The sequence below is a fragment of the Medicago truncatula genome, chromosome 4, assembly GCF_003473485.1.
Source record: "Medicago truncatula cultivar Jemalong A17 chromosome 4, MtrunA17r5.0-ANR, whole genome shotgun sequence".
Taxonomy (NCBI): domain Eukaryota; kingdom Viridiplantae; phylum Streptophyta; class Magnoliopsida; order Fabales; family Fabaceae; genus Medicago; species Medicago truncatula.
In genome coordinates, this window is record NC_053045.1 from 34,619,132 (window position 1) to 34,680,079 (window position 60,948).

Genomic DNA, 60,948 nt, shown 5'->3' on the forward strand with positions numbered 1-60,948 from the left:
ATCAAGATGAAACCATGATCACTGCTCAAATAACTGAATCGTAGACAATGTCATTCGCAACTCTACCGATTGAACTGCCCATAAAAAAGAATCAAACATTAAAACATTGATTTGATTTCCCTGTTAAAAAGATGCAAAATGTAGAAAATATCTGTTAGCAATTGAAGAGTTAAACCAGAGGTAGGAGAACAATTGCTGCTAGACTTTTATATTTTTATTGCATTAGGTAATGTTACAAGAAGAGTAAAACAGAATATACACAACAATTGAGAAGACCAAGAAAATTTATGATCAAATATTTTTGTTTTGATTTCATAAGTACTAAAGTTATAAAAAAGAAGTCCTGAGCAAAGATTAATTGGTATAGACATTGCAATTCGCAGACACGTGGGTCAAAAGTATGAACCATGAATTATCAACTTATTCACCACCTTAAAGGGGTAGAATTCTAGTTACTGACCTTGACGAAAAATAGTTGTAAAATATAAGTTGTTTTAATTATTTATTTACATATCTCTCGACATCTCATCGGTGTTAAATCAAGCTTTTAAAAGTAAATAAAGAAACACATGTGATCTTAACTCAGTTGGTAGGACATTGCATTATATATATTATGGTCGGAGTTCGAACCTTGTTCCCTATTTACTCAACTTAAGAGATGAATTTTTAGTTGTTAAACTATTTGACAAAAAAATTGACTAGGGAACAAAGATCCTACCATTGGAAAATTATGAGATTAAAAGTGCAATTTCTTTTTGAAGAAGAAGATTAAAAGTGCACTTAAACCTATTAATTCTTCAATTCCTTAGACTTGGGTTGGGCCGTTGGGCTTATGGATTTCCAGTTTTTAAACTTTAGAAAATTACTTTTCTCGCATGTGTTTTTTTTTTCTTCCTAAAAACACATAGAAAATATGTTTTTCCCCTCTACAGTAGTTAGCTACCGTTCAATCTTTCCGGCTGCAGTTAACTACCGCTGTTTCAGCTGTAGTTAACTGCAGTTCCTAGCAGAGCACCAATTGTGATTTTGCATTGTTGATCCACAATGACACTCTCCAAAATATTCTGGTCCAAACTCATTACATTGTTTTTGTACTAACTACTACCAAGAAATTTTATTGAGTACTTAAATATTAATCTAAACTTTCAAGAAATTTTTTAAAAAGGATCACAATTCAAATTCCTCTTTTTTTGCGACGTTGATTGATACTTTGTTGATTAATGAGCAATGGATATCAATTGTTGCTGAAAATATAAGTGGTTGTTCATTTATATTGTTGTTAAAATTTCAATTTATGACCTGGTATTAAAAATGCTCTTTTATTCTGATGAAAGAACGGATCGGGTCCTAACTCACAATCCTTTCAATTCCTAACACTCAAACCAAGTGTAAATGGAGCTGAGGGTAGTTCGAGTCATAACTCTCAAAATAAAGCGATCGAGAGTTAGGAATCTTAAGGGGGAAATTTCGAAGAGCATGTTAGCAATCCAAAGGACCTATTGAGAACTTTTCTCATTCTTTTTGTGTCCTTTTTGGCCAACTATCTTTTTGTTAACCACTTGTTACTGGATCTTTTGGTTAACAATTATTTATTCTTCTTCATTGTTACTATAAAATTGTAAGAAACAATATAATTGGAAGAAACTATTATTTAGGTAACTTTCTTTTTTATTCTTTACCCTTCACTAGCGGCAAGTTATGCATTGACATGTATATTTTTCCACTTTTATTGACAATAAACGATAAAATGGTAAAAACTAATTAAGTGAAGAGAAAAATATATGAAGAAAAGGAAGAGAAAAATAGGAAGGAAAAATGTTACACTAAAACAAAATATTTTTTATAGGGTTAAATATGTTTTTGGTCCCTATAAATATATCAACTTTTCATTTTAATCCTTCTAAAAATTTTCTTCAACTTTTAGTTCCTAAAAAAATTTCCATCTTCACTTTTGGTCCCTCCTTTAAAGTAAACTCATATGTAGATTTCATATTTTTTAATACAATTTTACAGAAAAACTCATAATATTATAAGAATCTCTCCCAAAAAAATGTAGAATTTTTTAACAAAACATGAATTTAATATGAATTTTTCTATTTTTGATGGTTAAAAAATCATATTAAATTTATGCTTTGTTAAAAAATTCTAATTTTTTGGGGAAAGATTTTTACAATATTCTACATATTTCTGGACAATTTAATTAAAAAAAAAATACTAAAATTAACTTAAATATAGGGACCAAAAGTAGTGATTGAAAATTTTATATGGACTAAAAGTTGAAGGAAAATTTTAGAGGGACTAAAACGAAAAGTTTGTATATTTGTAGGGACCAAAAACATATTTAACCTTTTTTATAAGATCGAAATAAGATTTTATTTAGACTGGTGCTAGTCACACCCCAAAAAAAACTAGTTACACCCAAATTTATTTCAAATTTACAATAATACCAAAATTGCCCTCTTCATGTAAATTTTTAAAAACCCATCTTTTATGATCATTCTGAACCCTTACCCCCCCTTTCATCCACAAATCATCATAGATGTGCAACCAATATCTGAATCAACATCTTTGTTATTGATCTGTACTATATTCATAAAGGTTAGTGAATTTCATGAATTTCATTTTCAATGAGTTTCTATTTGTTTATTGTTTGTTTTGGTATGAGATATGTTCAATTTAGGTTACTGTAAATTAAGTTTACTTATGTTCAATTTAGGTTAATGTAAATTTAGTTTACTTACGTTCAATCTAGATATAAGAGGTTTGTGTAAATTCAGTTTACTCAATCTAGGTTAATGTAAATTAAGTTTACTTATGTTCAGTTAATGTAAATTCAGTTTACTTATTCAATTTAGGTTAATGTAAATTAAGTTTACTTATGTTTAACTTAAGGATATATTAGTCATTCTGGGGTGTAATTTGTTTTTTTTGGGGTGTGACTAGCAAAAGGTTAAATATGTTTTGATAGCTACAATTCAATTGTTCCTCGTATTTTTGTGGATTGTTTCTATTTGAATGTGATTTAACTAATATTTTTTATTGATAATTTAGATAGTATTATAAAAATGATAAAATAGTTTATATGAATAGTAAAAATGGAAACGAGAATTGAGCCAAAAAAGGTATATCCTCTTCATATTTTTTCATATATAATTGCTATCATGTTTATGCTTTTACGAAATTACCTTATGTATTTGTTTGTGCAATTTATGAATTTCATTTTTAAGCTATGATTTGCCTTATCTATCATGAAGCTTAGTATTATGTTGGTATTAGAGCTGTCAAAATGGGCCGGGCCGTATGGACCGCCCGTTTAATAGGGCTTTTTAGCCTGGTCTTAAAAGGCTCGGTACCTGTTAGGGCTAATCCGAACGGGTCACGGGTAGCCCGTATAGAAAAAAATCTATAAATTATATATATATATTTTAAATAATTCTTTATTTAGTTGATTATCAAAGTAAAAAATAAAAGTGAAAATTCAATGAATTATAATATTCTTTTAAAAAAAACAAATATAAATGCAACATAAAATTATATTTGCTTGTTTCGTTATTTATAATTTTAAAGATCGAATATATAAATATCTATAACCATAACATATCTAATTTATTTAAATTTGAAATTCCTCGTCGTTTTTGTTTACGACATTTATACGAAAATGTTTACAATTTATTTTTGTGCTTAAAAATGTAATTTTTAATACGGTCCGATCCGTTTAGCCCGCGGCCCGTGTAGGACCGGACTCGGTTAGTATATTTCAAGCCCGTTTTTCAACCGAACCTTTTGACCTAGCCCGATAAAACCCGTTAGGGCCAGGCTACCCGTTTTGATAGCTCTAGTTGGTATAAGTGCTGGAATTTTGTTGGATCAGTTTCTAGCAGATGAATTTTTATGATGAATCTAATTTAGTCCACCTAAATTGGTATTGGGGAGAATCGAAGTTGAGATCTCGAGGAAGAGCACACTCTCAGGTCCAAAGTCAATACCACCAGGTCAATCCAAGTAGATTACTAGCAGATGAAATTAACTTAAAATATATTTTTATTTTAAAGTAATTAAAATATAAAAGTAATATATCATTAATTAAGTGAATGAATGTTGGATACATATCCAATAAAACTCCAAGATGGTATATAGTTACAACTAATTTATATAATTTACCCAAATTCTACTACAGTAGTAGTGTTTTTGTACAGCATTAATTTTTTTTAAAAAAAAAAAATATAAATACAACCCAAATTATTGAAAGGCATGACCATATATTCGTTCTAGATTCATGTCTTAATATTAATGAAAGAATTAAATTTATATACAATGTCAGTGTACATAAGTTTTACACAAAGGTTGCCAAGGACATCAAAGGTGTATAGTTATTTTATCTTTGTCTTTGTATTAGAAGAGCCTCAAGTTTCCTTCAACTTTCAATATTCCAAGTATGTATGTATGATGGAGAGATTGGTCGACCTGTTACATCTATAGCCAAGATTTTTTCTATTCACTTTGTTTTTGTGGATGATGTTTATCAATATATGGATTTTCCATTAATCAACCCCACCTCGGCTTTATGTGAAAACTTCCCTTTTTTTTCTCTCAAGTGTCATTCTCTACCCTTTAACCCACATGGACCGCAGATTTGCATGTCTTAGAGGCAAGGTTTTACAACTGCAGTTTATATCAACTCGTTTTATTTAGGTAAACTCGATTCGAGAACTCATACGAGTTTACCTAAAATTAAAATTATATAAAGTTTATTATATGCATGACATATATAAGCTAATATGATATTGTAATAGGTTAATAGTGTAAAATATGACTTAATTACAAAGAAAAATTATGTCAAACTACTACCATAATAAAATGTTATCAACTTAACATCAAAATACAAAAATTAATGTACAAAATCATAAGTTTCATAAGTCTCTAAGTTTAAGTCATCCATAAAACCATCCAAAAAAGCAAGTTTCACAAGTTCCTAAAGTTGTTAATAAAACTATCTAAAAATTAGGTCAACAAACACCACCACCGTAACCCTAATCGGTGTCGAAATCGGAAAACGTTTCAGTCTTTGGGCTTGTAAAAAAGGAATTTGGTTTTGAAAAAAAAGGGCCAAAAAAAGGGCCGATTTTTTTTTTAGACGTAAACTCGTAAAACTCGGTAAACTCAATCGAATTTACACGAGTTTACCAAATGTTAACTCGGTCAAACTCGTCAAACCTTCTGATTTTACCAGAAACCGAGTTTACCTCAAATTTAACACGATTTTGGTACCTAAACACGTAAACTCAGAGAGTTAACACTCGATCTACGGAACATTGCCTAGAGAAGACCCGAAAATATTCCGTTGCAAGTGTGATAAAATCAAACAGCTTCGCAAAGAGGAAAAAAAAATACGGTTCTATTATGCATAGAATATATAGTTAATATATTTTAGAGCAAAAAATTACATTGCCATTTTATCATGATCTTTAAATTAGAATTAATTGATCTCTTGGTCCTCTAAGTAATTTTCAGTTTATATTTTGGTCTCATAACTCGTAAAATCAACATTTTGGTCCCTCTTATTTTGCTCCGTTTATTAAAAAGGTCATTGACTGTTAATTTTAACTTTAAGTAAAGTGGAACACAAATAATGTTGGTCCACCATAAACTTTATTAATTCTTTTAATTATAACTGTTCGATCTTTTTTTATAAAAAATGTGAATGTTGGATCATGAAGTCCATCGTATCTTATGGTTTGGTTGTATTGACTTGAGACATTATACTTTTATCAAGATCTCAGTTCAATTCTACTTAATGTCCATAAGTGAAGTAATTTGACTTCATCAAAGAAAACCCTTTAAATTATTAATCACATTTAAATTTTATCATAATCACTTCTCAATCACATGTATGATTTTTTTTTTAAGAAACTCAAACCACATGTATGATTAATTATAATTTAATTATAGATAGCGTAGAACATTTTACACCAATGATGTATAAAACAATTAAACTATTGTATATAATAACGAGAATTCTTTTATACCCATGAAAAAGGCATGCACAATATATATTTTTCCTTTAAATTAATATGACATTAAAAGATCAGATATTTTACAACTTTTGTGGCAACTTTATCTCTCATATTCAGATTATCTTTTTATCTTCTCTCTATTGCTTTGGTTTTTGTGCCACTACTTCATTTCCTTTGTAAAATTTTGATTGTCACAAAAATTGTCACATATATAGATGTTCAAATAACACAACTCTTGTATATTATACCTGATAAAAGTCTTGAATATCGGTTGCCTTCGGTAATTGTTGCACTAATATTTTCGATGATTGTCTTCGGTTCATTGAATAACTGATGTATTTAGTCTATATTACGGATGAAGGGCAATGAGATTTTGTGCTGAATTTTTATAACTTTAAATATACTCTTAAACAAATTTTCCTATATTAATGTTATATTGTTGGTGGTGTTAAAAAAGATAAGGATTTATACTATATTTGTTAAATTATTGTTGTTACTTGAAAAGATAAACATGATTTTTTGGGTTTGTTACAATTTTAAAGTTACAAATATATATACTTATAATTTTAATCAAAATCAAATTTTGATATAAAATACCATTCATAAATTACACGCATTAATGCGATAAAAAGAGCGAAAAGACGGGCACAACTAATATATAGAATGAGCAATACTCAATTTGTTTAATGACACGAATCCGCAAGCGTACGGTTCTTATCAAGTAGTAAAAATATTGTCCACAGAGAGTTATATGTAATTACCGATTTCTTTCCTAATTGTGATTAGCTTAAATAATTAGAGTTCAGAAGTTCAACAGATTTTTGTTTTAAATTCAGATTATAAAAGCGTCTAGGGATTATTGGTTCGTCGTAATAACAAATCACTAACAATCAAAGCCTAAGTTTTTATCTTATGTTAAATTCATTTTCTAAAGACAAGTTTCTCTATTATATTTCATGTTTCTTTTCGGAATACATGAACGTATTTCAATAATAACCAAACCTATTCTCATGGTTGATTATCATTGAAACCCTTTAAGGGCTAAACTTATGGCCTCAAAACTTCGCAAAACTATCATTTGGGGTGGTCCCATCAAGTTTTGTGTTGTCTTGTCTAATCACATTTGTTTCAATATCAAACTTCATCTTTCGATCCATCGGTTGATATTTGAGATGATGAAATAATTGTCATTGAACTTCACCTTTCAGTCCATCGTTCAATACTTTTTATTGCGTTTAAAAACTATGTGATTAGATTAGAAAACAAATTTAAATAAAACAAAGTTCTAGACTTGGCTTGAATAGGATTTAGTCCTTAGACTCATCCAATAATCCCAAGACTAGAAGATCTACTCACTCAAGCTCATTATAGACAAAGTAAATAAATTTAAAGACATAGAATGTAAATGCACAAAGATAAATTGCTGAATATAAATTACAAGAATATGCAAAGTGCTAGAATGTAAAGAACAAGAATATAAAAGTGCAGAAAATTATAACAAGAACTTCGAACACAAATGATAACTTGATTGCCAAAGTATAATAAGTTCACAAATGAGCCAAGATACTTTTTCAGTCGAGTCTTGCTATATAGACCGAAAGAATTTTCGCGTGGATTGCACGAATACGTTATTTAATGCATATTATATCTCATTTAGTGCCTTTAATTGGTATTGTTATACTTTATACGAGGGATGTGCTACATATTGTTCTTGAATGCTAACTATTGTTTATAAGGTTAACTAAGTTTCAGATCATATTAACAGATGTTCTCGGCACCGGTTAAAGATATTAAAAAAGAAAATTATTACTAAAAAATAATTTATTTTATTTTTTTACTTTTTTATGGATTGATTATACAATTTTTAATGCAATAACTACTATATAATTTCATTTGTTAGTATCTTTAACCAGTGTTCCGGGAACATCAGGTAGCATTTCCCTTAAGTTTTTATTCCCTATAAATATAGTGAATTTTGTTTTTAGTCCTCATAAAAAAAGTGATAGGTTTTGGTTCCTATAAATATTTTCACCACGTAGCTTTAGTCCTTGTTAAATAAAAATTTGTTTAATTATACTTAAATTTCTAAATTTTTACAAAGTGCAAGACCAATGACAAACAAAAAACTGTACAGGGACCAATGTCAAAATCTAGTAAAAATGTCGGGACTATTCACGTATTGAAGCCTTTGTTTAATTACAATGATTGTTTTTGAAGGGAATTACTTACAATGATGACATGAGCTAAATATATTGGATGAGTTATAGCAAAATGAGAAAGGTGATGACGTAATAATATGGAATAAGTTTGGTGTTTTGGATTAAATGGTAATTTGAAAGAAATCTGATGGCTATGCAAGTAACAACTCATTCGCGGGTATAGCACAAAATTTTATCTCGTGCAATTTAGCATTTTTCTTTTCAGTCGCATTGGAGCCCTATTCAGTGGCGGATCTTCTAAAGGGCAGGCAGGTGCCATGACATCCCCCAGATTTCCCTTATATACTATATTAGGTGTATAATTTCAATAATAATTTAGTTGTTGCAGTGGTAAGGGGTGCCATGAACTGGGAAAGGTTGTAGGTTCAACACTGCCTAGTCTTATTTTTTATTTTTTTTTTTCTTCATGTTTTATCTTTTACTTTTAAAAATTGTATTAAAAAAAACAGTTTTGATGGGATTCGAACCCACAATCTCTTGATGCATTCAAAGGATTTATGCCACTAGATTAGTTATCATTTATTGTTAGTTCTTAAAACTGTTTAATATATATTCCATGAAAGTTTGGCACCCCCAAAAAATTTACTCAAGATCCGCCACTGGCCCTATTTATAGCCTAAAACATCAGACAAATCATTAACCACGAATTACAAGTTTCTAATGGGGCAATTTCAAGAGTTTTCAAGAACTGGTACTAGTTTTCGATTTGATCTAGGGGACACGAGTTCTTAGCATATTTTATGGCTGCAGTATTGATCAATGTATAATACATTATTGGATCAGATACCGAGTTTTCAAAAAAAAAAAAAGTATAATACACTATTATAATATAGCAGGAGAGGATGTAAATAAAATGTAAGAAAAGAAGGGCCACTTGTTGAATTAATTGATCAATGTATAAAATATTATTATAATATAGCATGAGAGGATGTATATAAAATATAGGCTTAATTGAATATTTGGTCCCCTAAATAATTATGAGTTTACATTTTGCTCCTATAAATTGTAAAACTCACATTTTGGTCCCCTTGGTTTTGCTCCGTCAGTCAAATTGATCCCCTCCGTTAGTTTTTTAATGTTTAAAATTTTTGATATGATATTAGCCGTTTGATTGCATGTCTGTTATACCTATAGTGAGCCATCGGCACCTAATTTTTCCAGCACTATCATCTTCTCTCTTCTTCTCCCTCACTCTTGTTCATCATTAAATATTCATACATTCATCACAATTCACAACAACCCATAAAAAAGAAGAATTTAAACCCAAAAAATTAATAAAAACTTGGAAACACACAAATCTTTTTTTTTTTCTTTTTTCCAGATTCTGGAAATAAACCACAACAACAATCAGTTCCCATTTCTCCATCAATCTGAACTTTCTTCAAATCAAATCCAAATCTATTTCACAAAACCAATCCAGCAAAACAAAACACAACACAGTAAAGAAAATTCCGGTGCGGCGCGGTGGTGGGGTCGTTTTCCGGTGCGGTGGTCGCCGAGAAAATTCACCGGTTCGTGGTTTTTCTTTGTGGGTTTTGTAGAGAATATGAAGGAGAGTATGTTTATGGTGGTGGTTTGTCATGAAACAATTTGTGGTGGTCTAGATCTAATAATGAAAGTGGCGGTTTGGAGACTAAAATATGTCTCCGATCCAAAATTAAATTTCAGAATGAGATAGAGAAAGAAGAGAGTATGTAGATTATGTATTTTGTTTGACAAAAGATGGCCGGAAACACCACGGTGGGTGGCCGGAAAATTCAGTTGGAAAGGAGGAGAGGGAGAGTATGGCTTTGTTTTGTAGAGAGAGGAAGAAAGAAAAGGAAATGAAAGAAGAGTGGAGTAGATTTTGTAAAGAGAGGAAAAAATTATGGTTTTTTTTTTTCTTTTGGATTTTTGTTCATGAATGTTGGTGAAAATGATATGAATATGATGAAGAAAAGTGAGGAAGAAGATGAAGAAAGGGAGAAATAATTAAGTGTTGTTGACTCACCGTAAGATAAAATACATCTGTGTAATCCAATGACCCTCATTTTAAAAAAATATCAAACGGTTTAAATTAGAATAATTAATAGGATCTATGGTGGACCATTTTTAAAGTCGGTCCACCATAGACATTTGGGGGTTAAAGTTAACAGTTAGGACCTTTTTGACTGACGGAGCAAACCTAAGAGGACCAAAATGTGAGTTTTACAATTTATGGGACCAAAATGTAAACACATAATTAGTTAGAGGACCAAATGTCCAATTAAGCCTAAAATATATGAAATGAAGAGAGAATATTACATTTAGATTAGATGATCCTTAAAAAAAAATATATTTAGATTAGTTGATTTATCACCTTAAAAACGATTGAAACTCCACCATAAAACCCTCCGCTTGGTTCGAGAATTTTGGAGGGGAGGAGAGGGAAGGGGAGGGGAGATTTTTAATTTGAAGTGTTTGGTTCAATTTTTAGAAGGGAAGGGAAGGGGAGGGGAGGGGAGCAAATCTCTTTAAAATTTTATTGCATTGCCATAATTATCCTTAAATTAATTTCAAATCTCAATATTAACCTTGTAACAACTTTTATTATTATTAGATTATATTATTTTTGTAACAATCTTATTATTATTATTAGGTTATCTTATTCTTGTAACAATTATTATTATTATTTTGTTATATTTTCCTTGTAACAATTTTTATTATTATATAATCTACCACTCTTATTTGTTAGATGTACAAACCGCTCTTACTACTACTTTGTTGTTGTCAACGACTGCTTGAGGCTTCCTCCAAAGTGAATTGTGAGTAATTTCATCATCTCATTGTCTATATCGTAGTATTATTAATTACATCGTTATTGATTCGCTACTTTATTATCCTTGTTTAATCGTTATCGTTGTTGGAACTTTATTGTTTAAATTGTTACTTTATCCTTACGGTGGCTTGTTTGTTTCATAGTGTGTTTTTTCTTATGGTATTGATCCATTCATTTGAGAGTATTGTTTTTTTTTCACTTTTAAAATCGTTGAAGTCTTGTAACAAAGAATTGCTCCGATAAAAAAAGCCAAAAAAAAAAAACAATATGATGCTTGGAGCAAAATACATGAGCCAGTTTAAGATAAAATAGCGGCTTAGATGTGTGCTTGTCTTTGTCAGTTTCTGAAATCGTAAAAACAAACAGTTTCTTTTATTTAATTAAGTTTAAGGGTAAAACGGTAAAATACTGTTAAAATCCCTCCCCTCCCCTTGTGAACCAAACACACTTTTAATTAAAAATATCTCCCCTCCACTCCCCTCCGTAAAAATCCCTCCCCTCCCCTCCCCTCCTAATTCTCGAACCAAACGGACCCTAATAAGGTTTGAAAAAGTAATGTCATGTTCTCGTGGGTGTTTTTGTGTACTTTTTTTTCGTTTGCTTGCGCCTTTAGAATGTCAAATTTTCAACGTTAGAAAATTGTCAGCAAAAATTTAAACAAAATTACAACGCAAGTATACCCTAGAATAACAATTTGCGTTGACAAACTGTACCTGATGAAAACTACATATAACAATAATTTAGAAGAATGCTTTGACAATAATAATTTAAAAGAATGCTAATAAACACGTAAGCATAGAAAATGTCGGTTCATCCAGTAAAAATAAAAATAAAAAAGAAGAAGTCGGTTCCAGAAATTTTGATGACATGTGCTATAAAATGAGATTATTTTTTTGTTACAAGTTATTCATAAATATATCACTCATTTCAAAGAGAGATATTTATTGTTGGTGGTGACAACTAAAATACAGTTTGGATATAGTTTATTTTTTTGAACAATCTAGATCAAAAATATCATGTTGTGTGTCCAAATAACACATCTCTTTTAAGAATATGATGAAATTCGTCGGTTTAAAAGATCATTCATCAATTTGATGGTACTCGATTCAAAACTATTATTTTGGTAATTTAATAAAAAATGCTAACAAATATCCTAATTATGTCTTAATGATTTAATTGAAAATTCTAACATATGCTTCTCAATAATTTAATGGAAAATGCTATAAAATATCCTACTTATGACATTTGTTAAAGAATCAAAAAAATACTTTGAAAATTATACATTCAACTTTTGAAAATAAAAAAATATATATATTTTCTATTTGAGTTATTAACAAGTGTCACTATAACATCTCTTAACATGATCCATATTAATATATAAATTGGCTTGAGATATTAAAATTATCCATTAGAACGAGTCGATCAAAAGTTCAAAACCTTATAGGAAAATAAAATCTTGTGACGTATGAAAATAATGTGCTCAAGTTTAATATTGTTGTTTTTTTTAAAGGAAGTCAGAGAGGTAATATTGTTACCAATACATATGTTCCCAGTTCCTCCTTGCATAGGTGATCACAGTTTACCAATTATCACACCTCATCATCTATGCTTTTCGATTGGGATATAATAAGTAAATAAAAGTGAAGTGAATTCAATGATCAATAGATTAGTAAAAGGATGGAGGGGCCACAATCCATGATTCCCCCTAGTGAATACGTCCATATATGCATATTAATAAACAAACGTACTCATGTGGTTTCTTAATATAGTTCTAAGAAATGATTGTTTTAATTTTGTTATCCTAATTATGATCGCATGTTGCGTGGGTTTTATTTTAAATATTTTTATGATAAAAAAAAAACTTTTTTAGTTGTTTACACGGCCAATCTCTTGGATTGATTTGATGGTGTTGGTTTGGGACCTTAGAGTATGTTCATTAAGTTTTAGGTTCGATTCTCCTTCCAGTGTTAATTGAGTGAGTTAGTTTAGCTTCTTAAAAAAAATGGTCTTTCACCCCTATAAGACGTTTGAGGTATCTTGACGGTGCAAGCTTTAATTTGAGTGGGTTAGTTTAACTTCTTAAAAAAAAAAAAAAAAAAACTTTTCACCGCTATAAGGCATTTGAGGTATCTTAACGGTACTAATTCTTGAATCTTTAGTGAAATATCTCTATTTTATCTGGAGTTAGACTGCCTCACAAATTCATATCTATGCTTGCAAAGAGGGACGAATCTATTCAAGGTCCATGCGGAGCTTAAGCCCCACATTCAACTTCCTTATTTTTTATTTTTTATATATCATAGCGGTAATAGTCATTTTGGTTCCTGAATGTGTAAAAAGTAGTCACAATAATCTCTTAATGTATTAAAATTCTAAAATAATAAATGATTTTATACTTTGTTAGTCAAAATAGCTCATGAAATGATAATTAGTAAGTATATTGAATGACTAATATGACAATATTAATGAAGTATTTTAATGTTACGGACTATTTTGACTAACGAAGTCTATAGTAGTCTGAGACAATTTACAATTTTGATACATTGAAAAACTAGTCTAGATCCATCCACCCCTGCTTGCAAATACGTGACTACTTATAATGTCAGTCAACATCATGTTCCTATTTTGAAGTTACCACCCTCTGGTTTACCAATTTTTTTTTATGAAGTAGTCTCTATGTTTGGAAAGTTTCAGTGGAAATATTTGCTTCAGACATGAGGTTTGTAAGAGATGCTAATTCCGTCACATTCAAGGTATGATCATATTTTACCATATTTTCTCACACTTTACCCTACTTCATGTGATCCAGTTGGTTCGTAACCTTTTGAATGTGTTTCACAGGTTTGACAAACTTGATTAATTTGTTTAGGAAATTATTAAGTTAAGATTGGCTGTTGTATTGCTTCATATTCTCCAGGAAGGAAATTTTGCTGCTAATTGCTTGGCTAAGTTAGGTGTTAAAGTTTTCAGAGTTTGGTGGTTTTTGACGCATCCCCTCCGATTTTATATTTTTTGTTGCTTGCAATAGGTGTTTTTTTTTTTTTTAACGACAAAATATATATTATATATATATATAGGGGGATTAAATCCCAAGTATAAACCAAAAAGAGAAAATAAAAACACCAAAACCCCAACAAAAAAAAAAAACCACCAAGACCCTCAAAATGCTGAATCCCCTAACAACAGCTCCTCAAAGAACCAACACCACCAACAGTGGTGAATAAAGCACCCGATATTGATTTTGCTTCAAACGTTCAGCTTCGACCACCACTCAAGTTCCGGTCTATCGGAGGAGACATCACAACAGCCTAAAAGGACTTGAGTCACAAACTTGCTCCCGACCTCGAATCAAAAGCGATCGACCCACAAGACTTCCGACACAAGTCAAAAAGGCACCCCTCAACTCACGAACCACTAGAGCATACACCTTAACCTGTCCAAAAAAACTCGACCCACACCAATAACCTGATGCCAAAATTCAAAGACAGAGAAAAGGCGGAACAAAAGCACAAAGCGAATCAGCTCGAACAAAAACAAATCAAAACAAGCCACCAAATCAACCTGCAACACCACCACCTGAATAGACCGACGCAAACCCCAACCCTCAGCTAGACAACCACAAACCACCACGATCATACGACGACGAACGATCCGGGAGTTGCGAAGAAGGAGGATTAATCGTTAAGGACCTGCAGCCGTCGGCAACTGACCAGTAAGGAAGGCTTAAGGTGCAACAAACGACTACTCCGTCAACACAAAACATCTGCACACCTAACTCTTTCGAGCAACAATAGCCAAGCAACCAAATCCTAAATCCAAGAGCAGGATGCCGCTAGCGGCAATGCTTCGAAGGAAAAAAACAACAAAACCGACAAGACGCGACCCTGAGAAGAAAGTGAACCACCAAAAGGCTGAGGGAGATCTAGACAGCCTCGACCCTATACCCTTGACAGAACACAACACCTAAAACACAAACACAGCAAAACAAACACAAACAAAACAGAAAAAAATGCAGAGCATTGAACCACCTAAAAGCTGAGGGAGACCTTAAACAACTTCGACCCTAGTCCTTTGACAGAACACAACCAATAGGCGTATCTTTTGTCGGGCGTTAGCTTTCTGTTTTCTCTAGTTTATTTTTTGCCTTCTTTCCCACTTGTAACCAAAATATTTGCTACCTTTTTTTATTTGGATAAGTAATTCAAATGCTACTTTGATATTAAAATTCAATATCGTGCTATACATTCGTACTACTAGTATGCATGGGTCTGCTATATTACATTATTGTCAAATACACTATTGTCAACAAAAACAAAAATCCACTCTTTCAAACAAAAACAATAATCCATGATGATGTCACTGTCAGCATCACACACCGTAGAAACATGCTTTACTATTCTGACTGCCTCTACTTGGTAGTTGGTACGTGTTACTATTTATAGAACTTCATTCCATAAAATGATATGCAAACAAAACAACACTCACACACCACATAAATAAACACAACACAATATACAACTCAAATTATCCTTTCTTAAGTCATATAGCAACTTTCCGATGGCTATTGGAGCAACTACGAAGATTCTTGTAATTGGAGGAACTGGTTACGTGGGAAAGTTCATCGTTGAAGCTAGCATTAAAGCTGGTTACCCTACTTTTGCTCTCATACGAGCCTCAACTCTTTCTAATCCACACAAGTCATCAATCATCCAGTATTTCAATGCATTGGGTGTCAACATAGTTTTGGTATGTATATGTTAATGAATCTAATCAAGTTTAATGTCTAGCTTAAGCTTTAATATATTAACAGTACTTTCATGACTTTGTTGATGCAATGAGATATCATATTAAGAAATGTGATGAGTACAACCGGAGTTCATATCCCAACCGTTTCAAAAGGAAACCACAAATTGAGTATTCTTCTATGTGATTGGATATTCTTTTGTGAAAATCTCTATGATATAATTGGATTTTGAATTCAATTTTTAAACTCATAAGTCATAATCACATTATCAAAATAAGATAGGATGAGCAAATCGTTTTTTGATAAAATATTAATGATATTTTGACTATTAAGTTTATAATAACTAAAGATAATAATCCAATGAACTTTTCTAAGGATGACACCTATATAAATGCCGTGTTTCTAAAGTGTTTTCAAAACTTTTTTATTTTCTAATTGAGAAAATAAACACACAAAAACGTGTAAGGTTATTTTACACTGATACAGATTTCTATTAAACTTTTTCTTATTTGTTGAAATGATTTAAGTTTATAATTTTTTCCAATGAAAATATATATTAGTCACATTCAGTGGTTGTTTTATTCTGTACGTCTTTTCTCTTGATGACATATACAATTTTCTTTTTTTGAACAAAACAACAATTTTCTTCCCAATAATTGTAGCCTCATAATTATTGTTGTTTGGTATTTATTGGTAGGTCTTAATAATTGATGTTGATTTTTTTTTTACAGGGTGATATATACGACCATCAGAGTTTGGTTAAGGTGATAAAGCAAGTGGACATCGTAATCTCATCAGTGAATCATGAGCACATATCTGATCAATATAAGATCCTTGCTGCTATTAAAGAGGTCGGAAATATTAAGGTATATATCAATTATTTTGTTGCAATTTTTGGCATAACATTCTTTTTTATTACTTTTATCGGTCAAAAACAATAAAGAGTTTAAGTGAGAAAGTTAAAACACGATGTGAGTATTTTCTTTTTTCAACAAATCAAGATGAGATATATTAAATCAACATGCTATCCTTCCATCATAAGGTGTGCTAAAGGAAATAGCAAATAATTATAACAAAGTCTGAAGTAAATGATAAAACATCAGCCAACACACCCAAGCATAACAAAGGATGCTGACACCAATCATGAAATTTAACACGATGTGCAAATGTTCTAAAACATTTGTTAAACTTAAATATCTGATAAAACATGCAAAATCAAAATTTTATCAATTACCAAAGTTAAAAAAATAAATAAAGAGATGTACCAAAAATATGTATGAATTTTAATTTCTTAGAAGACAAGATGAAACTAAACTTGGAGGTTTCATATAACACATCTAATCTCAAATAAGATATTGAATTATTTTTTTTGACTCAAGAAGATATTGAATCTTATAATTTAAACAGATCATTGTTATTGCTACCTTATTAAAATATATAGTTCATTGTTATTGCTACCTGATTAAAATATATAGTTCTTTGCTACCTTATTTGACTCAAGATATTGAATCTTATAATTTGAACAGATTGTTATTGCTACCTTATTAAAATATATAGCTCCTTGCGAAAAATATATGAAATATAATTTGTATACACTATTAATGTAAAAAAATAATATTATATTATCAATAAATTACAATCAATCAAATGAATAACTTTCAGGCAGTATTGAATAAAATCAAACTTTTTAATAATTTGATGGTTATAATTAATCGACAACTTAAAATATTTTTAAACTAACAATGCATACGAAGTAAATACAAAATATTTTAAGCTTGTTATAATTTGTTTTTCTATACAGAGGTTCTTTCCATCTGAATTTGGAAATGATGTGGACCGAAATCATGGAGTGAATGAAGGAAAGCTTGTATTTGATACTAAGGCCAAATTTCGTAGAGCCATTGAGGATGAAGGAATTCCCCATACATATGTGGTTGCAAACTTTCTCACTCGACATTTCCTACCAACTAAATCACAACTTAATGACACAACTTTTCCATTAGACACAGTTATTATCCTTGGGGATGGAAATACTAAAGGTATAAAACAAAAATATCCTTCATGATTAGTAGTTTACTTATCACACACACCCTACAATTTTAGATATAAACAAAAAATCAAATGTATGTCGTTTAAATTTAGATCAGATACATTTGATTTTTTTTATTTATATTTAAGGACAAATATATTTATCTTTTCGCTTATATATATTTAAGATATAAGAGAGAATATGTTCTAATTAATTATTTCTTGATTGACAGCTATTTTTAATACAGAAGAGAGTGTTGCAGCTTTCACTATTAGAACCATTGATGATCCAAGAACCTTGAACAAAATTCTCTATCTTAGACCTTCCACAAACACATTGTCATACAATGACCTAGTATCTCTTTGGGAGAAGAAGACAAATAATAATCTTAAAAGAATCTATATTCCAGAGAAGCAAGTACTAAAGATGATTCAAGGTTAGTTATTATTCATAGGTGATTTTTTGTTTTTGTTAAAAGAATGTATACACACAATTACATAGATTAATTTTTCAAAGTAATTGAGGATTGATTTTTCTCAACATATGAGTATTCATTTACCGACACATATAATTACACTGAACTATTTGATTTTCTTAAATTATTAGCAGTGTCGATGTTTCAGTGTCCGTGTCATATCCGGTATCTGTGTCTGTATATGTGCTTGACAATTGAGATTATATGCATAACAAGGCTTTCTAAACAATTGCATGTTTGTTTTGTTGTTTTTGTAGAATCACCTTATCCTGTAAATATGGGACTTGCAATTTGTCTGGCTGCATATGTGAATGGAGATCACACTAACTATGAAATTGATCCCTCAACTGGAGTAGAAGCTTCAGAACTTTATCCTGATGTCAAATATATCACTTTGGATCAGTACTTTGAGGAAAATCATGATCGCACCCCATTTTACTTAAATTGGTTATTATCACTTAACAAAGAACAGCATTTCAATTAGTAATGTGAGAGTATGTTGTTTAATTAAGGAGCTACAAATCAATTTCTTTGTTATGAGAGTTGTAAAAAAAAAAACTATTATACGGTACCATCAATAAATAGTATAAGATAGAAAAAATTGTATCTTGTCTTGAGTTGTAAAATTTCATTGTCCAAGTAATAAATCATTGAGACACGTGTCTTCTCAATATATATATGAATAAAGGTATACTGCCATTTTTTGTAAAAAAAAAAAGTTCTTGATTTTGATTTTGATGCATGTTTATTGAAGCATGGTGTTTTGATTTTAATTTTTCGTTTGTTCGAAAGTGTAGTATATATTTATTTATTTTTCCTTATGCATACAATCGTCTCTATTATGATAAAGGTAATTCTTTTGAACAAGTTGCTAAAAAAAATTATTTGGTAGTGAATGTAAAAAAGTCTGATAAAATATCTCTCTATTATTTATAAGAGAAACTTACATGTATTTTTTTTTTATGGTTAATTATAGTTCATTTTTTTTATCTAAAAGTCTGATAAAAAATTACTTGGTAGTGAATGTGTAAAAAAGTCTAATAAATTATCTCTCTATTATTTATAATAGATAATTTTATAGTATGATATCAAAACGAGATTCTAACCAATTAGATTCGAAAGCTTGGAGCATATAGCATTCTGAAAAGGAGAAACTTATATGTATTTTTTTTATTCTTATAGTTCCTTTTTTGAAGTTCACATTGATTGATTTCTTAACCAATTTTTACAATCTTGTAGTATGTTACAAAACTTGCTTAATTTTAGTTCTGATAATATAAAATATGATGAATCTTAAAAAAAATTAGTTTGCAATTATTGTCGGTTTCCAAAATTGTAACGTTCAATTAGGTAATGCTTAAAAATGAGGGTTCGCATAGAATGAGTGCAATTTGAAAGTGATGGAAACAAAAGTGAACACAATACATAAACATTAACTTAAAAAGGAGCACCCAAATAAAAATCTGTTAAGGTTTGTGTTTGCAAAGTACAAAAAAGACTTTATTCCACAATTGCAAGGAGGATCAGTAATAGAGTAATGGAGAAGAAAAACTTAAGATACTTAAGTACAAAAAATATTTTATTCCACAACTGCAACTCCGTGGATTGATTAACTAAAGTCAACATTTTCCCAAGAAATGCGATAGGTTGAGACCAGATTCATTGTGCGTTCTTTGGTTGTCCATTCGTTCTGAACGTGTGGAGCTCGATAATGATGTGGATTGATATATCTTCAACCTTTGTATCCGGAGGGCAAGCACATCTGGAGCAATTGGAAGGACTGGTGAACTTAGGTAATGTATCTAGAATTCATTTCACTTCAATTTGGTTTGCTGGTGTATGGCGTTTGTGGAAAGCTAAGAACAAGATATTCTTCAACGGCGAAAATATTGAGATTTTTAAAGTGGCAGAGGAAATAAAACTGTTGGTGTGGAGTTGGTTATAGGTTAAGGTAAAAGGATTTTACTACGGTAATTGCTCCGGCACAATGCTAGCCGATGCCTATCCTATATAAACTCATTTTTAGCATGGAAGTTCAGGTATTTTATCAGAGATTAAAAAATATATGTGATGGATCAAATTCAATCTCATACATATATATATGCTACAATCACGACACGACATCAGTATAAAATAAACAGTGTCAAGTGTCAGGAAACAAAGACAATGGGTTGCAATCATCGAGTAGCATATGTATCTCGAGTCTCTATAATCAAACTAAAGTATGGAAAACTCATAGCAGAATTCCCTATTATATTACTATATTGCAAGTTTATTGTTGAATTTTGTCTCAACCACTCCTTGCCAAAGAACAAGCATTGTTAATTTTTTCAAAAGCATGTTTTCACATTCTTAGGCTGTGTTCACAAATATAAAGATAAACATGTAACATGGGAAAAATGGAATGTTCACGGAAGATATGTAAGTGTTCATTTTCCAAACATCCTAAACAAAACAAAGTCTACAAAAGTGTGTCTAAAAATTCGCTGATTGTGGAATATCTCAGCTGCGGATATAGTTCTGTACCATTCACACCAGATGACGACTCAATATCGAAGTATGTATGATCTCCCTTTATGAAAGCAGAATATATAAAAAGCATCTCGAAGTTCGTAGGGAAAGTTGTTGCTGCAATGCCCAAAAAAAATGCAGACAGTATGTGAATTAGTTGTTTAGAATACATTTATTTAAGAAGATGCTTCATTTCCACGCCTCTTAAAGTCTTTAACAGATAAGAAATTGCAACATATGTTTGGAATAATTCATAGGTTTTGTTTGGATTGATTTCTACATAATGGAAAGTTAAACTAGAATGAGTTTACAGGTTGTGTAAAAGCCCTTATATATAAGCTTATATATAAATTACTTAAGAGCTAAATGAGAGGTTTTTGAAAATATTGAATTGCAGGAACTAAACTTCTTCTTAAAAGGCAAATTCTACAGTGGACCACTTTGATGGGTGATCTACCTTGGATTGGTACTTAAAATTCGTCTGAAACTCCAATGACAACAAACGTTGCCTTATAGAAGTAGAAACTCACGGTGCTTCTCATTCTCACGGCTGAGGCAGTTTCTTGATATGTGCCAGTTCGATAAAAGTACGAGGAACATGTGTACCTAAAAATTCAATTCTTATTAACTTTTACTTGTTTTTGTCAAATCGCACAGATCACGACACTATCTCAAAGGTAAAGACGAGGAAGACCATGAACTTCTACTTCTAAATGATGTCACCAAACATCGTTAGAGTTTCAGATGATTTTTTAAGTGTCAGACCAAGGTGAACCATGATTCTTAAAAACTATAGTTGTTGAAGAATTCTTTTATATTATTTGTCCCTGAGAATCTTTTGAGAAGTTTATTTTATTCAATATGTCTCATAGTGCAGTGATACATAATGTAATAGTATTATAATACCTTTGATTTTCTCAAGCAGCTCTTCTTCCGAGACATGCAAACTCTCAAGTTTCTTCCCTATTTTAGTTTCCCATATCTCAACCAGCTCATTCATAGAACAAACATTTCCCGGAGGTCTTAAGTACAAAACTTTATTCAGTGTGCGGGGATCGTCAACCGCATTGATGGTGAAAGCAGCAACATCACTTTCCTGCATAAATACACCTACAATTGAAAACCAATCATGAATAAGTAAGCTCTAGAAAAATAAAATTGGTCTTCAATTCTCGATCAAGTAGAGACCTTTTGTATTGCCGTCACCAAATATTGTGACTTTGTCCCTAGGTGGAGCACTTAATCCTGGTTGAACAAGAGAAGGAAGCAAAATTTTCATAAAGAAGTTGCAGGAGATGATAGTATATGGAATGCCTTCAGCTTCCACAAGTTGCCTAATTTCAATTTTTGGTGCATAGAAATTATAGCCATCCTCAAGTTCACATACTTTAGCCTTGGTAGGATCTGAGCCAAATTCAGATGGGATGAATCTCTGTATCCAGCAAATAGTTACAAACAAAACATGAACACATTTAATAATTTAATAATGCAAGAAACAAGAGGTAATTTCTATAATCTTAAATACTAATTCATATAGGATAATAAAATGTTCATGTAGGTTGAGATTCAAGACTCCTCAAGTTAATATTTAACTTAATAGTAAACAAAAGTATATATATCCTAATTGAAGAAAAATTGAAGACTGTAACAGGTTTGAAACTACATAACCTAACAAACACCTAATTGATCCTAATGGTAACAGATTCTAACACCTTAACGAGTGGTTAGGGGTTCAACCACTGGCTCGTGTGTATGTAGATGATCTAATTGAGATGGTAGAATCCACCTTGTGCGTCCACAAGTATCCCAAGGGATATTAATCATTGTTACACGGAAGAACATTTATACACTTTCTCAACTAACAACGTCTAAAGAATAAGCATTTTAAAATCAGATTAAAAATAATCATAAGAAAAAGAAGGGTTCATGATAGAAATGCACAATTTCAGCAATGTATACTATGAATTACCTTGATAGAACCAAGTTGTTTGATAACCTTAATGAGTAGCTTTTGCTGTAGAGTTTGTTTAGCTGAAACAGCACAAATTACAACATCAACTAACTTCACAGCTTCAACAAGGCTTGCTTCGTCTTCGAGAGAACCCTGTGCATAAAATATCAACCACAAGAATCAGATAAGACTCATAAAAATATACATTTAAAAAAAAAAAAGAACGAGAAAATCATACTTTGAGAAGGGTAACTCCAGCATGGGAAAGACATTGAAGTTTATGGGATTTGATTGGGTCAGAAATAGCAGAATCTCTAACAAGAGCAAAAGTTGGGTGACAAAATTTGAGACTTGATTCTGCTAAATGGTAACCAAGACTTCCCGTTGCACCAATTATTAAAATCTTGCTTTTTTCCATTCAATCTTAACGTTCATCAACAATAACCTAGCTACCTATGAAACATCATTAATCTATGGGATGGGAGTGATAAATCCTATGTAATGATGTAACTGATTTATCACTCGATACCCTCTCTCATGCGAATGTACATATTTGAGGTAATAATGTCCATGTTTTAGACGAAAATGAGGCCAATTGAGTTTAACTCTATGAGTATGGTCGGATTTCGAATACCCCACTTATTGAGAGCAAATCTTTCATGAATACAAATTCGAATGAACTTTTAATAGTACGATTTAATTCATTTTTTCAATTTTTAGTGTTTTTTGTTGAAAGGTTAACTTTTAGTTTTGTTTTGTTGTCAATTTCTACCCATAGTTAATGTTAGAATGTATCTCTGCTCTTTTTATTGCGTTAATAATAATATTTTTTTATGAAATTTTGATTAAATTAAAATGATTTGATTTTGATTTGAATTATATCTTATACTTTTATATTATAATAGACTATACTTATTTTTCAATGATATAAAAAATATAACAAATATAATATAAGTTCTTATATTTCTTAATAACACCTAGAAATTAGTATTTTTATACTCAAATTTATTAAAGGGTATAATTGAAAGTGAAAAAGTCAATTCAAAACCATTATTTTCTTTATATATATATATAGATAGATATCATTTTCCGGGGGGTGGGGGAGGGGGCAAAAATACCTACTTACAGCTAAATTAGTTGTTTCCACTATTTACTGCATGAGTGCAGGGGTGGATCGGGACTTTCAATTCTAGTGGGGCAAATTTTTTTTGTCAAATAATTAAATATTTTTTAATAATATATTTTTCATTTGTTGAAAATGAACTAAAATTATATCATTATTAGTTGTCCTAAGACATCTCTTTCTATATAGGGTACAAGAGATGTCAAATGCTCTAGCAAGTCGCAATTGCATAGAAATTATAAAATAAAAAAAATAAAAAATCTAAGTTTTCCTTTTTTATTGTGCTAATGTTTAAAAACTACGAACGGTTTTTTTTAATGAAATTTTGATATTGATTAAAAAGTAAAAATATAAATGCTTTTTGTTTTTAAATTATAACAAATTAAACTAACAATGATTTTCTATTTCAATAACAACAACAATATAACAAAAAAAATATAATCTAAATTCTTATTTTTTAATGTCACCAAGAAATATCTTTATTATGGAAAAAGTTATTTAAGAGTATAACTAGGATGATGAAAAAGTGAGTATAAATATAGTTCAGTTTGTTACTCTTTTTGAAGGATAAAGAAAAAAACAAGACACGTATATACTCATATAATGTTTGTTACTCTTTTATTTTAATATTTGAATTTACTCTTATCTATTTGTTATATGTGATATTTGTATTGAAAGTTGAGAGTAGTTTTGAAAAGAGAAAAAGTCAATTCAAAAGAGCTGAAAAGAGTTATTTTATTTATATATAGTATAGATTTAGAGATTAATGAGTTGGATCCAAATATGGTTTGCGATAGAACATTATGGTGTAAGTAGATCAATGTAGTCGACCTACTGAATGGGATAAGACTTCATTGTTGTTGTTGTATTCTAGTCGACGATAATTGTTTTTTTTTTTTTTATATCTATAATTTTATTGTTTGTTTTACTATATAATTCGACCCCAAGCAAGGTTTGCTTTTTATATCTTTCAATTGGTGGTTATTTTTACTCATACTTTGTGAGAAAGAAATGAATGTGTTGATTGGTTGGCAAAGTTAGGTGGTACTAATGTCAACTACTTTAAGATTTGGATATCTTTCCCACCTCAGTTGGACAATATCCTACTTGCGAATACCTCTAGAGTGTTTAGGCAGTGAATTGCTTAGTTTTTTTTTTCTCTTGTTTTTTCTTTTCCCCATGATAAAAAATATAGATAAATTTTTATTTATTAAGTGTTGGCGACAGATTAAAGCTAACGCAAACATAATTTCTTTAGAAAAGAAGAACATTTACGACAACTTTTGGCCCACGTAAAGTTTTTAAAATTTTTTCTTTGAGACAAGTTTGGCTCATGCAAATGTCAGCAATATTTTTGTTAGCTTGTGCCATTGTGGCATACGAAGTCCACCGCAAATGTTTGCAGCCTGATCTTTGCGTGGGACGTGTGTCCGTCGCAATGATGTCACGGCTGTTTTTTGCCTTTGCGTGGAATTTTGGCTGCCGCAAATACGTGAAATTCTTGTAGTGGATGAAGCCCCACAACTTAGAAACTTTTTCTCTCGATCATATGCCTAAGGTGAATTTTCAACGAAGAGGTTGAAGATGTCAAGTGAAGAAATTTCATATGCATAGGTTTTGTACGCGACGCGAATCCTAGAAGAAGATGAAAGAAATTTGTCCCAAACACTTACGTGATGTGTGTGGTGCACACACATATCACTCAACACATGCTACGTTAGATTTAATGGCTCACGCCATTAAATCTATATGTTGAAATTTTCAGCATGAAGTAAGGGTTTCAAATGTTGACGATCTAGAGTCAAAAATTGTGATCAAAACTATCTAAAACTTCATATTTTTTACCCTTGGCAACAAAATTGAACACATTGTCACTTTACTTTGCATGTGTAAATCTTTAACCTTTTGATTAGTTTTTATTTTTTACAAATCCTTTTGATTATGTCGTTTATAACTATCATGAATGAGTAGTTAAACTCATTAGATCATGATTGAATGGTGAACTTTCGTGGCTTTTTTAATTTGTTCGCCATTGCTATATTGATGTTTAAAAATATAAGAGTTTAATTACAGCTATCAAAACGGACTACCCGGTACGCAACGGACTGGCCCATGACGGGCTCAGGCTTTTGCGGACCAAAAGGCCCGGAAGATAAACGAGCACAAAAAAATTTGTCCAAGCCCGGTCCTTTGCGGGCTACCGACAACTCAATCAACAATTTACCATTATTTTTTTAATAAAGTATCTCATTTCTTAGAATAGTCGCCCAAATTTGTATTCATAACATTTGAAACTAATGTATATGTTTACTACTTGTGTTTCATTATTAGTGTAAAATGAATCTAAGTGGGACACATGTCCGTCTAAATATATGTAACAGATAATAAAATGATATTAGCATGGTTGCAACATGTTAATTGTTAGATAAATGATAAAGGATGATCAAGGAGAATAGAATTGTCAAAAAAATAACAATAGTAGCATTGAAAAATAACTTAAAAAGACGTTTGCATTGAAAATAACGTCAAAAAGACGTAGTTTTTATTTTTTTTCTATTATACTATAAATCATTCATCAATACGTAATAATATTTGACTGCTATAATAACTAGCACATTTTTTAACAAAAAAGAAAAGAACTAGCACATTTATTTCTAAAAAATAAACAGCACATGGTTGAAGTTTCAAAAGTGAGAAACTTATAATCAAATTTGTTGACCGTCATCGATGACTAAAATTAATTATCTCAGTTGAAATTGAGTGACATCAATATCGAATATATCCATTAATTATTTTATGATAAATTGTTTTGATTTCAAAATAATTTACCTCAAAATAATTAATAGATATCAAGGATTCATTCATCTACGGTCCGGAGGATTAACACCAAAAAAAATGTCACATATATTTTAGGACAATAGAGTATAATAGTATGCATGAACCCAATTATTATATAAAGGACTTCAAGACACTCCTATTTGCAAGGCAGGTCGAGTTGCATTTCTATCTTCTCCTTTTGATCTTAATTAGGAGCACTTTTCAAATGGCCGTGGCAGTGAAATCAACCAATGTTCTGGTCATTGGAGGAACCGGATCGGTCGGAAAGTTCATCATAGAAGCAAGTGTTAAGGCTGGCCACCCTACCTTTGCCCTTGTACGAGAGTCCACTATGTTTAACCCAGCAAAATCACCCATCATTCAAACATTTAAAAACTTGGGCGTCAACCTAGTTTTGGTATAAAGCATTCTTTTATTCTATTGTGTTATAAGAAACAATATTCGATATTTTTTAACTTTCAAAACTTAATCTTGTATGATAATCAAATATATAGCCGGGACACAAAAATGATCGGGGTGCAAACCAAATAAGTTTGGTCTAGTTTGTATGGGTGTGCAAGTTTGCATTACTATTGTTGATGTGAAAACTTCGTTGATCGTAAATATTTTTGTAAGAAGCCTATTAATCGTAATATATAATTACTTTTGTGAGCATTTTTTCAAGTTTTATCGAGTATTTTCACATGCATGTTTTTCAACGTTGGTCACTCACATTTATAAAGAAGAAAATGAGTGTGATTGTAGATTAGTCATTATAGAATTATCCTTGAACTTTTTTGTTTACGATTATTCCATCCCTTTGGAAGTTAGAGAAGCTTATATATATACACAATAGCTTAGGGATGCATAGTTTTAGATTTTCCTTTGCTTGAAGAGGTTTTGGTTTGCTCCTCCTTCAATTTTTGTCTCAATTTGTTTTGGTTAATCTATTTTGGGTGAGGTAGCACAATGCTACTCACTGCAGGTTTAAAAATGAAGGAAAAAAAATGCATGTTCTTTATATTTCCTTTTTCTTGATATGAGTTTAAATATTTTTAGTGAATTTGTTTCATGATGATCACATCACATTATACACATAGGGAGATATACATGACCATGAGAGTTTGGTTAAAGCAATAAAGCAGGTGGATGTGGTGATCTCTACCGTGAGTTACTTGCACATACCCGATCAATATAAGATCATTTCAGCCATCAAAGAAGCTGGAAATGTTAAGGTAAAGATAATTGTTTCTAACTATTTTCTCTATCAACTCGTCTAAAAAAAAAATTGAGCATGACGTCCATCCTGACAATTTCGACATTTTTACCTGCTGAGCTAGGACTTATGAGATTGAACCAGCATATAATATTGGCATAATTTAAGCTTGTTTTGCTAATTAGTTGTTCTTACTTTTTATATATAGAGGTTTTTTCCTTCAGAGTTTGGAAATGATGTGGATCGTTCTAATGGAGTAAATTGGGCAGAGAATTTATTTAACAACAAGGCTCAAATCCGAAGAACCATTGAAGTTGAAGGAATTCCTCATACATTTGTGGTGGCAAATTTTTTTGCTGGACACTTCCTACCAAATTTATCAGGTCTTAGAGCCTTACTTACCCCTACTAATAAAGTTATCATTTTTGGAGATGGAAATCCCAAAGGTATATAGAAATTCAGTTTTAATTAATTGATTAAGAATATAAAAATATAATATAACACACATTCAGATTAATTTGATTTTTTATTTGATTATTAACAGCTGTTTTTAACACTCACGAAGATGTTGCTACTTATACAATCCAAGCTATTGATGATCCAAGAACCTTGAACAAAATTCTCTATGTTAGACCCCATGCAAACACCATATCATTTAATGAACTAGTTTCCATTTGGGAGAAAAATACTAGTAACACTCTTGAAAGAGTCTATGTTCCAGAGGAGCTAATTTTGAGACAAATTCAAGGTTAGGTTATGATAAACATTAAAATATTTTAACTTGTGGATGTTAACAATGTAATTTTTTTACATAATATAATAATATTTTCTTGCAGAGTCTTCATTTCCTAACACTATGAGCCTATCAATTTGTCACGCTACATTTGTGAAGGAAGATCAAACTAACTTTGAGATTGAACCCTCATTTGGAGTAGAGGCTTCTCAACTTTATCCTCATGTGAAATTCACTACTATTGATGAGTTCCTTGAAAGAAATATTGATCGTACACCATTCTACTTGAACCAGCTTATACCAGAAAACATTGAATAAACTCTGGCTGACACATATTTTTTGGTTAAGAAGCTAGTAATTAAATTACTAGTTGATTAATCAAACAAGTAATGTTATTAGCTAGATAGTATTATAAATTAGCGTGTACATTTTGAACAAGAGTTTGTTCAAGATAAAATAATACCGAATTTGTGTCATTGTCCAAATAAACTAAAATAAAATAAACATGGAATGGTAGTGTCTCATTCATGATGCTCCAAACCATGTACTTATTTATGCATTTCAATCTTATGGCGTCAGTAAAACTTGCACAGCTTCAAATTTTCAACTATAATAATTTCATGCTTACTTGATAATTCAAAGTTACATTTTCAGTTTGACCTAAAAGTACGGCGACAGGTCATGACCGGAATCTTCATGTGTACAGCAGCATACTACCAGTTCAGGGAGAGTCAATGGCTTATGAAAAAAATATATTATTTCCAACTGAAAAAATATTTATATTCTCATACATTAATATTCCAATTGCCTACATTTGGTGTGCAACATTGCTTCCAACAGGATTACCACAACTTCAGCTAATAATAGTTTTAGTCCAAGTCTGGCTACATTTTTTCGACTAAAAGTATGTATGTTCTTAATCGGAATAGTTTTAAACAGCAGAAAAGAGTATGTATATCACGTCAAATTGCATAATCCACATACTATAAAGAGAAGAAACAAAACAAAAAGCAGTTGTGAAATAAGTAATCACAAAAAGTTTGAGCACTGCAAACCAAGAGTCCACCATAGAAATATTTTTCCAAAATACAGTCTAATGGAATTGCAAATCATTATAGAAGGCTCACAAGTTACACCAATTAGACCTGAACTCGATGCATTTCACGATATTGCCTTAGTAAATTCCAAATTATGCTAAAGTATAAGCCTGATTAAAGAGCATGCAATCATTGATCACTTCCAAATTACCCATAAAATCATATGATTAATCATTTCTAACGATTCTGATAAACTGTTTCCGCCAAGAACGGTATATTGGCGCCCGCAATCAATTTCTAAATAACTTCAGTTATATTTAATTTATATATCATCTATAGCACAGTCAGTAACAACCAAAAGAAGAAAAGAAAAAAATGAAAGCAAAGTTTAGCTTGGAAAGTAAGACAACTCATCACTGAAATTGCGCACCAACCTATTTTCAGTTATTTTCTTCCCTTCTTGGCAGAGGCCTTTGAAGATCCTTTTCCCATAGGGATCTTTCCAATCGGAGCCCTGCCACCCTTTGGTGCCTTTCCCTTTGCATTGGAACCTCTTTTGCCTGCCTTACCAATTCCATTTTTCCTCATATTCTTCTTCATCCTGCGATCAACAAGGACTTTTCCCCTGCCAGTCTTAACTTGGACACCTTTCTTTGCAACTACATACTCCTTCTGAGGCCTTTTTGGAACAGATTTTTTATATAGTCGATCAATTTGCTTACTCTTTGAACGATCGGATATGTCTGACTGATCTGATATAGCATTGGCCTTCTTGCGTATTTTCTCAATCTTCCTCATAGCAACACGCTTCTTGCGTGCTTTGGCCTCAGCCACCTTCTTTGCAGGCCGAGTATAATTTCTTTAGATTGGGCTTTCATTGCAGCAACTTGCTCTTTCGTGATAGGCTTAACTGGTACACGGTGTTTCCTTTCCTCATCGAGAAACCACTTCGGCAATCCCTGGTCATCAAACACATACTTATTATATGCATCATCTAGCATGTATTCCCTTTGCTTTTTCCTCAGCATCTTCTGAGCATAAGCCAATATCTCAGCTTTTTTTGCAACATCATCCTCTGACTCATCAGAGGACGAATCATCAGAATCAGTAGCAGCAGGTGCAGGAACGATCTCAAAGTCCATTTCCTTAGATGCTTGAGAACGAGTGCGATCTATCTCCACAGAAGCAGCTGTTTTATTTTCATTGATCTTTTCAGCAACAGGCGTCTTCTCCTTTATCCCATCAATATCCATTTCACTTTCACCGTCATCCTTCTCAAAGCCTCCTTCCTCTACAGCTTCGGCAAAGACATCCTGACTAAACCACATATTTGTGATCTCCTCTTGGGTGGGCCCTGTACCATCAGTAAGTGGCACCAACAAAGAATTTGCTTCTTGAACATCATCTTCAACTGAATCATACTTGGACTGAACAATGTCATCATCTTCACCAGCTTACAAGCCAAAAGGTAATAGTACATGTGTAAATATTTGTTTTTGCACACGGAATAAAAAGGATGTGTCGTGCCACAGTTTTCAACAATAACTAACACATTTGACATCACAAAAATACAGGTCTTAAAGAGAGGTCCAAGCAGGAAAAACTAACAATGCCAACATAAAAATATTACCGGTAAGCTGCATATGAAATATTGGGCATAGGCTATGTTGAATGGGAGCAAGAAAGTAAAGGAAACTGGAATTAAAGGAATGGGAATATAATGTGAAGATAATAGTTTCATGAATCGGATATAGTTTCATTTCCCTTTATATAACTCACAAACCTGAAGGTATAATAATTACATCTACAATCACAAAAGAGAGCTCCATACCTCCAAAAGTAGAGAGTCTGCATCATAAAATTTCTTAATACGCTTACGCTGCTTTGCAGTCCCTTCCTTTTTTATCACGAACCGCTCGTAAGCTTGTTCAAGTAAATCTTCCATTTGTTCATCATATCTGATATGAGTATACAGTTAGATTCCCCAATTATGAAAGACCAACAGAATAAAACAGTGAAGGTAAGAACAATATCAAAAGAAGTCGATCACCTTCTACGTTCTTCATCAGAATCTAAGTCGCTAGAAGAATGCTCCAAGCCACCTTTGTTTTCTTCATTCTCACTGTCATCCACTTCGCCCTCACCACCTTCATAGTCAGTGGTGTCAACAGCAACCAGATCCTTCTTACCCTGAAACCCGGTGATAATAACCAATAAATGGTAAAAGTAAGTTACATATTAGTCATATGACTTTCTATCTTAGCAAATGTCCTTTTGGCCCTTTCTTCATGAGAAAACTCAAAAGAGAGTATATCTTACCTTTTGGGATGGGTATTTTGTTTCTGCTAGTTTATTTGAATATATTGAGTTGTCTCACTATAGCTTCATGGCATGTGTCATATTTATTACTCATTTTTAGGAAAATACTTGGGTGATCACAATCATTTGGACACCATTTAGACACACACACACACACTATATTATTTCATTCTTTTCTTTTTCTACCTTTTTTCAATTATGTGTGTTCGCCCAAATGGTTGTGACCACCTAAGACTTGCTAGCTCAGAAAGTGTTACAATATGAGTAATTTACCAATGAAGTAGATCTCCTGTCACAGTAAACTCTCATGAATATGTCAAACAAACAACCTCTGTGTACATTATATTAATTTGTAAACCCTAAGAAGATAATTCTCTCCAATCTTTCACACAAATAAATAGTGTGCTTTCGGTCATTAACTCCAATGTGCATTTATAACATCGAGTAATACTTCAATTGTTAACATGGACAATTTAGCAAAATAATTTCACTCACTAAGTTCTTGGTTGCTTGTCTTCTTGACTGTTAAAAAAATCTTAAACAACACTTGAATTGAAATGGAGGAAGTAAAAAGATTAAAGCAAACCTTCATAGAGGCAAGGGAAAACAACTCATGATCAACATAACCGTCTTCTACTACATCCATTTGCATCCCTGTTGCTTTCCGCGCCTTATCCTGTAAAACCCAAATGGGTAGAGCAATGAATCAGATTGATCTCATCCACAAGAAGGATTATAAAACAGAACTGAGCTTAGAATGCCATGATATGATGAAAGAATTAACACTGTTTTTGGTCTTGATCATGCCTTGGAACCATTTTTGGGACTGATCATATAAAATCTTGATATCATATTAACCTATTATGGTTTCCAACTAAAATTAACAATGTTGCAAAGATCAGAAAATTCATTTGTGCTGTATCCAACCCCAAAGTGGCAACTAAGAAGCCACAAACCTTGGCTCTTCTTTTTGCTAAAATTTTTTTTTCACGTTTCTTCTTGCGGTCCATTGCATTTGTCAGTTCCTCCATTTCGTTGAGTATTCTATCATTTTCATCCCCCTCATGATCATTCCCCACCTCAGCTGTAGTAGCAGGTTCAGTCTTTTTAGCCGGTGATAGAGCTTTTCTAATGTTAATCCGCCACCTACAGGTAACCAGCAGATACAACATCATTACCCCCAGATGGAAACAAAGAACAAACATATTCAGGATGCAGCATTTGAGAAAATAATGCCAGAAATGACAGGATGTAAAGTTCTAGCCATGCAATTACTTTAAAAGATGCTTGAAGTCTTGCTTCCCCAAAACCTTCAAATCTTCAGAGATATTTTACCTGTCATACAACCAGAACCAAAGCATTTAATATTAACAACAATAAGAATTGTTTGACCCCCCGGACTACTATAAAATGTTAGATATCATTGTGTATACCCAAAAAATACCTCCTCTGTTGTTAGATCGTGATCCTTGATTGGTAAATCAGCTGGATCGGTAAAGCATATAGAAGTAACTGAACCAAGAATCTCCAGAGGAGCATCTGCCCAAACAAAATTTGTAGCTGAAAGACACCTTCCTCAAAGTTGTGTTTCTATCTTCATACCTGTAGGCAGAAAATAGCAACAAACATAATCTAACTAAGCAGTTGCGCACTGCTGACTTTTCCCTACTTCAAATACCTTAACAATCTCCATAATTAGTTTCTCTAGAGAAAAACACACATGATGAATCTAACACATACAAATTAATAAAATCCATTTCAAAATAACAAGCAGAACCATCTGAGAAAGAATGCTTAAATCCGATACAAACAATGTAAAATCCAAAACACAGTGATGAGGTAGTTATCCGTCACGATGCCTCTTTTGCTTACTGTCTCTAAGTACATCCACCACCTGCATTTACGATCCAACGACCAAGAAAATAAAATGAAAAGAGCAACAAAAATACATGTATACAACGCCAATCAAACACATCTCTAAAAAAAAGCAATTTACCTTAGCTAGCGGTTGAGCAGAAGCCTCAAAAAGATGCTTGATATCGAGAATGCGAGGATCAATCCTAGCAGGAGCTAAATACTTAATTCCCAAAAGATATATCTCAGCAGATTCAGAACGACTAGCCGGCGGTTTTTCCACCTCAACCTTCTCAAACAACTGCAATTCAAACATTCCACCACCACATTAAACAATTTTCAACATTCACAATGAATTCCACAAAGGGCTTGTTTGAATTAACTTATTTCAGCTTATCTTTGATCATGACCAATTGCATGACTGTTGGGAAGAACCAATGAAAACAGCTTATGACATATTCAAATATACATGAGTGCTTATACACTCCCCAGGATAGCATATAAAAATAGCTTATAGCTTACACGAAAACAATTTAACTTTATTTCATCTTTTGTTATAGAAACAGTTTATACATAAGTGCTTATCATGATAAACACTTATGCTAGAAGCAGCAAATTAAGTTGTTTATCCAAACAGGGCCAAAACCACATTAAAAAAACACAAATCATCACCTTCTTCAAACACCAGACGACAGAATTGTAATCCTGCGACCTGAAAACCTATCACACAACAAAGTAAAAGCAACAATAACAAAAACAATTAGAACCATGATGAATAATTAACAAAGTTAATTAAGCAAAATCAGATTAAAAAACCTTGGTAACAAAAGTTCCCTTAGGTGCTAAAAACTGAGTAGCAAGCTTAACAGCATCAATAACAAGAGAATTCTGAGTAGTAGCTTCTTGAGCCCAAGCACCACCCACATTTGGTGAACCATCATGAAGAATAACATCAAAAGCACTGTAACCATTTTCATTCATAATTTTCCTAACTCTAGACCTACACTCAGGTCTAGTAATATCCTCTTGAATAGAAATCACGCCGCGAATAGGCTTCATCGGAGCAAGATCAACGCCGATAACGAGATGATCAACAGGAACGCGTTGGACAGCAACTTGCGTCCAACCTCCAGGAGCAGCGCAGAGGTTGAGGACAGCGCATGAGGATTCGAGGAAATGGAACTTTGAATTGAGTTGAATGAGTTTCCATGATGCTCTACAGCGGTAACCGTGTTCTTTGGCTAAGAAGTAGAATTTGTGTAAACGGTGTTTTCCTTTTGCTTTTGGTTTTCCCATTGATGGTGGTGAGGTTTTTGGTTAGGGTTTTGGGAGGGTGACGATGTGATATGTGCGTAGAGGTTTATTGTAACGTGCTCTCCAAGTATGTAAATTTGATAAAGCTATAATTTTATTTATAGTATTTTTTTTATAAGATATTAAATTAAATTACGAAATCAAACAAGAAAAACTCACCCTCTTTTACCATCTTTTAGTGTAAGTTTTAAATTAGGAGGAAAAGCATCGAAGAAAATACATTTAAAATCAAACAGAAAATATATATCAAGGATTACTTACACATGGATAGAAGGCAAGCGGACAAAAAGCTGTGCCGCTAAACCTTTTTGGATGACAAAACCAATCCTCGTAAACACAACATCATGGGCCTAGGATACATGACATTGCTACGCATGACCCTTTGAACTGTATGTAGAAGGTCAACAGCCTCTGGTGCTAGGAAACCAAAAGTGTTGAAAGCATATGATATAAAAGCATGTTGATTGTCATAACACGTTTTTTCATGTTTAGCCACTTTGTTTGACGCAACTTTTAGGGTTGTTTGTCCTACCATAAAAGGTCTGACCCCTAATCCCACAAGTGATGAAACTCCAGTCAAGTCCATACATGCATGTTTTCCTCCTACCCGTCTGTACACCATAACCTTCGTAGGCTTAAATGTCGATCTTCTATCTAGTGGGTCAGTCAGAAAGCTCACATGCGCCTCATTCTTCAATGATACTCTCGTCCGTCTAAATATATCAAAAAGTACATCCCTAACAAAGGAATAATGTATGAGATTTGTTGATAGGTCAGCACACGATTAATCTCGTGATACAAATGACATGATGAAATGCTTCTTACGTGATGGTGGAGAAGAGAGATCGTCTTCTAAATAAGAGAGATTGGAGGAATGCATTTAAAGAATGTCCTAAATTGACCATATAACCCAAGACTAAAAAGCTTACTCCAAAAGAGATAAGATCATTACATAACATTTGATTTCTTCACGGTCTCTTAAAACATGCATAATTGTCTAAGGGTGGTCAATACATATTGGACATATTATTTCTAGCCATACATCTGTGATGTCTTTTTTCGTTAGTCAAAATTTTATCATAAGATATCTTCGTCTTGAAAAATATTTGTTCATTTTTAAACAATCTAGAGGAATTATGTTAAAATTATATGAAGTTGGTTGAAATAGTTTATATTTTGCATATGTTCATGATTTATTTGATACCTGTCAGACTAATTACGTAGTGTTGAAGAAGATTTTGAATAAGTAACACAATTTTTCTCTTGGGTTATGGATGAACTGGGAGGTTAAGATTGTTGTGGACTTGGTAAGAAATAAGAATGGGATCATCCTCCAATACTTTCATCCAACCTCTTCAATAATTAAGCAATCTTTTAAAACTTTCTTATCCGAGAGCCTGTGTGTTTCATATCTGCAAGGAAGCTAATAATATGAGTTGATTTGCTAGTCAAATGGGCATTCTTCTTTTAAAGATGTCATCGTCGATTACATTTTTTTTTTTTCTTCTCTTAATTTATGCGGTAACAATAAACAAAAGAAAAGATAGACCAAAGGAAATAGAAAACTAGGACCACAAGAAAGCCACCCCATGCAACCACCAACTAGGTCGAAGACATCTCCAAGAAATTTAAAATTGGATATACTTTACAAAAATAAATAAACTTCATTAACAGAGTGATCTTTCAAAGATGTATCCTTTCTCTTTGTAAAATAAAAAATAATCCTATCTCGTAATAATGGGACGATTGAGAATAATTCAGAGTTTGAGACCAAGTAACTAGTTGTAATGATCTAAAGGCATAGAACCAGAACTGTTGCGGAAATAACTTCCAAATTTCACTAGTTGTGCGAGTAAAATCTCTCCAGTTAAATCGAGAGAAGATGTCACAATGGCAAATAAATTTCTTTTAAAACCATAAGCTTTGAGTCAAAACACGATTTAAACCTCACAGACTTCGCTTGTTGGTTTATATTATCAGCCAAAGAATCAATTATGCATCACTCAAAAGGCATCACCAATATTATATTGATGTTACATCATCACATCGTTTAAGTTTTATTACCTTACCATTTTTGAAAAAAGCATACTGATAGAAACCTAAAAACATGTCAAGTTGAAGGCCAATTTTCCAATGAAGGATGGACCATATCCGAAACGTTTTAAAACACATCGGCTTTCAAACACTGCAACAATACATCAGAATTAGCTTACCCAAAAGTAAAAACATCTTCCAGAGAAAAATTATGTGTGATTTGGCACGGCGAATAGTTGATGTAATATCCTAACATTAACAAGTAAAGGTGCAGAAACTTCAAAGGCAATAGTCATATCCTGAACAGGAGAAAAATCAAGGTTCTGTGTGAAGTTTATCCTGAAATCATGGTAGTACAATCGCAATACAAGACTAGATTTGCGATAAATCTAAAACTGAATCAAATACTGGCGTATATCAACAATGAAGTTCACTACCAGCATTAGCATGTCTTCTGGTATCATAAATCCATAAAACGAATATTTTCTGTAACTGCATATTGCCATCCTTAATACTCTGACTACAAATAAAAGGTAAAAATCAAGTACCCTGAATCCCCACAAAACCTAACTTTGAGATCTGTGTTCTTCAAATCATGACACAGCAAAGCTTTAGTCGGCACGAGAGCCACTGCTACTACTTGCATAAGATTTCTTGCCACCATATTTCTGCAATAAGTTAAAACAAATAGATTATGTCTTTCATGCAAACAATATAAAACAATACAAAACTTGAATGAACAAACATATAACAGGTCGTAGGGTAAATGATTAAAGGCAATCTAAGCATAAAAACCTGCTTTCCCAAGCTGAATGGAATATATCTGTATTTGATCATGTGTGCAATTTGGCGTCTCATTGTAAGGACAAACAGAACAACCCAGTAGCAGAGTAATATTGGCCAGAAGACAGGAACATCAAATACAGAAAAGAAAGTCATCAAGAATGCTATTAAGAAAGCCTTTGTGAAGGAATACCTGCAGCAATGATAATAAGAATAATAAAAATCGTTATTCTATTACACAAACGGAGATGCCTTTCAAATGATCCCAAAGTTAAACATGTTGGCTTACGCAAGCAAGTCATAAAAGTACATTAATCGTTGAGATATTAAAGAATGCACAAGTATAGCACCAGCCTCTCTCAGGGAAGTTGAATTAAATAAATAAACTCACACCACAATGTCACTAAATAAATAAACTCATACCACAATGTCGCTAAATAAATAGAAGGATCCTTATCAATGAATCTATTCCAATAATGCCACGCCTAATCTTGATTCAAGCAAATTTGTCCCACAAAATCAGTTTCCAATAACTATAATGAGATATTCACCTTCGTAACAACTACCCCTTGTAGATTTAAGTCTTTCGTATTCTTAAATTGTAACAGAAGGTGTGGAGTTTTACAAGGAAATCCTCAGACAACTAAGGAAAACTAGTTCCGTTTCAAAACGTATAAACAAATAAACAATGATAAGGCAAAAAGAGCTTCAGAAGTGACAGTTGAACAGAATAACAAAAGGAAATTTCCGACACAATTTTTTATAGGTGGAAAAGGAATGATAAACCAACACGGCAAAATTGATTGATTCACAAGAATATGGAAAAGGTATATTCCTTAGTTTTTGATTATGACAAATCAAGCTCTAAATGCTTCTAAATTCATATTGAAAATAACTATTAACGATACTGAAGGATACGGAAGTACCAATTTGATCAACAGAAAATGTGATTAGGAAAGCAAGGACCCGTTTACTTCAGGTATTTCTTATTTCCATTTCCACCGACAAAATTAGAAACAATATAAAAAAGAAAAAAGATTATTTCCATGAACTTGTCTGCAGCTACGTGAAATGACCAGCAGCTTGCAACAAAATTCAAATGGTGGTTCACGATTATTGCATAGTTACATTGCATGCAATGGCAGCTGGGAGCGAGTCATCAATCAATTATTTTCAGTTGATCAGTAAAATATTTTCTGGAAGAGCAAATGGAAATGCTGGGGAAATATTTTATAGATAACTATTACCTCCGAAGCACACAAAGCTTATACTATCAAATCGAACTCAGAATCAATAGAGTCAAATTAACATTAAAATAAGTGACGCAGCCAAATTCACAGATAAATGGTCTGATATCCGTCCAAGAGATGCATTGAAAACACAAACCCGAAACTATCTAGCAATGAATCCCAAATTCAATCAAATCTTCCATTAAATAAACATGATTTCGAAATGTTAAAACAAAACATATTGAGTTATTATGTGAATTAGCATACTGTTCACAAAGCACAACAGAATCAGAAATTACCAGAACTTAAACTCAGGAAGCCGACGAATAAACGGCTTGAACTCATCGGAGCCTTTAGTAGGCAACAAAGGTCCTCCATCAGAAGGCTCCAGCTCAGGATCAACCAAAGGAGACAGAAACCCGATCAACAGATTCAGCATGTAAATTCCCAATCCATAAGACACAATGTAAAATCCTTGAAGGTAAAAAACCCTTAAACCATATATGGAGGCAATAACAAAAGTCCCAATCCACCTATAAGTAGAATGTGGTGTGGATTTATCCAAATAATGCTGAAATAGCTTCGAAAAATCTTGCCACCATTGCGGCGGCGTAGCAGCAGTCGCAGAGGCACTGCTGCCTCCAGGTCCTTCCATTCAATTCACAATCTGTAAAACAAAATAAAAAACAAAAAATTAAACCAAAACCTTCAGATATAAAAAAACTAAATCGAACGTGTCAATGTCATAACCCTAAATCAATCAAATTAAATTAAATTAAATGATATACATACACGCATAATAATCGTATTCAGTTGAACAACAAGAAATTAAAGAAAAACAACAAGATCTAATAATCGTTATGAAAATTTATCGAAAATAGTTGATAGGATAACGAAACTATGTGAAAACGGTGTCGTTTACATGATTTGGGATGAATACGAAATCAAGATCTAGGGTTGAAAGAGTGAAAATTGAAGAATCGGAAAACCCTAACATTTGGGAAACGAAAATGAAAATGGAAAATATGAGAGTGGATTGGAAGGAAGAAGAAGAAGAGGAGCTGACCTGCGAGGAGGGATCGGAGGTGGAGAAGGAAGAGGATTGGAGGGTTAGCAGTATAGATCTACAACGAGATATGCGAATATTTGTGTGAGCGTTTTTTTTTTTTTTTTTCTTCTTCTATTTTTGCTTCTTTATTTGTTTATGAGATGTCGTTTATTATATCATGTGTTTTGTGATTGAGTTGCGTGCCGAGGCTTGAATTGAACGGCAGATCTTTCGTCTGTCGTATATACGACTAATTGTTGCGACTTTGTAAGTACCACTGCTTTCATTTTTAATTTAAAAATAAATAAAAAAATACCAGTTCTTTAAAAATTTTGAATAAATCATCAATTTAGTTTTAATCTTTTATTTCCTTTCAAAAGACTATTTGTATGATAAATAAGTCATTTTTTATGAAAATAAATTTAGTGTAAAGCTATGATGTCTTCGTTTAAGATAGTTCATATAAAATTCAAAACTTTTTGGATTCAAGATCTACCTTTCTATCACTAGAGAATGTAATAAAGATCTATCTTTTTTTTAAAGTCACATTAACTTGTGTTCTTAAGGCACATATTTAGCATTAATGTCATTCCATTAATTGTATGAATTCATTGAAAAAAGTTAATATCAAACATTTTGAGCTATTAAAGTTTTGGTAACAATAGTTAATTTTTCAATCTTAATTAGCTTTTCACAGTTGTATGTTACAGCCCTTTGTTAGGTTTTCACAGCTGAATGTGACAGCTCTTAGTTAGCTTTTCACAGCTGTTATACATCAGCTCTCTGCTATAAGCCTCTTGCCTCCTTTTCTGTTTTTGATATGGTATCACAGAGCTAGGTTTCGGTTATGGGGGATTCATCGCAAAATTCTCCTCCACCACCTCCTCCACCGTCACCACCCTTGGTTCACAACGTTGTTCCTCTTAATACGGTGCCACCACCTCTTATTACTTTTCAGTTGAAGATTTCCGAGAAATTAGATGAGAAAAATTTTCTTATGTGGCGTCAACAAATCGAACCAGTGGTAAACGCTCAAAATCTTCAAAGTTTTTTGTACTATGCTGAGATTCCTGATGAATTCATCAAGGATTCTATCACGAACTCTTTCTATGAAAACCCTGTGTATCGCACATGGATTCAGCAAGATCAGTGGCTGTTATCATGGCTCCAGTCTACGATCTTAAGTTCTGTTGTGACACGTATTCTTGGATGCACACATGCTTCACAATTGTGGCAACGAATTCAAGATCACTTTCAGAAGCTCACACATGCGAGAGTTCGTCAGTTACGATCTGAACTACGTGCAACGACGCTTGATGATCGATATGTTGATGATTATCTTCAACGTATCAAGCATCTGGTTGATTCACTAGCCTCTGTTGGAGATTCAATTCCCTCGCAACAACATATTGATGTTATTCTTGAAGAGCTTCCACGTGATTACGGTCCTGTTATGTCTGTTATTGAGAGTAAGTTTGAGGATATTTAATTGGAAGAGGTTGAAGCTTTTCTCACCGCACATGAGATGCGTATGTCCAAGTTTGATAAACTGATTAAGCTTGATTCTGCTTCAATTGATTCCATTGATTCCATTGATTCAACCTCCAGCTCCCATTTCCCTAGCTATGGCAGTGGTTTTCGTGGACGTGGCGGTCGAAATGGCCGTGGACGTGGGCAAGGACGCTTTGGTAACGTTCAATGCCAAGTATGCTTCAAGTTTGGACATCTTGCTTCCATGTGTTATCATAGGTTTGATCAACAATATCAGGTACCAATTCCCCATGATTTTTAGGGTTATGCACGGGGTCTCTATGGTATATCTTCTCAAGTTGGATCTCCTCTTTATGGTTATACCAATCCTCTTATTCATCCCCAAATTCCCTCACATATTCGCCCTCAAGCCAATCTGCAACCCAACGTTATGCTTGCTAATTCCTTTCCCTCATTCAACAATGCTTGGTTCCCAAACTCTATAGCCTCTCTTCATGTGACGAATAGTTCTCAGAACATTCAACAACAGGTCCCCTTTGAAGGTCCTAACCATATCTTCATAGGGAATGGGCAAGGTTTGAAAATTTTATCCTCTGGTTCTTCTCAATTTTGCTCACCTACTAACCCTAATTCTTCTCTAGTGCTACATAATCTTCTTCATGTTCCTTCTATCACCAAAAACTTAATCAGCGTTAGTAAATTTGATAGGGATAATCATGTTTTCTTTGAGTTCTATTCTAACTTTTGCCTTGTCAAATCTCATGCCAACAATGAAGTCCTTCTCTATGGCAATGTAGGTCGTGATGGACTTTACGAGTTCCCCCATCTCAAACTCCAGTCTCCAGCTTCATGTCTTGTCAGCAGTTATTCTAGTTTCAAACCATCTAGTTATCCTTCCGTGTAAGAGTGCTCAGTTTAACTGGCATCTCAGATTAGGCCATCCCAATCCCCACTTTATGCAAACAATCTTAGATCTTTGTAATATTCGTTCTTCAAATAAGAATGATATCTTATGTTCTACCTGTTGTATGGGAAAAGCTCACCGTTTACACTCTCCTCTTTCCACCACACAATACACCACCTTTATAATTGATTTACAGTGATCTTTGGGGTCCTGCTCCTGTTGTTTCTTCTAATCAATTTAAATATTACATTTCATTCATATATGCTGCTACTAGGTTCACATGGATATATCTTCTCAAAAATAAATATGATGCTCTTAATATTTTTAAACAATTTAAATCCATGGTTGAGCTTCAGTTTGGTTTTTCCATCAAATCTATTCAAACTGGTTGGGGGGGGGGGGGGGGAGAGGGAGAGAGAATTTAGACCCTTTACTAAGTACCTATCTAATTTATGCATCATTCATCGATTGATTTGTCCCCACGCACATCATCAAAATGGGGTGGTTGAGCGTAAACACAGACACATTGTTGATTTAGGATTAACCTTACTCATTCATGCCTCCCTTCCCCTTAAATTTTGGGATTATGCTTTTCTTACAACAGTATATCTGATCAATAGGCTTCCTACTGCTTCTCTGCACAATGCTATTCCCGACACTATTTTATTCAAGCAAACACCTGGCTATAATTTTCTTAAAGTGTTTGGATGTGCATGTTTCCCTCTATTAAGACCCTACAACACTCACAAGTTTGACTTTAGGTCCCATGAGTGTCTTTTTCTTGGTTATTCTACCTCTCATAAGGGGTACAATGTTTCTCACCTAGTGGAAGACTCTTTATCTCCAAAGATGTCTTATTCAATGAGTATAGATTCCCATATAACGACTTATTTCTCAACTCCGAGTCATCTCAGTCTTTGTCCAAAGTCTCTATTTTTGTTCCTCTCTTTCCTGCATTATCAGTTTCACCCATTGCCCCTATTCCTGTTTCCACTCCCTTCTCTCGTTTGGTCAGTACAAATCCTATTAATATTTCCTCACCATTGCAGCACTCCACCAATCAATTCCCTACTTCACCACTACATCAGTCACCTTCTACCTCTTCACCTGGACCTCAGCCTACATCCTTACCACTCTCTCCCACCATCTCTAACCTATCCCCAGATTCTTCTCATCTCCCTGCATCTGACTCTTCATTTTATCCAACTACTACAATAGCCAATTCGCACTCATCATCACCTAGCCCTCCACCTCTTCAAACCATTAACACAGCCAACACTCATCCCATGCAAATTAGACTCGAAACTGGCATCCCTTTACCTAAACTACATCCATCTATCTTTCTTGCCTAGACTGAACCTCACACAATTAAACAAGCCCTAAAGGATCCTAAGTGGTTGGCAGCTATGCAAGAGGAATACTCTACCCTTGAGAAAAATAAAACATGGTCCCTTGTGCCTCTTCCCCCCAACAGGCAAGCAATTGGCTACAAATGGGTGTTCCGCGTCAAATAAAATATTGATGGCACAATGAACAAGTATAAAGCAAGGTTGCTTGCTAAAGGCTTTCACCAACAACACAGTTTTGACTTTCATGAGACATTATCATCAGTCTTCAAACATGTTACCATTAGATTAATTCTCACACTGGCTCTCACAAATCATTGGAAAATTCAGCAATTGGACATTAACAATGCATTTTTGAATGGGTTTCTTGATGAGGAGGTCTACATGGATCAACCTCCCGGCTTCTCTAATGGTAATTCTCAGTTAGTGTGTAAGTTGCACAAGGCTTTATATGGCCTCAAACAGGCCCCACGTCAATGGTTTGAAAGACTCAAAGGGACTCTTATCAATTTTCATTTTGTGGCTAGCAAATGTGATTCATCTCTTTTCACCTACAATTGTAATGGTTGCTGCGTGTAGGTTCTTGTATACGTGGATGATATAATCATCACATGCAATTCTTCTTCCTTCATTCAAACTATTACCAACAAGCTTCACAAGGTTTTTGCTCTCAAGCAATTAGGTTCCCTTGATTATTTTCTTGGTATAGAAGTCAAAGCACAAACTGATGGTTCTTTGTTGTTATCTCAGGGCAAGTACATCCGTGACTTGCTAACCAAGACTAATATGACTGGTGCCACTCCTATGGTATCTACTGCAAAGCTCACAAAAATTGGCTCTCCTAATTTCTCTGACCCTACCTTGTATAGGTTTGTAGTTGGTGCACTTCAATATGTAACCATTACCAGACCCGAACTTTGTTTCTCAGTAAACAAGGTTTGCCAATTCATGGCTAATCCTCTTGATATGCATTGGCAAGCTGTCAAAAGGATACTCAGATACTTAGCCGGTACTCAACATCTTGACCTGCATCTTTCCCCAACCTCTTCATCCCTACCTATTCCTCTGTATGGTTACTGTGATGCAGATCCAGATGATCGTCGTTCTACCTCTGGTGATGCAGTATTTTTAGGCCCTAATCTTCTCTCTTGGTGGTCCAAGAAATAGACTGTTGTTGCTCGCTCTAGTGCAGAAGCAGAATACCGCAGTCTAGCTCTCATCACTGCAGAGATTCTTTGGCTTACTACTCTCTTCATCGAATTGAAGATTCCCACTCAATCTCCCCCCATCTACTGTGACAACCAAAGCACAGTTGCTATGGCCCACAATCATGTGCTTCATTCTAGAACAAAGCACATGGAAATTGATTTGTTTTTTGTTAGGGAAAAAGTCTTAAACAAACAGTTTGACATCCTGCACATTCCTGTGTTGGTGTAAGCCCTAGAGGCCAATAGTTTATATTAAACCTATCTTATGTATCATGACTTTTATTATTGAATAATATATGGCACTCTTTATTATATTTAGATAATGTTAATAAAGTCCTTAGAATAGATAGTTCGTGTAATAATATATTAAGTGTGACTTAATCATGAGATTACATTATCTTATAGAACGCTATTCTTAAATGTATCCGTAGTCAAAGCTTTAATATGAATAAAGGATAATAATAAAGCGTCGAGACTATTATGTATGTAGACTGATGACCGCATCTCATGGGTCATAGATATGAGATATCAAGGCTATACATAAATATAAATATTAGGAGTAATATTTATATTGGATTGACCCACTGTGAGAATACTACATAGTAAGTTATGAAATTGTCATAAGATATTCTCACAATGATAATAATGTATATCGCTCTTAGACCTGAAACCACTATGATCTCTAGATGTGGACTCAAGTGCTTTGTTGCCATTCTAACGTTGTCTGTAAAAGGATAACAATAACGTTGGTTGATGGGCACTTGATGAATCATGCTGAGGGTCATGAGTGTCCTAGATGGGATTTGTCCCTCCTCATAAACAGGAGATATATCTTTAGGCCTCTTGATGAAATATGACTATAAATATGCATGGCCATGCCGAACTAAGTCAATATAAGATATTGGACTTATTCGTTAAATAGTATATTTCGGAATCAAGATAAATGAACATTGATCTATACAAGGGTGACACTATCTATGCCTTGGGATCAATGAAGATATTGAGACAAAGGAGTAATTATACACATATGTATTATCATGAAAGGTTTCGTCAGATCACTTGACATTCTTGTCACTTGGGTAGCAATGATGTGTTGCTAGATACCGCTCATTGTTTATAATATTAAATATTAAGATTTAATATTATTGCCAACGTGACTAGAACCTAAAGGGTCACACACAAAGAACAGTCAAAAGAGATATGTATAAGTACGACTTATATAAAGGGTGCGCTTAGTAAATAATGCTAATGATTTAGCAAAGTTTACTAAACTCGTATTGGGCTTAATGAAGTCAAAAACGAGTTTGACTTGCAAAGCACATAAGGAGTTCTATAAATAAAACCCTAGTGCAACAGTTTGCGGTTACGTTCTTTTGCAGAAACCCTAGTTCTCTGACTTCCGTCTTCTTGGCTAGCACCGAGGTTTTGGAGGAGCACTGTTCGTGTGGACTTGATAGAGGCTCTGCTATTTGCTTGGCTGTGATCGTGATTCCGGTTCGCAGATTCCACCGATCGTTTTCAGACCAATCATTCTAAGGTAACAATCGAATCACTGGTTCAAGTTCCAATTCGTAATGATCCAAGGAAAGTAAATCGAAAATTTTATTCCGCTGCTTATTCTGTACATGTCGATTTACCTTCATCCTGGTGTTGATCAGAAAGCTGACATATTCATAAAACCCTTCTCCTCTACGAAGTTTCTGGAACTTAGAGACAAGATCAATGTGGTTGCTTCCTCTTTAGCTCTACAACCACCATGATCTTGTGGGGGGTATTAGAGTTTTAGTAACAATAGTTAATTTTTCAGTCTTAATTAGCTTTTCACAATTGTATGTTACAACCCTTTGTTAGCTTTTCACAACTGTATGTTACAACTCTTAGTTAGCTTTTCACAGTTGTTATACATCAGCTGCTCTGCTATAAGCCTCTTGCCTATATATAAGAAATAGCCTCTCTATTGTAACCAAGTGAAGAATATTTAATTCAACATCAGAAACAATATTTCTTCTCTTTCAATTTTCCTTTTCTGTTTTCAATATGAGCGATAAATTAACACAATTTCCGATACATAATTTCTATTAGTGGAATTCTTAACATGTGCCATAAGGGCACAAGTTAACATTTCCTTTCTTTTTTATATTGAAAGTATTGAAAATTAAAATACTAGTGAAAAGAATAACACGAATGATAGAGAAAAGAATAAATATACAACATACATTTCATAATTGAATTATTCCCAATCATACAAAGAGAGTTTAAGATAGTTATACACATGATAAATACCAAGGCAAGCAAGAGGGAAAGGGAGTTGGTTACAACAAATTGAAATACATAAAAAAGAGAAATATGAGTAAAACCAACTCCCACAAGACTAATTCTAACACTATAAACACAATGAGAAAACTATAAAACTAAAACACCCTCAAACTTACTATATATGTCATATAGGCCAACCTCAGAGGCAATGTGAGTAGAAGCGGGAGAGGTAAGAAGTTTGGTTAGAACACAAGATACTTGCGTGCAAAAGGTAATAAGAAGCAGATGAATGAGATCATGTTAAATCTTTTCTAAAATGATACGACAAACAATCTCGATATATTTTGTTCACTCATGAAATACAAGGTCGTGGGTGAGATGAGTTGTAGATTTGTTGTCACAATACACGACAAGAGGTTGAGAGAAATGTTAGAGTAGTTATTTAGTTAATCAATTATGGATTAACATATATTAAGAAATTAATAATAACATAAATTATAGTATATTGTTATTATGCATAGATTATTGATTAACTATTTGATTGGACTTTGTTTTTGAATGAATCGTAATGGGTTAGATCATTCTCTTAAGCCCAATGAGAACTCCATATCCTTGATAGTTTATCTATTTAAACGTTATTATATCAGACAGTTAACAAAGGTGAAAATCCAAACACTACAATCTGAATGGTCATCAAGATAATTCATCTTTTAGTACTTGCTTTTCATTTATCTTCGTAATCCTAAAGTACACAACGTCTAAATTTATCATTCGTTATGTAATAATATGCTATGTATAACTTGTATATATGAAAATTGAATGTGCTCATGAGCTTAACTCAGTTGATAGCAACAATGCATAAAAAATTCGGAGTTCGAACCCCAACAAAAAAAGATAATTGGATACCCCGTTAAAAGTTAAAATTCCTACAATTAATATGAGAGACATATAGATGCATATTACTATTACTATTGTGTAAATTATATGGCCGATTTCTAGTCCCTTAAAAAAAATAATCTCGATTTCTAGTTCAATCACGACTTAATTCCAAATTGATATGGAGCTTCTTTGAATTACGTCATTGTGAACAAAAGCTATGTAAAGTTTTAGAGTGTGTTTGGATGGGGGAATGTAATGTTTTGAGGGAATTCAAATACTTTGTTGTGAATTCTATTGTTTGGATAATAATTTCAAGAATTTTCAAAATGATAGAAATTCATGAAGTATTTTGTTTAAGTCAAATTTAGAAAATTTGAAATGACACCTAAAAGCTAAGAATTTCAAAAAATTTTGTTGTTATAATTTTTCAAATTTTGCATTTTGGCCCTCAAAATTTTCAATTTGACCCCAATAAATTTCAAAAAAATTGCAAATTGGTCCCTCAAATTTTTCAAAAATTATAATTTGACCCCTTAAGTTTTTGAAATTTACAAATTGATCCCTAAGTTCAATTTTCAAATTTGGCCCCCTAAAAATTAAAATTTATAAAACTTGCCCAAAAATGATGGTAATGAATTTTTTTTATCACTCCATCCAAACAAAAGTATTGAAAAATGAAAGTAATTTAATTGAATCATTTAAATTGCCTAGAATTCTAAATTCTTTAAAATTTCTCAACTACATATCCAAACACATTCTTAGTTTTTTGTTGCTTGAAGCAACTTTAAAAGAAAATTAACGTGTCCCAATAGACATGCGAGTATTTACAAACGATTGTTAAAGGGATTGCTGATAGAATCCTCTTCTTAACAATAGTAAAATTGTATTTAGGAAGCGAGCAATAAAAAAAAGTTAAAATATTATTACGGGAAGCAATTCTTAGTTCTTACCTAATCACAGCCCAAATAAAATATATAATTATCACTTAGTCACAACTCAAATCAAAAATATTTGGTTAAACATATGTAAATGAAAAAAATTAAAAGAGAAAAAATTAGCCACATAATTTCTTACTTTTTTTTGTTAAAAATTTCATATATGTATGTACCTAAATAATTTTTATTTGTATGTATGACCAACTAATACTTTCTCTATCTGATGTTAAACTCCTTGTTTCCGATATTCTCCTCAGAAGAAAACAAGCGATTTTCATTTTTCCCCTTATATATTTGACCAAAGAAAAAATTCGTAACTTATCAACCAAAACAAAAACGTCTCGTCAAAAAAAGAAAAACAATAAAAAAAGCTCATTCCTTTAAAAAAAAAAATTAGAAAAAGCTCATTATTATTAATTTATTAATTGTGATAGAACTTTAGAGTGGTCACAATAATTACGCGTAGGTTGAAAACGTACGAGAAATGAAATGAAAACGCGAACAGCCAATAAGAAGAACACAAAAGCGTACATGTGTAGGTCCCATTCGTTCGATCCCGATTCTCCGATTCATGTGGCTTAAAATCAAATAAAAAAACCAAATAAAACAAAAATTACACAGTACTTAAAATCGACGGTTAGATTCATTTCAACCCCGTGGGACCACTTTTCACTAACATCCAACCGTTGATTTCCGCAGTAACACACTTCTCACTTTTCATTTTCTTTAAGCATTCTCTTCTTTTCTTTCTTCATTCACTTTACATAGTTCATTCTCAACTCTGCAAGTTTCACAATTTCGATTTGTTCGAAGGTAAATTGGATTTTTCTTTTCAATTTCTTGAATAAGTTTCTTTGTTGAGTTCATTTTTGTTGAATTTTTTGTATAACTTCGATTTTCTGCTAGCATAGCATAGGTTTATTAATATCTGCTGAATTCAATCACAATGAAAATTTTGATTTGAATTTCCATAAAACACAATTAACTAATGCGAATTTGATGATTTAGTAGTGATTTATGTGTGTTAGGTAAGATTAAGAACATGATTATGCTTTTTTTTTTTTGCATGTATATGTTAGGTAGTTGTGATCTGGTTTTGATTGTTTCTATCTGCATCTGCATGTGATGTTTTTTTAATGGAAGCTAATTCATTGTCTTGAAAATTCAGGTTATGAATGATTTGACTGTTTTGTGAGGTCATAAAATTGGTCTGTGTTGTTGTGGTGGAGGGAAAAAAAAGAGAGTGATGATGCCGGATGAGATTGCTGCTCGCGCATATCGCGATGGTGAAAGAGTGGATGCTGCAATGCATGGTTATAGTTATCTATCACCATGGATGGCTCATTGGAAGCACACAAGTTACAAGTCAAACACACAAAAGACTGTTTGCAACAATGGTTTGAGTGTTGGTTGTGAGGTTAATGAATTGAAAGAAGAAAGTGATGTTGAGAAGCGTGATTTACTTGGTGGGTCGGACGTTGGATCAGATAGTTCTATGCATGTTGATGATGAGGAGATGAAAGCAAGCTTTGATTCCAAGTCGTTTCTTATATCACGTCTTTCTCAAAACAAAGATGGAAGACCGCCTTTGCAAAGAGAAGAGAAGAATGTTTTGCGTCAGGGAGATGGAAAATATGGAAAAGAATCAAGCTTTGGAGGTGATAATGTTTTCATCAACAGAGGTGGGGATCACTTGTTGCCATTAACATCTTCACAAGCTGCTCCTAAAACAGAAACTTCGATAAAAGAGTGTCGTTTATTGTCTCAAGGAGTGCCGGTGAAATCCTTGGCTGCTGCTGACCTGAAGAAATTGGCTCTTTCAACGTCGTTGCGGAACAACTTGGTAAACTCAGCTTCGGACATAGTGCCTACAAATGGACGTGACAAAGGAAAATCTGTGATGCCTCAACTCACAGGTGGGTCGAGCTACAATTCAGCATCCCAAGAGCATTACACAAGCACTAAATATCACAGTTATTCTTCTCTCCGTGTCCCTGAGAAGCAGATGAGTAGCTTGTTAGACTCTCAAAGACCGTCCCGTTCAAAATTGTTGCAAGGCAGTTTTCCTCGTTTCCTGCATAATCCAATAGCTGGTAATGATGACGATGGACTATATGCTGTTCGTAGTCAGCACCACAAGATTCAAAATTTAATTGCTAATCCAGACATTACAAACCAGACTTCACTCTTGGAGTCAACTAAACCACATTACGGTGTAAGCTCTTCGGCGCGAGGACCACGTTCTTCTTATGGTGTGAAGGGTGCAAAAATTTACGCCAGTATAGATTCAGTAGAAGAATTATCACGAGGTCATCCCAATATTTCCCAGACAACACATCAGTTCTTTATAGAATCAATGGCACCTACCAAAATTAAAGGAAATAATTTCAATGAGATTCTTGATTTATCTCCGACTCCACCCGCTAGTGACCGTACTGTGGAATGTCCGAAGCTGGAAACTCTTGGGAGCTCCAGAAAGAGTGAAGAAAACGAAAATATCCATGATTTGAAATGTCCGACAAGCCCGGCGAATGAGTCATCTCCTGAACCCGACACTATGGACATTGATACTTTACATGAGAATAATCTTGCAGGTATATATGCACACAGTGAAAGGACATACCATATAATGATATCCTTAAAGCTCTTAATTATAGAAACTTCTTAAATATACTTAGTTTGATTAATACTTGCATAATGTTTAATATATTCCATAATTTCAGTTAAGTTTAATCGTAGTTTATTGTTTGGAAAATGACATGGTCTGCAAGTTTGATGATGTTAATTTTGTTTTTTGGAACTGATGGTGCTCCTTCCTGCCTGTTGCAGGTGAAGTTCCATTGCTATCTAATAAGGTAATTTTGCTCATGTTTGGTCTTGTTGATGCCATGCATTTAATTTTCCACCCTCACCATTGCTTAAGCATTCATATGATTTTCATTATTATCTGGTTCTCGACACTTTATATATCATAATCTGGTTTTTGGGAAAAGTAAGAATTTCATTAACTTGTACATTCTTGTTAATTATGATGAGTGTTGTATGACACTACAGATTGTAGCTAATTTTAATGAAACCGTTTCCTCATACCAACCCTTTCGTTATCACACACACACACAGACACAATTAGTACTCTAATTTGATAACTTGATCATCGCAAGAGTTTTTCTACCACTATCATATCACCCCATATTAAATCCAATACTATTCTAAACTTTGAGCGGTAAACATGCATGGATGATCACAATTTAAATTTTGCAGTGCTCCAAGGATAGTCAAAACTCGTTCTCAACTCAAGGTGCAACAATTTCAGCTAGAGGAAAAAACCTGGAGAAGTCAGTGAATACAACACTACCAGATATAAATAAAAGGCCTCATGAGCTTCTCACTCTGGCAAGTCCCATGGTTGACAGGGAGACTAGTACATCAAGAACTCATAGCCTTGATGTTGAACAACTTTTTTCTTACGCAAACGGACATGCAAGGTCAAAATCTGGCAGTAGCTCTTTGGGATCAGATCCAAGTAGCAGATGGGTTAAACGACTCAAGTTATGCACACTGGACTCTGGTCATGGTACCAAGAGTGAAAATATTGGAGAACCTTCACATGCAAAATCAACAAATATTTTCAGCAAAATTATGAAAGAGAGCAAATCCAGTATGGAAGCCGAAACAGTATATCATGCTGAAGGAATAACTGTTCCAGATCTACCCCCAAAAGTATTATCAAACGACGAGTCCTCTTTTACTGAAGCGAAGGAAACTGTAGATATTACACTTTCACATCCTTGGATTCAGAGATGGAGTCATAATCGGGCTGCATGTCCCAAAAAGATGCATGAATCAGCTGAGAATCATGAACCAAAGTCTTCGAACAGTGTGAAAGAACAGTTCAAAAACAAGCAGTTTCCAAGCATTGCTGCCATGGCCCTGATGGGAAAGGCAATGAATTGTTTGAATCCATCTGAGCTTACGAAAAAGGGTCCTGTGATGGTTTGGAATACGAAGAGACTTTGAAGTTTTTGGCCATTGGTGATATAAAGTTTATGGTGGGGATTCATGGGATTAATTTGTGAGGAATCTATATGGCTGCATACTTTGTATGGGAAGTTACTTGGTGAATTGAGTACTGCCTGGGCCATATCCCACACCCTTGAATTTGTTGCTTAGCTTGCTCACCACTTCATCTCCTCAAATTTGGATCGATCAAAACCAAATGAGTAGAGCAGCATTTAAATAAAGATATTATGTATGTGAACTTGCCTGCTTTTTTTGCATATAGCATGTATATATACTTATGAAATAAATTGTCTTAATCCTAGATGGAAGAAAATTTCTGAAGAGGGATGGAATCATTGAACCTTGTATGGTGCTGCTCGAGTCATATTGCCAAGCTAAGCATATATTAACAGAGTTAATCGTAAGGTTTGATAGGAGTTTCATGCAAGGTTATGATCCTTTTGGGGTAGATTTTTCTATCATGAACAATAGCATATGAAGTTCAGCAACTTTCAAGATCAAAGCATTTTCTATATTTATTAGGACTTGGATGCTCACCTACAATACAGTGGTGCAGCAAAATGTTGTGTGTAAAAAAGTGTCACCGAATGTGTCCTAGTTATAAACATGTTGATTTGTAAAGTTTATTTGTTTGATTTGGTTAAATATGATTTTTAATTGCAACTACTCGTTTTTGTGATCGTTCCACTTATACTATACCTTTTTCTCCATTTCTCAGTCCCCACAGTGCCTACAACAACGATTTGTTGCTCGTTTTGAATTCGAAACACAAAAGTGAATGCAACAGATACATAGTCAGAACCAAAAGTTATATATAGAAGTGTTTGTACCAAAACCAAACCATTTTTGTGGAGAAAAAATAGTTATTATGGACTGTTGTACAATTATATTAGCTACTTATTATTAATGAGTTTAGTTTTTGTGGTGAGTATTGAAAGAAGTCATTAGACTAAAAAAGATTATGAGTCAACTTATGAAACCACACTTTAGATCTTAAAAACATGGTCTGTAGTTTGTTTACTAAAGAAGTATCATAGACCATCTCCAATGCATATTCTTACTAAAGTTTATCTGCTCTTCAAATCAGTTAACTGGAGGTAATCCAACTCTTCTCCATACTTTGGTTAATATAATCTCATTGAATTTTCTGGTTTCTCTCTACTGGTATTAATAAAACTTAGCTAAATTAATAGACTTTTTTCAAGTTACATTACATTATCTGTATGCCAAAAACTTGTTTCCTAGTTTATTAGGAGCATCTAAATTTTTATTTATGCTTTATTTTCCATTTTATATAATATGATATGGCTTACTCATTAAATCTTAAGCTTCAAAAGTATCAATAAAGGTTAAATAGGCGTAAACGAAATAGCTTAAACCAATTGCAAAATACTCCAAAAGCACTGAAAACAACCTGGCAGTTCACAAACAGCCTTCGATCATTTTATTTATGTGCATCTTGATTTTACATTAACGCTTTATTTATTCGTTCTATTTTTACATGTAGTGGGAGGGACCCTTCTACTATGTGCACGTACGCACAAACACACACATATATAAACAAAAAGGGGGTCTGGTTTCTCTATTGTACATGGTATTGCAACTGCTACCCTTCTGTTCTCAAAGTGATCTTTGGAATGCTTGAGAAGCAAACCCTGCTAGCCACTTATATAACAGTGCCGTCCTCTATTGTCGCTTTCTCCATTACAATTGTGATTCCTGATCGGATGTAAAATCCATCTTCTGGTCTATCTGCTTCTTGAACACCCTACATACAAAGCATTTGAATGGTAATATATCAGATAGATGATACTTATGTTTGATGCTTCGTTCATGATGATCTTACGCAAGAAAACCACTAACTAACAAAATGGACTGAAATGTAAAAGAAATATAAGGTAAAGGGGAGCCATGCTCACATCTTTGTTCATGATGATGACATCTTTCCCAATCCTGGCATTCTTGTCGATTATACATTTCCTTCAACAGAGACAACAAGTAACAAACATCAAATGAACAATATTCTACAGGTTATGGTATGCTAATTCTGTCATGATCATGACAGAGAGACAATATTCAATATTCTGCAGCAAGATTACCTGACTTTGCTGTTACTTCCAATCCCAATAGGAACTTTTCCCTCTGCCAGCTCAGAAGCAATTTCGGATTCGGTTTGGTAATAATCTGCTCCCATCATTACAGTGTCCTGTAAAAGTTTGTTTTAAATGTTAGGAATATTATATTACATATAGTGTTCTAGCCAAGCCTTAGGGTTTTATAAAAAAAAAAATTCAGCAAATGCAATTTGAGCTATGACGTCAAGGTTTTTGATGTCTCAATGATCACTGCTATTGAGTTCACATTAGCTGCAATAGATCTCGATTCTCCACAATGTCAATAATTGCGATGCTACTGCAGTTTGTAACCTTGGTTCTATAGCGTTCTCGGCCAAGAAATTATGGTAGTTTACCTGGAGCTCAACACCGTAATCCAAACGTGAACGTTCACCCACAATGGAGTGTTGTACACTACATTCTCTCAAGAAACAACCATGTGAGATTATTGCATCCACAATCTACAAAAGAGCAACTCAAACATGGTAAGCAAGACGTCTAATGAAAACGAAGATGTAAGTTAAAACTTTGAAGACAGATGATCATAGTTATACCCTGCATTTATCAATCTTTGTTGGTGGTAAGAATCCTGGAGATGTGAAAATGGGTGTCTTGGGATCATAAAATTTGAACATTGGACTCTGCAAGAGTATATAACAAACAATGTTAGCTTCATTTCATGATAGGAAGAGAATTAAAATAAAAAATTTGTAATTAGTCAATATCTTGATTCTTGAACCTACCTCTTCAGTAAGAGCCATATTAGCATCGTAAAATGATTTTATTGTTCCAATGTCTTCCCAATAGTCTCCGAAAAAAAATGCCTGAAAAAAAGGCAAAACAAACATTCAACTTGTATTGTTACCTCCACAAAGGAGTAATTATGAAAACACTTTAAAGGAGATAGTGTAATTTCCCTTACTTGGACATTGTATTCCTTAACAGATGCAGGAATGATTTCTGATCCAAAGTCATTGGATGTGGGATACCTCCATTTTAGAAGCTTGAGTAAAACATCAGTCTTGAATACATAAACTCCCATAGATGCAATATATGGTGACCTTAATGCATCTTGGTTTGACAATCCAAAAAGAGAGGTATCTGCTTGCTGCAGAGAAGCATCAGAAACACATGACTATAGAAGCCAAAAAAGATAAATATATTATGATCAAATTAGGCAAAATACATTATGCGGTCCTTTGAGTTATCTCAATGTACCATATTAACCCTCTAAGTCTTTTTTTTGTTGTTATTTTTGTAACAGGTTAGTCCTTAAGTCTTAAAACGTTTGCGCCGTTACCCTTTCAAATACATTTCGTTAAAAAAAGCAGAAGTGTTCGTTATCTTCATTACGTGACAGAAACGGTGTATTTTGTTACTCCTACGCGAACATGTTCCCAAAAGGGAAGAGACTGAACTATTTTATTTGAACTTTCATAAATGTATTGGACTTACCATTGATTTAAGATCAGCTCCCTTAGGTTTTTCCGAAAATTGGATGATGCGACCTCCGCTATCTACCTTGACTAATCCGTAATCCGATGCACGACTGAAAAACAGGCAATGGAAATGAAACTTAGATAAAACTGAATTTGAAGTTATGTATTTTGATCAAACAAAAAAACAAATATAAAAAAGGAAATTTATTAAAGGTGACTGAACATAAAATACCTGTCACCAACAGCAGCACATGATACTGTAATATCTGCATTTCTATCAATGTGACTCTGTTTATATGATACAAGATAATCAGAAAACATTGAAAATGAAACAAAGAAAAAAATAATCAAACATATATGAAACAAATAATTGAATACCTGCACAAGGTCCATGTAATCCATTCTATATAGATGATCACCAGCCAAGATTATTACATTCTCAATGTTAGTGTTCTTGGCATCCTCAAATACCCATGTAAATTGCCTCACAGCATCTGCTGTTCCTTGAAACCAATTTTTCCCAGCTTCTCCTGGCGTTTGAGTAGCTGCCAAAACCTATTGTGTTTGATTTCACGGTAGAAAATATTAGAGTTGATGTTACTCCATCATGACATTATTGATTTCGTTTCAAAACGTTGGTCCGACTAGAAGTGATATAAAGTAGCTTTCACATTAGGTTGAGTATCACATCAAAATTGCACTAGTAGTAAAATAAAGTACAACTTTGTGAATATATTGTCATGCAATGAGCAACTAATTCCTTGATACATACCTCCACATATCCATCTCCAAAGTTGATGCCATTTCCAAAATAGGTGCGAGCAATGTGACGGTTTAAAGACGCAGAATTGAACTGTGTCAGTACAAATATTTTGTTGATTCCACTGTTGATGCAGTTGCTCATTGGAATGTCAATAAGCCTATAGCAGCCACCGACAGGTACCTGAAAAATGTAAACAGTATCATCACATAATGAAAAAACTCCAAAATTGATGCTTGTTTAGTCAACAAAGACAATGATTTACTCACAGCAGGTGTAGCAGCTCTTTTGGTAAGAGGAAAAAGTTGAACACCAGGACCTCCTCCCAATACAATGGAAGCAACATTTTTTGGGTCAGCTTTTCTTCTGATAAATGATGGAACCTGAAAGGTCTGAAGTTGGCACCACAATAAGAACAGAAGAATCATTTAAAAAAATAATAACATAAGAAATTTAGCTAAGTTGTTTTATTTTTGAATCAGCAAAATATTATTCACGACTAATGAGTGCAAGGTGCACAAAAAACATACGCGGACAAAGTCTTGGGGTCATGTTGGTCAAGACCATAAAGGTTTAAATAATTTTTTAAATTGCTGCAACAGCAATTGCCGTCACAACATAAAAGATTTTGAAGCCTCGGCAACTACACCGAGACTGCAATTGCAGCCACATCAGCTATAGTTGTCTTAATTTTTCCATAGTACGAAGGATCACAGTTACACTACAACCGCAATAAAAAATGGTAGAAAATGGATCCCATGGTTTTAAACCGTGGTCCACAGCCAAAATTGTGTCCGCAGTATAAAGGATTTTGAGGTCTCTGCAGTAGCATCGCAACTGAAATTTTGACCATATTTTCCAAGATTTTTTGACAATACAAAAGTTCGCAATGTAATTGAAAACCATGACGGATCCCTCGACATGATTTAGCTTACCTTAGTCTCAGTGGCATCATTTGATGTAAGAACAGCAGACACAACACCAGGTTTGGCCTTCTTAACCCTCTCTTTGGTTCTCAAACTTATTCCAAACTGATTACCAATCCAGGGACTGTAATTCACACCCACTTTGATTCTCTCACCAAGAAAACCATTATCTTGATGAAAAATACTGTCTTTCCTCAAATTTGCTACATGGTTATTTGCCTTAAAGTTCACACAAGTAGACACCATTGTGATGGTGAATCGTGATGTATCAAGAGTTCAAGTCCTTGTTAAGAGCCAAACTCAATTGATGTTCAAACTGTAAGCAAACAAAGTGAAAGTACACATTACATAAAAACAAAATATATTATAAAGCATGATCGAGTAGTTATAGAAATTTAAAGTAACACTAAAATAAAATAATGTTAATGAAGTAATGAATGGAAAGAAAAACTTACTTTGAGTAACTTCAGAATGAAGTAGGAAAATGAAAAGCAATACCAAGGAAGCTGAAGAAAATAATTAATTAAACAGCAATAAATATAACCTGACCAAATTAGAGTATGAAGTATGAACTAAATGTTATATATATATATATATGAAAAATGTGCTAACTTGATCAGAGTGAGATTTAGATTATTGGTAACTGAATGCTGAGAATTTGAGTGTGAAATGTGATCTAAGAGTGAGTTGAATGTTGTACTACTAACTAGGTGGTTTTATTGGCTTGTGAGCCAGAGCCTTCACGAGAGTGATGGGAAAAGGAAAAATCTTATGGTTTTGGTATATCAATTTCCAAAAACTATAGCCAAGACAAGAATATAAAATGATGTAATAATGTGGATTTGATACTATAGTCTATAATATCATTTCTCACGGTCCATGTTTCTAGGTTCCTCTTATACACGGAGAGTCCTTGAGGAACATACACCTGTAAACTTCAACTTCAGGCACTGGTACTGTTTGTTTTTCTCAATTGTATTTTTTTTAAATATTTAAAGAAAATATATTGGTAACGAATATCACGGAGCACTCTCTAAAATCTAAACCTTTTAAATTAAAAAAAAAAATTCTTTAAAAAAGTTAAACATTTTAATTTCTAATATTTTGTATGTACAAATTTTTATAAAAACTTACATTTTAAGATTTTTAAAAAGTGCTTGAGACACCCATTGATATTGTTGTTTTTCAATGATAATTCATACGCACGAGGTCGAATTTCATAACCACGTGCTTCAGGTCTTGAATCACTTATACCTATAGATTGATTATTTATATTTGTACCAAGAAAAATTATTTATATTTATCTAACGACATAAGATTGTTTAAAACCCTTTTACAAATTGTGTGAAAATAACTTATGAACACTTCAGTAAATTGTTTTCGACTTTTTTTTTATAAGCACTGAAAAAATTATATTAGAATAGTGTGATTTTATTTTGCTTTTTATTATAGAAGCTACTATATTAATAGACACTGAAAAATTAACATGTACCTTTCTTTTTAAAGATGTTAACATATACCTTCGTGAGTAAGTAAATGTTAACTTGTGTCTTTTGAGGACACATGTTAAAAAAGTTATTATAAAAATATACATATTAAAAGTCGTGCATTTAACTTCTTAACTTGCTTAACATATATTTTAAGGACACAAGAAGTTAGCATGACCCTTATGAATATTAGCATACCGTTAAAAGACAGAAACTTTCTATTGACAATTAATACATTCTATTTTTCCCTACAAGTTAAAAGGTTTTTTTTTAAAAAAAAAATACTTATTCTTTATAAATTCTTTAACATGTCTTTAGAACACAAGTTAAAATAAGTCAATTTTCCTTTTCTTTTTGGTGTAAAATAGAGTCAATGAGGTTCAAAACTAAAACTTTAGGCATACTATTCAAACCCTTCACTACTATACAAATCCTAGTGGCTTAACATAACCATAATAGTTTATCATAAACTAATTAATTAATAAAGGGTTAAATATTGAAATTGATCCTGTAATATATGCGAAGTCTGAAAATTAACTCTGTAAAATAAAAAAAAAACACATTCTAACTCTGTAATTTGAGATTCTTATTATTTTGGACCCTGTAATATAGTTGAAGTCCAAAAAAGCTACTTAAAGGTTTAATTTTTTCAGGCATATTTAAGACGTTAAAATATGACATGACACAAAAATTAGAATTTTTCAACTAAAGACAAATAAATTATTAATTTTTAATGAGCAAAAACTCTAAAAACAAAATAATGAAAACTCCAACCTAAAAATCGAATTTTGAGGTGATTGTTTGCATAGACATCTATAGAAATACATAAAAAATGATTTGCAAAATTTCTTAGTATTTCAAAGATGTTTCAATTTTTTTTCAATCCAAAACGTGTGAAATTGCAATTTTGTTCTGAGTAAGCGTATACTCACGGGT

The 60,948-nt window shown here is 33.0% G+C and overlaps 6 protein-coding genes and 1 pseudogene across 8 annotated transcripts; 3 read left to right on the top strand and 4 right to left on the bottom strand.

The window, feature by feature from the left end:
• Positions 1 to 15,483: 15,483 nt before the first annotated feature.
• On the top strand, positions 15,484 to 18,953 carry LOC11420062 (phenylcoumaran benzylic ether reductase Pyrc5). Its single transcript, XM_003606886.4, has 5 exons — positions 15,484 to 15,776; positions 16,506 to 16,640; positions 17,576 to 17,813; positions 18,036 to 18,239; positions 18,536 to 18,953. Exons 1-5 carry the CDS (start codon positions 15,588 to 15,590, stop codon positions 18,760 to 18,762), a joined length of 993 nt encoding a protein of 330 aa, XP_003606934.1. The 5' UTR covers positions 15,484 to 15,587; the 3' UTR covers positions 18,763 to 18,953.
• A 1,552-nt stretch (positions 18,954 to 20,505) lies between these two features.
• LOC11410258 (probable pinoresinol-lariciresinol reductase 3) lies at positions 20,506 to 23,319 on the bottom strand. The gene is made up of 5 exons (XM_003606889.3): positions 22,979 to 23,319; positions 22,759 to 22,893; positions 21,978 to 22,221; positions 21,696 to 21,899; positions 20,506 to 20,906 (listed from the first exon to the last, which is right to left on the bottom strand). Exons 1-5 carry the CDS (start codon positions 23,156 to 23,158, stop codon positions 20,740 to 20,742), a joined length of 930 nt encoding a protein of 309 aa, XP_003606937.1. The 5' UTR covers positions 23,159 to 23,319; the 3' UTR covers positions 20,506 to 20,739.
• Positions 23,320 to 26,727: 3,408 nt separating this feature from the next.
• LOC11413938 (phenylcoumaran benzylic ether reductase POP1) lies at positions 26,728 to 29,194 on the top strand. The gene is made up of 5 exons (XM_003606890.4): positions 26,728 to 27,098; positions 27,781 to 27,915; positions 28,105 to 28,342; positions 28,441 to 28,644; positions 28,733 to 29,194. Exons 1-5 carry the CDS (start codon positions 26,796 to 26,798, stop codon positions 28,945 to 28,947), a joined length of 1,095 nt encoding a protein of 364 aa, XP_003606938.2. The 5' UTR covers positions 26,728 to 26,795; the 3' UTR covers positions 28,948 to 29,194.
• A 113-nt stretch (positions 29,195 to 29,307) lies between these two features.
• Positions 29,308 to 35,302, bottom strand: LOC11410259 (adoMet-dependent rRNA methyltransferase spb1-like; annotated as a pseudogene).
• Positions 35,303 to 37,456: 2,154 nt separating this feature from the next.
• On the bottom strand, positions 37,457 to 40,424 carry LOC11417142 (protein RER1A). The gene is made up of 4 exons (XM_003606893.4): positions 40,266 to 40,424; positions 39,499 to 39,866; positions 37,983 to 38,163; positions 37,457 to 37,855 (listed from the first exon to the last, which is right to left on the bottom strand). The coding sequence occupies exons 2-4, from the start codon at positions 39,852 to 39,854 to the stop codon at positions 37,799 to 37,801; spliced, it is 594 nt and encodes a 197-aa protein (XP_003606941.1). The 5' UTR covers positions 39,855 to 39,866; positions 40,266 to 40,424; the 3' UTR covers positions 37,457 to 37,798.
• Positions 40,425 to 49,949: 9,525 nt separating this feature from the next.
• On the top strand, positions 49,950 to 53,952 carry LOC11417143 (uncharacterized). Of its 2 annotated transcripts, XR_003011443.2 has the most exons (5): positions 49,950 to 50,079; positions 50,435 to 51,860; positions 52,096 to 52,121; positions 52,528 to 53,515; positions 53,589 to 53,952. XR_003011443.2 is itself a non-coding variant. In XM_003606894.4 (4 exons), the coding sequence occupies exons 2-4, from the start codon at positions 50,513 to 50,515 to the stop codon at positions 53,281 to 53,283; spliced, it is 2,130 nt and encodes a 709-aa protein (XP_003606942.1). In that variant the 5' UTR covers positions 49,950 to 50,079; positions 50,435 to 50,512; the 3' UTR covers positions 53,284 to 53,952. The 2 variants fall into 2 exon arrangements, 1 of the variants encoding a protein (XP_003606942.1); XM_003606894.4 differs by having other exon boundaries at positions 52,528 to 53,952.
• A 738-nt stretch (positions 53,953 to 54,690) lies between these two features.
• LOC11417144 (glucose-1-phosphate adenylyltransferase large subunit 1) lies at positions 54,691 to 59,443 on the bottom strand. 2 transcript variants are annotated; one of them, XM_003606895.4, is made up of 15 exons: positions 59,138 to 59,443; positions 58,981 to 59,031; positions 58,535 to 58,841; positions 57,869 to 57,991; positions 57,612 to 57,782; positions 57,218 to 57,394; positions 57,072 to 57,127; positions 56,856 to 56,949; positions 56,323 to 56,508; positions 56,144 to 56,224; positions 55,955 to 56,041; positions 55,757 to 55,861; positions 55,386 to 55,492; positions 55,206 to 55,266; positions 54,691 to 55,054 (listed from the first exon to the last, which is right to left on the bottom strand). In XM_003606895.4, exons 3-15 carry the CDS (start codon positions 58,769 to 58,771, stop codon positions 54,953 to 54,955), a joined length of 1,587 nt encoding a protein of 528 aa, XP_003606943.1. In that variant the 5' UTR covers positions 58,772 to 58,841; positions 58,981 to 59,031; positions 59,138 to 59,443; the 3' UTR covers positions 54,691 to 54,952. The 2 variants fall into 2 exon arrangements, with proteins under 2 accessions (XP_003606943.1, XP_024638656.1); XM_024782888.2 differs by having other exon boundaries at positions 58,981 to 59,443.
• Positions 59,444 to 60,948: the final 1,505 nt, after the last annotated feature.

Coding starts and splice junctions, on each gene's coding strand:
- LOC11420062 (XM_003606886.4), top strand. CDS start 15,588: ATGGCTATTGGAGCAACTACGAAGATTCTTGTAATTGGAGGAACTGGT. Junction 16,641..17,575: donor AAGAGGTCGGAAATATTAAG/GTATATATCAAT, acceptor TTTTCTATACAG/AGGTTCTTTCCATCTGAATT. Junction 18,240..18,535: donor AGTACTAAAGATGATTCAAG/GTTAGTTATTAT, acceptor TTGTTTTTGTAG/AATCACCTTATCCTGTAAAT.
- LOC11413938 (XM_003606890.4), top strand. CDS start 26,796: ATGCATGAACCCAATTATTATATAAAGGACTTCAAGACACTCCTATTT. Junction 27,099..27,780: donor TGGGCGTCAACCTAGTTTTG/GTATAAAGCATT, acceptor TTATACACATAG/GGAGATATACATGACCATGA. Junction 28,645..28,732: donor AATTTTGAGACAAATTCAAG/GTTAGGTTATGA, acceptor ATTTTCTTGCAG/AGTCTTCATTTCCTAACACT.
- LOC11410258 (XM_003606889.3), bottom strand. CDS start 23,158: ATGGAAAAAAGCAAGATTTTAATAATTGGTGCAACGGGAAGTCTTGGT. Junction 22,894..22,978: donor CTGGAGTTACCCTTCTCAAA/GTATGATTTTCT, acceptor TTTTATGCACAG/GGTTCTCTCGAAGACGAAGC. Junction 21,900..21,977: donor TGGTGACGGCAATACAAAAG/GTCTCTACTTGA, acceptor TTTCAATTGTAG/GTGTATTTATGCAGGAAAGT.
- LOC11417142 (XM_003606893.4), bottom strand. CDS start 39,854: ATGGAAGGACCTGGAGGCAGCAGTGCCTCTGCGACTGCTGCTACGCCG. Junction 38,164..39,498: donor CTTCCTGAGTTTAAGTTCTG/GTAATTTCTGAT, acceptor TCATTGCTGCAG/GTATTCCTTCACAAAGGCTT. Junction 37,856..37,982: donor CATTCAGCTTGGGAAAGCAG/GTTTTTATGCTT, acceptor AACTTATTGCAG/AAATATGGTGGCAAGAAATC.
- LOC11417144 (XM_003606895.4), bottom strand. CDS start 58,771: ATGGTGTCTACTTGTGTGAACTTTAAGGCAAATAACCATGTAGCAAAT. Junction 57,783..57,868: donor AAAGAGCTGCTACACCTGCT/GTGAGTAAATCA, acceptor TACATTTTTCAG/GTACCTGTCGGTGGCTGCTA. Junction 57,395..57,611: donor TTGGAGATGGATATGTGGAG/GTATGTATCAAG, acceptor CAAACACAATAG/GTTTTGGCAGCTACTCAAAC.
- LOC11417143 (XM_003606894.4), top strand. CDS start 50,513: ATGATGCCGGATGAGATTGCTGCTCGCGCATATCGCGATGGTGAAAGA. Junction 51,861..52,095: donor ACATGAGAATAATCTTGCAG/GTATATATGCAC, acceptor TGCCTGTTGCAG/GTGAAGTTCCATTGCTATCT. Junction 52,122..52,527: donor TTCCATTGCTATCTAATAAG/GTAATTTTGCTC, acceptor TAAATTTTGCAG/TGCTCCAAGGATAGTCAAAA.